General features: G+C 36.6%; 1 protein-coding gene across 1 annotated transcript; it reads left to right on the forward strand.

Moving 5' to 3' along the window:
• Positions 1-16,372: 16,372 nt before the first annotated feature.
• On the forward strand, positions 16,373-17,290 carry LOC111389527. Its single transcript, XM_023014460.1, has 2 exons — positions 16,373-16,508; positions 16,614-17,290. Exons 1-2 carry the CDS (start codon positions 16,373-16,375, stop codon positions 17,288-17,290), a joined length of 813 nt encoding a protein of 270 aa, XP_022870228.1.
• The last annotated feature ends 54,799 nt before the right edge of the window (positions 17,291-72,089 follow it).

A 72,089-nucleotide genomic window follows, 5' to 3' on the forward strand; every position in this document is an offset into this window, starting at 1 on the left:
ATGCCACGTGACATTTTCCTATTGGACAGTTTAAACTTTAAATATTTTTCCCATCCATTTGACATATGACAATAATGCAAGTGTCAAACAACATGTCAAAAATCATTGTACAAATAGCAAAGTTCAATTGGTAAGAACCTTGCTACATGTATACTATGGTGTACACTTTAGTTTACACTAGGCCACATGACATTACCCTATTGGACAGTTTAAATTTCAAACAATTTTTCAATCCAATTCACACTTGACAACAATGAAAGTGCCAAACAATGTGTCAAAATCAATGTACAAATAGCAAAGTTCAATCGGTAAGAACCAATGTGACATAAATTTGTGTACAAATAGCAAAGTTCAGTCGGTAAGGACCTTGCTACATGTACACTTTAGTTTACACTTTACCACGTGATATTACCCTGTTAGACAATTTAATTTTCAAGCAATTTTGACATCCAATTGACACTCGACAACAATGCAAGTACTAAACAACTTGTCAAAAATCAGTGTACAAATAGCAAAGTTCAATCGGTAAGAACCTTACTACATGTACACTATAGTGTACACTTTAGTTTACACTTTGCCATATGACATTCCCTTGTCGGACAATTTGTATTTTAAACAGTTTTATCATCCAATTGACACGTGACAACAATGTAAGTGTCTAACAACGTGTTAAAAATCTGTGTACAAATAACAAAGTTCAATCGGTAAGAATATCGCTAGATGTACAATATGGTGTACACTTTAGATTACACTTTGGCATGTGACATTATCCTATTGGACAGTTTAAATTTAAAAAAGTTTTCCCATCGAATTGACACTTGACAACAATGCATGTGTCAAACGTGTAGAAAATCAGTGTACAAATAGCAAAGTTCAATCGGTAAGGTCCTTGCTACATGTAGACTATGGTATACACTTTAGTTTACACTTTACTACGTGACATTACCCTATTGGATAGTTCAAATTTCAAACACTTTTTCCATCCAATTAACGCTTGACAACAATGCAAGTGTCAAACAGAGTGTTAAAAATTGGTGTACAAATTGCAAAGTTCAATCGGTAAGAACCTTGCTACAAGTACACTGTGGTGTACACATTAGTTTACACTATGCCATGTGACATTATCCTATTGGACTGTTTAAATTTCAAATAGTTTACCCATCCATTTGAAATATGACAATAATGCAAGTGTCAAACAACGTGTCAAAAATCATTGTACAAATAGCAAAGTTCAATTGGTAAGAACCTTGCTACATGTATACTATGATGAACACCTTAGTTTACACTATGCCTCGTGACATTATCCTATTGGACAGTTTAAATTTCAAACAGTTTTCCCATCCAATAGGCACTTGACAACAATGTAAGTGTCAAACAATGTGTCAAAAATCAATGTTCAAATAGAAGTTTTTCCATCCCATTGACACTTGACAACAATGTGTCAAAAATCAGTGTAGAAATAGCAAATTTCAATCGGTATGAACCATGCTACATGTACTGTAATATTCCAAATTTTGTGCTCATTTAATTTTTAGAATAGCAATTTAACTTTCCAAAATTTAGCATGACCAAAAAATTATTTATGGTTGCCAAATTTTGCATTGGTTGATTTATTAAAAGTTTTTCCAAATAATTTGTTAATTAGGGGTTTGGGATAAATGTCCATTTTACACCTAATTACTAAAGTTAAACATTGTTTCTCCAACTTGGCCGAAAATTGATGAAACAATTTAAGCATGAGGTGTTTTAACTTAAGCATGTGGTGGCTAAGGCATGCATGAGATGTTTTAACTTAAGCATGTGGTGGCTAAGGCATGCATGAGGTGTTTTAACTTAAGCATGTGGTGGCTAAATGCATGCATAGGTGTTTAATTGAAGTTAAGGTTTTCTTGCATGCTGCCCACGTGTAGAATTGGTTGAAGAGTCACCCAAAATTTATCATTTTTCTCACCTATAAATAGATGTGTTGCTGCCCTTTATTTCCCTTGCATGAAAAACAACTTAACACTTGTTTATAAGAGGGCAGACGTGAGGGAAGAAGAGGACCAGCCTAGCATTTCTCAATTCATTTTCAACCAGGATTTCTTCAAGTTTTATAGTAAGATACTTTCTATGCTTAAGTGGTATGATTTCATGGTAATATTTATGCTTAAGCTATGCATGAAAAACCATAATATGAATGTGTTGGACAAGTCCACAAAGTTAGATATCTATTTATGCCTTAGGACAAGTTCGAAGGGCACCGGCAAGCCGGAATGTGCAAGTATGTATTTGATTGCATTCTTTTGTGTAGTATTAACATGTTAAAATCCAAGCATGGTATCTTACTGAGTATTCTTTATACTCATAGTGTTCTATACTAAATTCTCAGATTCATAATTGCGGAGTTGGTGGAAGTCAGTCGGCATAATCGATGATGGGTTAAGGACAAGGTTGTTTTGCATCGAAGTTTTGTTTTTGCATGTTTTGTCCATCTGGTTTCCATATGTTTTCGTATGGTATTGTATAAAAACATGTATGAGACATGATGTAATATGGTACCGGAAGTAAATTAAGCAATTATATCTTCTATGTTGTGTTAATAGACTTTTTTTAAAAAAACTTCTCCTTGCAAGTGACAAAAGGTAGAAACGGGACAGTTTTTGGGTCAACTTCAACACGTTATTTTTTACTCATAAACGTCCATTTCAGACTCTGAAAATATTACTGCATTCCTCATTGAGTTGTCTTAATATGAGCACAAGAATCACTCAATTTGGATGTCTTTAGCCTGAGATATGAATTTTTAAACGTTGAAGGGTTAAATCTGAAATTTCTGTGCAATACCTCACTATTTTCAGTAAAACGCCCATATTATATGATCTTGGAAACTTTTATATTTTAACCTAGAAAACTACTTGAAAATATCTTTCTAATGTCGTAAATTTCATAGAAAATGGAGTTGGGGTGAAGTTTATAAAAATAGTCGAACTTGCTGCCCCAACTAACCGTGGCAATGCAGAGTCCGTATATGTAAAGTATAATTTCTTGTCGACATGCGCTTCTGCGGGCCATTAAAAAGTTATGAGAGACATTTTACCAAGTTGAAAACAAGTTTCTAACATGTAATACTTCTATCTAAGAGTATTTACATGTACCAAAGGCAGAAGCTATTATGTTTAGTATGTGACACTCGAAACTTAAGTTCGGGGCATCACATGTACACTATGGTATACACTTTGGTTTACAATTTGCCCTGTTGGATAGTATTAATTTCAAATAGTTTTCCCATCCAATTGACACTTGACAACAATGCTAGTGTCAAACGACTTATCAAAAATCAGTGTACAAATAGCAAAGTTCAATCAATATGAACCATTCCACATGTAGACTATGGTATATACTTTAGTTTACACTTTGCCACGTGACATTACCCTGTTTGACAGTTTAAATTTAAAACAATTTTCCCATCCAATTGACACTTGACATAAACTTGACAGTAGTGCAAGTGTCAAACAAAGTGTCAAAAATCAGTGTAGAAATAGCAAAGTTCAATAGATAAGAACCTTGTACATGTACACTATGGTGCACACTTTGGTTTAAACTTTGCCACCTGACGTTACTCTATTGGACAGTTTAAATTTCAAACAGTTTTACCATCTAATTCACACTTGACAACAATACAAGTGTCAAACAACGTGTCGAAAATCAATATACAAATAGCAAAGTTCAATCCGTAAGAACGTTGCTACATGTGCACTATGTTGTAAACTTTAGTTTACACTTTGCCACGTGACGTTACACTGTTGTACTGTTTAAATTTTTGACAGTTGTCCCATCCAATTGACACTTGACAGCTACGCAAGTGTCAAACAATGTGTCAAAAATTAATGTACAAAAAGCAGTTTTTCCATCCAATTGACACTTGACAACAATGTAAGTGTCAAACAACGTGTCAAAAATCAGTGTACAAATAGTAAAGTTCAATCCGTAAGAACCTTGCTACATGTACACTATGGTGTACACTTTGCCACGTAACATTATCCTGTTTAATAGTTTAAATTTCAAACAATTTTCCCATCTAATTGACACTTGAAAATAATGCAAGAGTTAAACAATGTGTCCGAAATTAGCGAACAAATAGCAAAGTTCAATTGGTAATAACCTTGTTGCATGTACACTATGCTGTACCCAGTTTAGTTGACACTTTGCCACGTGACATTACACTATTGGAGAATTTAAATTTCAAATAGATCTTCCATCAAATTGATGATTGACAACAATGCAAGGGCCAAACAACCTATCGAAAATCAGTGTACAAATAGAAAGGTTCAATCGGTAAGAACCTTGCTACACGTACACTATGGTGTACCCACTCTAGTTTACACTTTGCAGCGTGACATTACCCTATTGAACAGTTTAAATTTCAACCAGTTTTTTCATCCAATTGACAATTGACAACAATGTAAGTGTCAAACAACCTGTCAAGAATCAGTGTACAAATAGCAAAGTTCAATCGGTAAGCACCTTGCTACATGTACACTATGGTGCAAACTTTAGTTTACCCTTTTCCACGTGACACTACCCTGTTGGACTGTTTAAATTTCAAACAATTTTCTCATCCAATTGATACTTGACAAAATGCAAGTGTCAAACAACCTGTCAAAAATTTGTGTACAAATAGCAAAGTTCAATCGGTAAGGACCTTGCTACATTACACTATGGTGTACACTTTTGTTTACACTTTGCCACGTAACGTTACCATGTTGGACAGTTTAAATTTCAAATAATTTTCCCATCCAATTGACACTTGACATCAATGTAAGTGTCAAACAACTTATCAAAAATCAGTGTACAAATAGCAAAGTTCAATCGGTATGAACCATTCCACATGTACACTATGGTATACACTTTAGTTTACACATTACCACATGGCAATACTTATTGGATAGTTTAAATTTTAAACAGTTTTCTCATCCAATTGAGACTTTCCATAAACTTGGCAACAGTGCAAGTGTCAAACAACGTGTCAAAAATCAGTGTACAAATAGGAAAGTTCAATCGGTAAGAACCTTGCTACATGTACACTATGAGGTAAATTTCAGTTTACACTTTACTACGTGACATTAACCTGTTGGACTGTTTAAATTTCAAACAGTGTTCCCATCCAATTGACACTTGACAACAATACAAGTGTCAAACAACGTGTCAAAAATCAGTTTACAAAGAGCAAAGTTCAAATGGTAAGGACCTTGCTACATACACTATGGTGCACACTTTTGTTTACACTTTGCCACGTGACGTTATCCTGTTGGACAGTTTAAATTTCAAACATTTTTCCCATCCAATTAACACTCGACAACAATGTAATCGTCAAACAACATGTCAAAAATTAGTGTACAAATAGCAAAGTTTAATCGGTAAGAACCTTGCTAGATGTACAATATGGTGGACACTTTAGGTTGCACTTTGGCATGTGACATTACCTTGTTAGACAGTTTAAATTTCAAACAGTTTTTTCGTCCAATTGATGCTTGACAACAATGCAAGTGTTAAACAACTTATCAAAAATCAGTGTACAAATAGCAAAGTTCAATCAGTATGAACCATTCCACATGTACACTATGGTATACACTTTAGTTTACACATTACCACATGACAATACCTTTTGGACAGTTTAAATTTTAAACAGTTTTCTCATCCACTTGACACTCACCATAAACTTGGCAACAGTGTAAGTGTCAAACAACATGTTAAAAATAATTGTGCAAATACCAAAGTTCAATCGGTAAGAACCTTGCTACATGTACACTATGGTGTAAATTTTAGTTTACACTTTACCACGTGACATTAACCTGTTCGACTATTTAAATTTCAAACAGTGTTCCCATCCAATTGACACTTGACAACAATACAAGTGTCAAACAACGTGTCAAAAATCAGTTTACAAAGAGCAAAGTTCAAATGGTAAGGACTTTGCTACATACACTATGGTGTACACTTTTGTTTACACTTTGCCACGTGACGTTATCCTGTTGGACAGTTTAAATTTCAAACATTTTTCCCATCCAATTAACACTCGACAACAATGTAATCGTCAAACAACATGTCAAAAATTAGTGTACAAATAGCAAAGTTCAATCGGTAAGAACCTTGCTAGATGTACAATATGGTGGACACTTTAGATTGCACTTTGGCATGTGACATTACCCTGTTGGACAATTTAAATTTCAAACAGTTGTCCCATCCAATTGAAAACAATGCAAGTATCAAACAACCTGTCCAAAATCAGTGTGCAAATAGCAAAGGTCAATCAGTAAGAACCTTGCTACATGTACACTATGGTATACCCACTTTAGTTTACATTTTGTCACATGACATTACCCTGTTGGACAGCTTAAATTTCAAACAATTTTTCCATCCAATTGAAAATTGACAATAATCAAGTGTCAAATAACATGTCAAAAATCAGTGTACAAATAGCAAAATTCAATCGGTAGGCACCTTGCTACATGTACAGTATGGTTTACACTTTAGTTTACCCTTTGCCACATGACACTACCCAGTTGGAAAGTTTAAATTTCGAACATTTTTCCCATCCAATTGACACTTGACAACAATGCAAGTGTCAAACAACGTGCCAAAAATTTGGGTACAAATAGCAAAGTTCAATCGGTAAGGACCTTGCTACATTACACTAGGGTGTACGCTTTTGTTTACACTTTGCCACGTGACGTTACACTACTAGACAGTTTAAATTTCAATTGTTTTCCCATCCAATTAACACTTGACAACAATGTAATCGTCAAACAACGTGTCAAAAATCACTGTACAAGTAGCAAAGTTCAATCGGTAAGAACCTTGCGACATGTACACTCTGGTGTGCATTTTAGTTTACACTTTACCACTTGTCATTACCCTGTTGGACAATTTATATTTCAAACAGTTTTCTCATTGAATTGACACTTGCCAAACACTTGACAACAATCCTAGTGTCAAACAACATATCAAAAATCACTGTACAAATAGCAAAGTTCAATCAGTAAGAACCTTACTACATGTACACTATGTTGTACACTTTGCCACGTGATGTAACCCCATTGGTCAATTTAAATTTCAAATAGTTTTACCATCCAATTGACACTTGACAATAATCCAAGTATCAAACAACGTGTCAAAATTCAGTGTACAAATAGCAAATAGCAAAGTTCAATCGGTAAGCACCTTACTACATGTATACTATGGTGTATACTTTAGTTCACACTTTGCCAAGTGACGTTGCCCTGTTGGATAGATTAAATTACAAACAGTTTTTCCCATTCCATTGACACTTGACTACAATAAAGGTGTCAATCAATGGGTCCAAAATCAGTGTACAAATAGCAAAGTTCAATCGACAAGAACCTTGCTACATGTACACTACAGTGTACACTATCGTTTACACTTTGCCACGTTACATTAACCTATTGTACAGTTTGAATTTAAAATAGTTTTCCCATCTAATTGACACTTGACAACAATGCAAGTGTCAAACACGTGTCAAAAATCAGTGTACAAATGGTAAAGTTCAATCGGTAAGGACCTCGCTACATATACACTATGGTGTACGCTTTAGTGTACACTTTTCCACGTGACATTACCATGTTGGACAATTTAAATTTCAAACAATTTTTCCCATCCAATTGACACTTGACTACAGTGCTAGTGTCAAACAACATTTCCAAAATTAGTGTACAAATAGCAAAGTTCAATCGGTAAGAACCTTGCTACATGTACACTATGGTGTACACTTTAGTTTACACTAAGCCACATGACATTACCTTGTTGTACAGTTTGAATTTCAAATAGTTTTCCCATCCAATTGACACTTGACATAATGCAAGTGTCAAACAACGTGTTAAAAATCAGTGTACAAATGACAATGTTCAATCGATAAGAACCATGCTACGTGTACACTATGGTGCACAGTTTTGTTTATACTTTGCCATGTGACATTACCTTGTTGGACAATTTAAATGTCAAACAATTTTATCATCCAATTGACACTGGACAAAAATGCAAGTGTCAAACTTGTCAAAAATTAGTGTACAAATAGTAAAGTTCAATCTGTAAGAACCTTACCACATGTATACGATGGTGTACACTTTAGTTCACACTTTGCCACATGACATTATCCTATTGGACAGTTTAATTTTCAAATAGTTTTTACATCCAATTGACATTTCACAACAATGCATGTGTCAAACAACGTATCAAAAATCAATGTACAAATAGCAAAGTTCAGTCGATAAGAACCTTGCTACGTGTACACTATGGTGTACACTTTAGTTTTCACTTTGCCACGTGACATTACCATGTTGTGGATAGTTTAATTATCAAATAGTTTTCCCATCCAATTGACACTTAAAAACAATGAAATTGTTAAACAACGTGTCAAAAATCATTGTACAAATAGCAAAGTTCTATCGGTAAGAACCTTGCTACATGTACACTATGGTGTACACTGTACTTTACATTTCGCCACGTGACATTACCCTGTTTGACTGTTTATATTTCAAATAGTTTTCCCATCCAATTGACACTTGATAATAATGCAAGTGTCAAACAACGTATCAAAAATTAGTGTATAAATAGCAAAGTTCAATCGATAAGAACCTTGTTACATGTACACTATGGTGTACACTTTAGTTTACACTTTGCCATGTGACATTACCCTATTGTGGACAGCCTAAATTCCAAACAGCTTTCCCATCCAATTGACACTTAACAATGCAAGTGTCAAACAACCTGTTAAAAATCGATGTACAAATAGCAAAGTTTAATCGATAAGAACCTTGCCACATGTACACCATTGTGTACACTTTAATTTGCACTTTGCCACGTGACATTACCACGTTAGACAGTATAAATTTCAAACAGTTTTCCCCTCCAATTAACACTTGAAAACAATGCAAGTGTTAAACAACGTGCCAAAAATCAGTGTACAAATAGCGAAGTTCAATCAGTAAGAACCTTGCTACAAGTACACTATAGTGTACACTTTAGTTTACCCTTTGCCACGTGACACTACCCTATTGGACAGTTTAAATTTGAAATAATTTTCCCATCCGGTTGACACTTGACAACAATGCAAGAGTTAAACAACGTGTCAAAAATCAGTGTACGAATAGCAAAGTTCAATCGGTAAGAACCTTGCTACATGTACACTATGGTGTACACTTTAGTTTACACTTTGTCACATGACATTGCCCGGTTGAATAGTATTAATTTCAAAGAGTCTTCCAATTGAATTGACACTTGACAACAATATAAGTGTCAGACAACATGTCGAAAATCAGTGTACAAAGAACAATGTTCAATCGGTAAGGATCTAGCTACATGTACACTATGGTATACACTTTAGTTTACATATTGCCGCATGACATTACCCTATCAGACAATATAAATTTCAAATAATTTTCCGATCCAATTGATGCACGACGACAATGCAAGTGTCAAACAACATGTCAAAAATTGGTGTACAAATAGCAAAGTTCAATTGGTAAGAACCTCGCTACATGTACACTATGGTGTACACTTTAGTTTACACTTTGCCACGTGACATTAACCTATTCGACAGTTTAAATTTCAAACAATTTTTCCATCCCATTGACTCTTGACAACAATGCAAGTGTCAACCAACGTGTCAAAAATTAGTGTACAAATAGCAATGTTCAACCGGAAAGGACCTAGTTACATGTACAATATGGTGTCCACTTTAGTTTACACTTTGCCACGTGACATTACCCTACTATACTAAATAAATTTCGAATAGTTTTTCGATCCAACTGACACTTAACGACAATGCAAGTGTCAAACAACATGTCAAAAATCAGTGTACAAATAGCAAAGTTAAATTGGTAAGAACCTTGCTACATATACATATGTTGTACGCTTTAGTTTACACTTTGCTACTTGACATTACCCTATTGGACAATTTAAATGTCAACAAGTTTTCCCATCCAATTGACACTAGGCAACAATGCAAGTGTCAAACAATGTGTCCAAAATCTGTGTACAAATAGCAAAGTTCAATCGGTAAGGACCTTGCTATATTACACTATGGAGTATACTTTAGTTTACACTTTGTCACATGACATTACTCTATTGGATAGTTTAAATTTCAAACAGTTTTCCCATCCAATTGACACTTGACAACAATACAAGTGTAAAATGTGTCAAAAATCAGTGTACAAATAGCAATGTTCAATCGCTAAGGGCCTAGCTACATATACACTATGGTCTACACTTTCTATTACACTTTGCCATGTGTCATTACCTTGTTAGACCATATAAATTTCGAACTGTTTTCCCATCCAATTGACACTTGACAACAATGCAACTATCAAACAACGTGTCAAAAATCGGTGTACAAATAGCGAAGTTCAATCAGTAAGTACCTTGCTACATGTACACTATGGTGTACACTTTAGCTGACGCTTTGCTGCGTGACATTACCTTGTTGGACAGTTATAATTTCAAACCGTCTTCAAATTCAATTGACACTAGACAACAATGCAAGGGTCAAACAACATGTCCAAAATTTGTGTACAAATAGGAAAGTTCGATCGACAAGGACCTTGCTACATTACACCATGGTATGGGAGGCAGTTTTCAATATTGATACTGACAGTGTCGCTGGCCCGGATGGTTTCTCATCCCAATTTTTCCAGCATTGTTGGGATATCATTCAGGAGGATATTTACAGGGTGGTATTGGACTTCTTTGATGGTGGTCATCTTCCACGGGGTTTTGCTGCTACTTCTATTATCTTGCTACCTAAGAAGGACGGTGCTTGCCAATGGACTAAATTCAGACCAATCAGTTTATGCACAGTGTTCAATAAGATTATTACTAAGCTTTTGAACACTCGGTTGAGTACACTGCTACCGCGCATTATTTCGCCTCCACAGAGTGGTTTCATCCCTGGCCGTCTGATTGGAGATAATGTTTTATTGGCTCATGAGCTTCTCTACAATTTGGATGATAGAGTGCGAAGGGGAAACACTATGCTAAAGTTAGACATGGCTAAAGCATATGATCGCATAGACTGGGGCTTCATTTATTCTGTATTGGAGGCATTTGGATTTGATTAGATCTGGATTGATAGAATCAGGCGGAGCATTTTGGAGTGTCGTTTCTCCGTACTCCTAAATGGCCGCCCATGTGGTTTCTTTCCCTCCTCACGAGGACTCAAACAGGGTGATCTTATCTTCCCATCCTTGTTCATCATTGCAACAAACTACTTCTCAAGCTTGCTCACTGAAAGGTTTCAGGAGTATCCCAGTATGTGTTATCGACATGGAGGTAGTGCTCTTGTCTCACATCTCTCATTTGCTGACGATATGATAATCTTTGCCAATGGTCAGAAACAGTCTATCAGGAGGGTCTTAGACTGCTTGAAGCACTATGAAGGAGTTTCTGGCCAATTGGTGAATAGAGACAAGAGCGGTATTATACTATCCAGACAGGCATCTACTAGTCAGATCAGACAACTAGAGATTTTGACTAGCTTCAGACATTAGCAGCAGCCTTTCACTTATTTGGGTGTCCCCTTATTCAAGGGGACTAAGAGGAGCTTCCTTTATGATGACCTTATCCAGAAGATAAGGGATAGGATATCAGGTTGGGCCTCACGATTACTATCGCCTAGGGGTCATATTACATTACTGAAGTCAGTACTTTCTTCCATACCTTTACATCTTCTTCAGATTATGCAGCCACCCAAGGCAGTGCTGAAGAAACTTGAGAGCATCTTTGCTCGATTCCTATGGGATTCTAAGGATCAAGCACGACATCTACATTGGAGGAGTTGGAAGGAGATTTGCCTTCCTACTGATGAGGGAGGCCTCGACTTTAGGAGATTACAGGATGTGGTGGACACCTTCTCCATGAAGCTGTGGTCGTTGTTCCGATCTCAGAGGTCACTTTGGGCTCAGTTTTTACTAGGCAAGTATTGTATGGGGACACATCCTTCACTTGCAGCAGTTCCCAGTTCAGCTTCCCCTACCTGGAAGAGGCTGAAATCAGTTGGGCCACAAATTGATCCACTCATTGCTTGGCACCTTGGAGCCGGTCAGATTTTCTTCTAGCATGATTGTTGGATGGGCGAGTCCACATTAGCATCCCTATTCCTCCACAGACAACACACATCTACGAGGGTACAGGATTTTTTTGATGACATTGGGTGGGATTTTGGACGATTATTACAGGCCCTTCCTTCTCACATGGCGGAACAGATAGGGGTGATACCTTTATGTGCAGATGCCCCAGACCAAATTGTTTGGAAAATTACTTCGGATGGTGACTTTACCACCAAATCAGCATGGCAACTATTCCATTCGGTTCGCTAGCCTCAAGACTCATATCGACTGCTATGGAGCTCTATTTTGCCGGCCACTATTTCATTCTTCTGCTGGAGACTATGGCAGGATCTCATTCCAGTAGATGTTATATAGAGGAGAATTGGATGTCAGTTGGCTTCTCGTTGTCAGTGTTGTTCCGAGATTGAGACCATCAATCATATTTTCAGGAGCAGCAGCATCTTCGACTAGGTATGGCAGCACTTTAGAGACATCTTTCAGATACCTATGACTTCAGGAGAGGGGGTCAGACAGAGGTTCCAGAGATGGCGGTATTCTGGACAGTACGTTTGCCGTGGACACATTCGTATTATCATTCCTCTACCGATATTTTGGTTTCTATGGACTGAGAGGAATGATGCGAAGCATAAAGGTATTCGTATGATGGCTAGACGTATTATTTAGAGGGTCTACTGCATGATCTCCTTTCTTCATATGGGAGGACTATTCTGAGTTGAGCATTGGCAAGGAGATGTGACACTTGCACCCTTTTTTGGCATTTCTTTGACCCGTCCTCTCCCACCACCACCTATTATGGTTGTTTAGTGCACTCCACCAATTGGATCCTACAAGATCAACACTGATGGATGCGTCAAAGATGGATTTGTAAGTGGTGGAGGCATCATTAGGGACCACGCAGGATACTGTATCAGGGCATTCTCAGCATCGTATGGCCCATGTTTCATTTTGGAGGCTGAGCTCAGAGCCATACTAGATGGGCTTCTATTGGCCAGAGGACTTGGGATTTCAGCTATCTGGCTTGAGGCAGATTCAACATTGGCTATTCACTACATCACCAAAGGTGGAGGACCATGGTCAATTCAGGGTATTCTTAGACAGATCAGAGACCTCATCTACTTCGATAGAGACACAGTTTCACATATCTACAGAGAAGGCAACCAGGTTACTGATTCTCTTGCTATAGAAGGCTGGGATCATCGGCACTATCTAGAGTATGGACCACTAGAACTGCCTCGACATATTAGGGCACTAGTGCAGATCGACAGACATGGATTGCCTAGTTTCAGAGGTTCATAATTTAAGCTTTGTTTATTAAACTATTTTTATTGTATAGGGAACTAGTACTTCGTCATTTATTAATTTCATTTTATTATATTCAGTTGTTGCATCGATGCTTTTTGGAGGTTAGGTTCATGCCCCCTCCTTCCGTGTAGTCTTGATTTTTATGAAATAAATATGGTTGGGGAACCCTTAACCCCCATTGACCTTCCTTGGTGGACCCTAAAAAGTCACTAAGGATGTGTGGATGTCTTTACCCAAAAAGAAAAAAAAAAACCCTAAACCCCAAACCCTCAACCATTCTCTCCTTTCCACTTTCTCTCTCTAGCCCAAAACGCTCTCCCTTCTCTCTAGAATGGGAGACAAAGCACAAACCTTCAAAAATCTCGACCTACCACCCGATATACCACCTTTACCAGATGGATTTCAACCCCAAACAACACCAGAGCATCAACAAAATCAAAATATTACTTTTTTGGAAGCGATTGGATTGAATTCTAATAAGAACAATGATGGCACGTTTGCCAATGTCACTAAAACTTCATCTTCTACCATGATTCAGGGTCTGGGACCCTCACCAATGGTTCTAAAAGGGCTGAAAACCCTAGGGGTGGTGGAGATTGCGTCTAAATCGCCCGAAATTGACAGATCGAATCCCGAGGGGCCGATTTCTGATTTTTCAATTAAACCCTCTACGGAGCTCTGACACATACACATGCTATATCATCTGATTACCAATGAGAAGGAGAACCTTTTTCTGAAAAATGGTCCAATTTCAACGTCGGACGTGCTGTCACCGGTGATCGTAATTTACGGCCAGTCGCTCAAAAAATCACAGATTTTGGCCAATCCTGAACTCATTTCGGATAACGTAACATACCATGATGATCAGCATGAAATTCCACAACTGCCTATGAAAAATCATAATTTTTTGACACCGTTGGAAAATAGCTGCCGAAATTCGATCGGTCAACGGTCGGTGCGTGGTGGTCACGCGCTGGTGATACTTCAGTAGAATGTGGGGAATTTTGTTATGGACCCAGTTCCATCATCGGATTTGGAATGGGAGGTCCCTACAGTAATTAATCAAGCTAGGAAGTCATATGTGGCTGCACTTTCCGGTAAATCTGTAGTCTCTCATGCTGAGCGCAGCCAACGGAAGTTTTTTGCACAGGTTTTGCAAGCCCCACTAGATCCAATGACCAGAGGTTCACCTCTAACGAACCTTTCACGCATATGGGAGAGCCGGTAGTTGTCTTTACCGAGGAAGAAGAGGACCTTCTTTCTGAACCTTATAAATTTACTCTTGTTGGCAAATTCTCACGTCGCAAGCCCTCCATGATTAAGGTACGTGACAGCTTCCAAAAATTTGGTTTTTGAGGTGATTATATGATTGGACTTATTGATGCGACTCATATTCTAATACACTTGGCACGTGAGGATGATTACTCACGCCTATTTCTTAAGCCCTCTTGGTACATCGATGGTTGTCTCATGCGCATTTTTAAGTGGACGTCCAGCTTTAATCCTAGGCATGAGACTCCTATTGTCCCTAATTAGGTTTCATTCCCATTATTGCCCATTCACTTTCGGGCAAAGAGTAGTTTGTTTGCCCTAGCTAAGGCCATTGGAATCCCACTATGTATTGATGAGGCCACTTCAGATTTACGACGACCCAGTGAGGCACGGGTATGTATTGAGGTTAATTTGGAGTATAAGCTTCCAGATAGGATTTGGATTCAGCGTGAAAAGTGTGGAGGATATTGGCAAATAGTTGTGTATGAGAAGAAGCCAAATTACTGTTTTAGGTGTAGACATTTTGGTCATACTGAGGAGCATTGCCCTGCACCACCACCTGCTCTAGTTGTTGACCCTAAGCCTACTATAGAAATGGCCAAGGATAAGGGTAAAGGAAAGGAGGTCGTTATCGAGCCTCCTAAGAGATGGATTCCAGTTCAGAGTTCAGAAGAGACAACACGATGCTAGCACATCTGGAGTTCAGATTCTGCTTTCTATGTCCACTGTCATCACATAAGTCCCATTACATACTGGCACTAGCTCACATACTCAGACCCAGCCATCTGTTCCTCCAGTTGCTCCTCTCGCTGCTACAGCCTTACCAGTTATCAGTGTTGTAGATCCAGTTACATCTACCACTCCTTCAGCTCTTGCTCAAGCTATCAGTCCACCTATCACTTCGTTTTATGATCCTATGTTTGATGAGATCTTGAAGAGACCACAAACAAAGAATTCTATAGTAGACACAGTTAGCAGAGCTTCTTACATTCTAGGCCCGACACCAGGTTGGGCTCAGGTACTTATTCACACTTCTCCTCCTCCCATTTGTCATCAGAATGTGGAGGCATCTATTCCATCTTTGCCATCAGCTCATTCAGATACAGAGGGCCCATCTCAGATTGAGGTTCACCAGCAGGGACCCTTTCGAAGATCTTCTTTTGATAACTTGGTGGGTTTATGTGAGAGGACAGAGGATGATGGATTTATCCCAATTGTTCGGAAGAGACATCCACGGGCTACTGATACTCCACATCCGAGCAGAAGGATCACTCAGAGTCAGTCACATGATACCTCTTCACATTCCCCTTCTCTATGAGTGCCATCATTTGGAACGTGAGAGGTGTAGCTACTCATCGGCGCCTGAAGAAACCTATACAGCTTCATTAGGTTTATCTTCTAGTTATACTGGAGCCTTTTGTTCTGAAGTAGAATTTTCCATATATACGACGATATCTGTTTTTCGACATGGGAGCTCAGAATGAATCGAATAAGATCTATTTTTTTTGGAATTCGGGGACTAATGTTACTGTTATTGTTGATCATCCCTAGTTTCTTCACGTTAGAGTTGAGGATCCCAGACTAGCGTGTCCTACTATTTGACTCCAGTCTATGCATCATGCGATGCTACTATCAGGAGGGATTTGTGGGCGAGTCTTCACCACATCTCCCTCGATATGGACGATCCTTGGCTAGTTAGGGAAGACTTTAATGTTATTACACATGATGGAGAGCGCACTGGTCATAATACTCGTGATCGTGGCACTACTGCTTTCTCTAATATGATGTTAGACTATGGTTTAGAGGATGCGGGTTTCATTGGAAATTGATATACTTGGACCAATGGTCGGGTCAGAAAGAGATTGGATAGGGTACTTATTAATTCTACAGCTACAGCTTTTTGTTGACAGCTTACAGTGAGACACTTGAATCGGACTTTATCTGATCACTCTCCTTTACTGCTTCAGTGGGTTTCTGATGATGATTTGGGGCCTAGACCGTTCAGATTCCTCAATGTTTGGACCAAGCATCATGATTTTTTAGCCTTTGTCTCCCAGAAGTGGTCGCTCCCTACTCATCTTACAAGGATGATCGCTCTTTGGGAGAAGTTCTTCAAGCTAAAACAGGGTTTACGCTGGTGGAACCGACATGTATTTGGAGATATTTTTCAGGGGGTGTGTGATGCTGAGGTTGGGATTGATGAGGCTAAGATAAAATATGATAGAGTTCCCACACTGGAGCACCGCAACTTACTACATCATGCCCAGGCAGTTTTAAATCAGACCTTATCTATTGAGGAGGGCTTTTGGAAGCAAAAGGCCAGTTCACATTGGGTATGTGAGGGTGATCACAATACTCGATATTTTCAAGCGATGGTTCAGGGGCGCAGGATCAAATCGCATATTAGGTCTATCAGGACACAGGCGGGGAGAGTTTTATCTACTCCAACTGATATTCAGACTTCGGCTATTGCATTCTACCAGGATCTCTTATCTGCTCCTCCACAGCCCTTGGATCACATCCGTTCTGATGTAATTCCCAGGCTCTTGATGGTGGAAGATAATTTGGCACTAAACCGTCCCCTTGATGCATGAGGTATGGGAGGCGGTTTTCAATATTGATGCTGACAGTGTCGCTGGCCCAGATGGCCTCTCATCTCTATTTTTCCAGCATTGTAGGGATATTATTCAAGAGGATGTTTACAGGACAGTATTGGATTTCTTTGATGGAGGTCATTTTCCATGGGGTTTTGCTGCTACTTCTATTGTCTTGCTCCCTAAAAAGGATGGTGCTTGCAGATGGACTGACTTCAGGCCTATCAGCTTATGCACGATGTTCAATAAGATTATTACAAAGCTTTTGAACACTCGGTTAAGTACTCTGCTACCCCGCATTATCTCCCCTCCACAGAGTGGTTTCATACCAACTCGTCTAATTGGAGACAATGTCTTACTGGCTCAGGAGCTTCTTTACACTTTGGATGATAGAGTGCGAGGGGGTAACACTATGCTAAAGTTAGACATGGCTAAAGCATATGATCGCATGGATTGGGGTTTCATTTATTCTATATTGGAGGCTTTTGGATTTGATCAGATCTGGATTGACAGGATTAGACGATGCATTTCGGAGTGCCGTTTCTCTATACTTCTAAATGGTCGTCCATATGGTTTCTTTACTTCCTCACGAGGACTCAGACAGGGTGATCCTATCTCTCCATCCTTATTCATTGTAGCGGCAGACTACTTCTCATGCCTTCCCACTCAAAGGTTTCAGGAGTATCCCAGTATGTGCTATCGACACGGAGGTAGTACTCTTGTTTCCCATCTCTCATTTGCTGATGCTATGATCATTTTTGCCAATGGTCAAAAATAGTCTATCAGGAGGGTCCTAGACTACTTGGAGCACTACGAAGGGGTTTCTGGCTAGTTGGTCAATAGAGATAAGAGTGGTCTAATACTATCCAGAAGGGCATCCACTAGTCAGATCAGACGATTAGAGAATTTGACTGGGTTTGGACAATAGCAACAACTTTTTACTTACTTGGGAATCCCACTATTCAAGGGGACTAAGAGAAGCTTTCTTTATGACGACCTTATCCAGAAGGTCAAGGATAAGATCTCAGGTTGGGCTTCACGATTATTGTCACCTGGGGGTCGTATTACCTTACTGAGGTCAGTACTCTCCTCCATACCATTGCATCTTCTTCAGATTATGCAACCGCCCAAGGTAGTACTGAAGAAGCTTGAGAGCATCTTTGCCCAATTTCTATGGGATTCTAAGGATCAAGTTCGACGCCTACATTGGAGGAGTTGGAAGGAGATTTGCCTTCCAACAGATGAGGGAGGCCTCGGCTTCAGGAGATTACAAGATGTGGTGGACACCTTCTTCATGAAGCTCTGGTGGTTGTTTTGATCTTAGAGGTCACTTTGGGCTCAGTTTTTACTGGGCAAGTATTGTATGGGAACACATCCTTCACTTGCAGCAGTTCCCAGTTTAGCTTCCCCTACCTGGAAGAGGTTGAAATTAGTTGGACCACAGACAGATCCACACATTGCCTGGCATCTTGGAGCTAGCCAGATTTTCTTCTGGCATGATTGTTGGATGGGCGAGACCACGTTGGCATCCCGATTCTCACACAGACAGCACACATCTATGAGGGTGCAGGATTTCTTTGATGACACTAGGTGGGATTTTGGACGGTTATTACAAACTCTTCCTCCTCAAATGGCAGAACAAATAGGAGCCATATCTCTATGTGCAGAAGCCCCGGACCGAATTGTTCAGAGGATTACATCGGATGGTAACTTTACCACCAAATCAGCATGGCAGCTTATCCGTTCGGTTCGCCAGCCTCAAGATTCGTATCGATTACTGTGGAGCCCTATTTTGCCTACCACTATTTCATTATTCTATTGGAGATTGTGGTAAGATCTCATTCCTATCGATGTGATTATTCAGAGGAGGATTGGATGTCAATTGGCTTCTCGTTGTCAGTGTTGTTCTGAGATTGAGACCATCAATCATATTTTCACGAGTAGTAGAATCTCCGACCAAGGATGACAGCACTTTGGAGACATCTTTCTAATACCTATGACTTCAGGGGAGGGGGTCTGATAGAGGTTCCAGAGATGGTGGTATTCTGGGAACATGTTAGTCATGGGCACATTCGTACTATCATTTCCCTACTGATATTTTGGTTTCTATGGCCTAAGAGGAGTGACGCCAAACATAGGGGTGTTTGTATGGTTGCCAGCCGTATTGTTTGGAGGGTCTACCACATGATATCTTTTCTTCATATGGGAGGATTGTTCCCAATTGTGCATTGGCGAGGGGATGTGACACTTGTACCCATTTTTGGGATTTCTATGACCCGTGCTATCCCACCACCACCAATTATGGTTGTTTGGCACACTCCACCAATAGGATCCTATAAGATTGACACTGACGGATGCGTCAAGAACAGAATTGCGAGTGGTGGAGGCATCGTTAGGGACCACACAGGATACTGCATCAAGTTTTTTTCAGCATCGTATGGCACATGTTTGATTTTGGAATCTGAGCTTAGAGCCATACTAGATGGGATTTCATTGGCCAGAGGACTTAGGATATCAGCTATTTGGATTGAGGTAGATTCAACACTGGCCATTCACTGCATCACCAAAGGTGTAGGACCATGGACAATTCAGGGTATTCTAAGGCAGATCAGAAACGTCATTTTCTTTGACAGAGACACAGTTTCTCACATCTATAGAGAAGGTAACCAAGTTGCAAATTCTCTTGCTTCAGAGGGTTGGGATCACCAACATTACCAAGAATATGGACCACTCAACCTGCCTCAACAAATTAGGGTATTGGTGCAGATTGATAGACATGGATTGCCCAGCTTTAGAGGTTTGTAGTCTAGGCTATCATTATTGCATTTTTCTTGTACAAGGAAGTAGTACTTCCTCATTTACTTTGTTTATTTTTAATTTTCCAGTTGTTGCACTGCTGCTTTTTGGAGGTCAGGTTTATGCCCCTCTCTTTCCTAGTACTCTTCATTTTTATGAAATAAATATGGTTAGGGAACCCTTAACCCCCATCGACCATCCTTGGTGGACCCTAAAAAGTCATTAAGGATGTGTGAATGTCTTTACTAAAAAAAAAAACCCTAAACGCTAAACCCTAAAACCCTAAACCCTAACCCCAATACCCTAAACAGTTTTCCCATCCAATTGACACTTCACAACAATGCAAATTTCAAACAACGTGTCAAAAATCAGTGTACAAATAGAGAAGTTCAATCGGTAAGAACCTTGCAACATGTACACTATGCAGTACACTTTAGTTTACACTTTGCCACGTGACACAACCTTGCTGGACATTTTAAATTTCAAACTGTTTTCCCATCCCATTGACACTTGACAACAATGCAAGTGTTAAACGACGTGTAAAAAATCAATGTACAAATAGCAATGTTCAATCGGTAAGGACCTTGCTACATATACACTATGGTGTACACATTAGTTTACACTTTGCCACGTGACATTACCCTATTAGACAGTATAAATATCAAATAGTTTTCCCATCATATTGACGCTTGACAACAATGCAAGTGTCAACCAACGTGTCAAAAATCAGTGTATAAATAGCAAAGTTCAATCGAACCTTACTACATATACACTATGGTGTACACTTTAGTTTACACTTTACCACATGACATTACCCTATTGGGCAGTTTAAATTTCAAATAGTTTTCCCATCCAATTGATGCTTAGCAACAATGTAAGCATCAAACAACGTGTCAAAAATCAGTGTAGAAATAGAAAAGTTCAATCGGTAAGGACCTTGCTACATGTACACTATGGTGCACACTTTAGTTTACACTTTGCCATGTAACATTACCCAACTGGATAGTTTAAATTTCAAATAATTTTCTGATCCAATTGACACTTGACAACAATGCAAGTGTCAAACAACATGTCAAAAATTAGTGTACAAATAGCAAAGTTCAATCGGTAAGGTCCTTGTTACATGTACAATATCATGTACACTTTAGTTCACACTTTGTCACATGGCATTACCCTACTGGACAGTTTAAATTTCTAACAGTTTTCCCATCCAATTAACACTTGACAACAATGCAAGTGTCAAACAACGTGTAAAAAATCAGCGTACAAATAGCAAAGTTCAATCGGTAAGGACCTTAATACATGTACACTATGGTGTATACTTTAGTTTACACATTGCCATCTGACATTACCGTGTTGGACAATTTAAATTTTAAACAGTTTTCCAATCCAATTGACACTTGACAACAATGAAAGTTTCAAACAATGTGTCAAAAATCAGTGTACAAATAGCAAAGTTCAATCGGTAAGAACCTTGCTACATGTACACTATAGTGTACACATTGCAGTTTACACTTTTTTACGTGATATTACCCTGCTGGACAGTTTAAATTACAAACAATTTTTTCAACCATAAGACACTTGACAACAATGTAAGTGTAAATCAATATGTCAAAAATCAGTGTACAAATAGCAAAGTTCAAAAGGTAAGAACTTTGCTACATGTACACTATGGTGTACACTGTAGTTTACACTTTACCACGTGACACTACCCTGCTGGAAAGTTTAAATTTCAAACAGTTTTTCCATCCAATTGACATTTGACAACAATGCAAGTGTCAAACGTGTCAAAAATCAGTGTACATTAAGAAAAGTTCAATCAGTAAGAACCTTGCTACATGTACACTATAATGTACACTTTAGTTTACACTTTGCCACGTGGCACTACCTTGCTGGACAGCTTAAATTTCGAATAGTTTTCCCTCCAATTGACACTTGACAACAATACAAGTGTCAAACAACGTGTCAAAATCCGTGTACAAATAGTAAAGTTCAATCGGTAAGAGCCTTGCTACATGTACACTATGGTGTACACTTTAGTTTATAATTTGCCACGTGACATTACCCTGTCAGACAGTTTAAATTTGAAATAGTCTACCCATCCAATTGACACTTGACAACAATGCAAGTGTCAAACAACGTGTCAAAAATCAGTGTACAAATAGCAAAGTTCAATCGATAAGAACGTTGCGACATGTACACTATGGAGTACACTTTTGTTTAAAATTTTCCACATGATACTTCCCTGCTTGGCAGTTTAAATTTCAAACAGTTTCCCATCCAATTAACACTTGACAACAATGCAAGTTTCAAATAACGATGTCAAAAATTAGTGTACAAATAGCAAAGTTAAATCGTTAAGAACCTTGTGACATGTACACTATGCAGCACACTTTAGTTTACACTTTGCCACGTGACACGACCTTGCTGGACAGTTTAAATTTCAAATTATTTTCTCATCCCATTGACACTTGACAATAATGCAAGTGTCAAACAACGTGTCAAAACCCCGTGACATTTAAACTATTTGAAATTTATACTATCTAACAGGGTAATGTCAAGTGACAAAGTGTAAACTAAAGAGCACACCATAGTGTACATGTAGCAAGGTCCTTACCGATTGAACTTTGCTATTTGTACACTGATTTTTGCCACATTTTTTGACTCTTGCAATGTTGTCAAGTGCCAATTGGACGGCAAAACTTTTGAAATTTAAACTGTCCAACAGGATAATATCACGTGGCAAAGTGTAAAATAAAGTGGACACCATAGTGTACATGTAGCAGGGTTCTTACCGATTGAACATTGCTATTTGTACACTGATTTTTGACACGTTGTTTAACCATTGCATTGTTGTCAAGTGTCAATTGAATGAGAAAATTGTTTGAAATTTAAACTGTCCAACAGGGTAATATCACGTGGCAAAGTGTAAACTAAAGTGTACACCATAGTGTACATGTAGCAGGGTTCTTACCGATTGAACATTGCTATTTGTACACTGATTTTTGACACGTTGTTTAACCATTGCATTGTTGTCAAGTGTCAATTGAATGAGAAAATTGTTTGAAATTTAAACTGTCCAACTAAGTAATGTCACGCATAAAAGTGTAAACTAAAGTGTATACCATAGTGTACATGTAACAAGATCTTTACTGATTGAATTTTGCTATTTGTACACTGATTTTTGACACGTTGTTTGACACTTGCAATATTGTCAAGTGTTATTTGGATGGGAAATATGTTTAAAATTTATACTTCCTAATAGGGTAATGTAACGTGGCAAAGTGTAAACTAAAGTGTACACCATAGTGTACAAGTAGTAAGGTCTTTACCGATTGAACATTGCTATTTGTACACTGATTTTTGACACGTTGTTTTGACCCTTGCATTGTTGTCAAGTGTCAATTGGATGGAAAAAATGTTTGTAATTTAAGCTGTCCACCATGGTAATGTCACATGGCAAAGTGTACACCATAGTGTACATGCAGCAAGGTTCTTACCGATTGAACTTTGCTATTTTTACACTGATTTTTGACACGTTGTTTGACACTTACATTGTTGCCTTGGATGGGAAAAATATTTGAAATTAATACTATCTAATAGGGTAGTGTCAAGTGAGAAAGTGTAAACTAAAGTGCACACCATAGTTTACATGTAGCAAGGTCCTTACCGATTGAACTTTGCTATTTGTATACTGATTTTTGCCACGTTGTTTTACTCTTGCATTGTTGTCAAGTGCCAATTGAACAGGGAAATTGTTTGAAATTTAAACTGTCTAACAGGGTAATGTCACGTGGAAAAGTGTAAACTAAAGTGTACACCATAGTGTACATGTAGCAAGATCTTTACTAATTGAATTTTGCTATTTGTACATTGATATTTGACACGTTGTTTGACACTTACAATGTTGTCAAGTGTCAATTGGATGGGAAATCTGTTTAAAATTTATACTATCTAACAGGGTGATGTAACGTGGTAAAGTGTAAACTGAAGTGTACACCATAGTGTACAAGTAGCAAGGCCCTTATCGATTGAACTTTTCTATTTGTACACTGATTTTTTCCACGTTGTTTGGCACTTGCATTGTTGTCAAGTGCCAATTGGATGGGAAAACTGTTTGAAATTTAAACTGTCCAACATGGTAATGTCACGTGGCAAAGTGTGAACTAAAGTGTACCCCGTTGTATACATGTAGCAAGGTTCTTACTGATTGATCTTTGCTATTTGTACACTGATTTTTGACACCTCCATTGTTGTCAAGTGTCAATTGGATGGGAAAACTGTTAGAAATTTAAACATTCCAGTAGGGTATCGTCACGTGGCAATGTGTAAATTGAAGAGTACAACATAGTGTACAAGTAGCATGGTTCATACAGATTGAACTTCGCTTTTTGTGCACCAATTTTTGACACGTTGTTTAACACTTGCATTGTTGTCAAGTGTCAATTAGATGAGAAAACTATTTCAAATTTATACTGTTTAATGGGGTAATGTTATGTGACGAAGTGTAAACTAAATTATACGTCATAGTGTACATGTAGCAAGGTTCTTACCGATTGAACTTTACTATTTGTACATCGATATTTGACGCGTTATTTGACACTTGCATTGTTTTCAAGTGTCAATTTCATGGAAAAACTGTTTGAGATTTAAACTGTCCAATTTGGTAATGTCATGTGGCAAAGTGTAAATTAAACTGTACACCATAGTGTAAATGTAGCATGGTTCGTACTAATTGAACTTTCCTATTGTATCCTAATTTTTGACACATTGTTTGACACTTGCATGGTTGTCAAGTGTCAGTTGGATGATAAAACTATTTGAAATTTAAACTGTCTAACAGGTTAATGCCATGTGGTAAAGTTTAAACTAAATCGTACACCTTAGTGTACACGTAGCAAGGTTTTTACCAATTGAACTTTGCTATTTGTACACTGATTTTGGACACGTTGTTTGACACTTGCATTGTTGTCAAGTGTCCATTGGATGGGAAAGCTTGTTGAAAATTAAACTGTTGAACAAGGTAATGTCATGTGGCAAAGTGTGAACTAAAGTGTATACCATAGTGTACATGTAGCATGATTCATACCGATCGAACCTTGCTATTTCTACACTAATTTTCAATACACCGTTTTTACTCTTGCATTGTAGTCAAGTGTCAATGGGATGGAAAATTTGTTTGAAATTTAAACTATCCAACAGGGTAATGTCCTGTGGTAGAGTGCAAACTAAAGTGTACATCGAATGTACATGTAGCAAGCTCCTTACCGATTGAACTTTGCTGTTTGTACACTGATTTTTGACACGTTGTTTGACACTTACATTGTTGTCAAGCATCAATTAGATGGAAAAACTATTTGAAATTTAAACTGTCCAACATGGTAATGTCACGTGGCAAAGTGTAAACTAAAGTGCACACCATAGTGTACATACAGCAAGATCCTTACCGATTGAACATTGCTATTTGTAAACTAATTTTTGACACATCGTTTGACACTTGCATTGTTTTCAAGCATCAATTGGATGAGAAAGTTGTTTAAAATTTGAACTGTCCAACAAGGTAATGTCACGTGAAAAAATGTAAACTAAAGTGTACACCATAGTGTACGTGTAGTAAGGTTCTTATCGATTGAACTTTGTTATTTGTACACTTATTTTTGACACGTTGTTTGACACTTGCATTGTTGCCAAGTGTCAATTGGATGGGAAAACTATTTGAAATTTAAATTGTCCAACTGGGTAATGTCACATGGCAAAGTGAAAACCAAAGTGTACCCATAGTGTACATTAGCATGGTTCTTACTGATTGAACTTTGCTATTTATACACTGATTTTTGGCACGTTGTATGACATTTGAATTATTTATCAAGTGTCATTGCAAGGGAAAACTATTTGAAATTTAAACTGTCCAGTGGGGTAGACTAAAGTGTACACCATAGTGTACATGTACAAAGGTTCTTACTGATTGAACTTTGCAATTTGCACCCCAATTTTTGACTCGTTGTATGACACTTACATTGTTGTTAAGTGTCAATTGGATGGGAAGACTGTTTCTACTTTTGAATGTCCAACAGGATAATGTCACATGGCAAAATGTAAATTAAAATGTACACCATAGTGTACAAGTAGCATGGGTCATACCGATTGAAATTTTGCTATTGTACACTGATTTTTGACACATTGTTTGACACTTGTATTGTTGTCAAGTGTCAATTGGATGGAAAAACTACATGAAATTTAAACAGTCTAACAATGTAATGTCACGTGGCAAAGTGCAAACTAAAGTGTACGCCATAGTGTACATGTAGCAAGGTTCTTATTGATTGCACTTTGTAAATTGTATATCGATTTTTAACAGGTTGTTTGACACTTGTATTGTTTTCAAGTTTCAATTGGATGGGAAAATTGTTTGAAATTTAAATTGCCCAACAGGGTAATGTCACGTGGCAAAGTGTAAACTAAAGTGTACACATAGTGTACATGTAGCAAAGTTCTTACCAATTGAACTTTGCAATTTTACACCGATTTTTGATACGTTGTTTGACACTTGCATTGTTGTTAAGTGTCAAATAGATGTGAAAACTGTTTGAGATATATACTATCTAACAGGGTAATGTCACGTGGCAAAGTGTAAACTAAAGTGCACACCATAGTTTACATGCAGCAAGATCCTTACTAATTGAACATTGCTATTTGTACACTAATTTTTGACACGTTGTTTGACACTTGCATTGTTTTCAAGCGTTAATTGGATGCGAAAAATTTTTAAAATTTGAATTGTCCAACAGGGTAATGTCACGTGGCAAAGTGTAAACTAAAGTGTACACCATAGTGTACATGTAGCAAGGTTCTTATCGATTGAACTTTACTATTTGTACACTTATTTTTAACACGTTGTTTGGCACTTGCATTGTTGTCAAATGTCGATTGGATTGGAAAATTATTTGAAATTTAAACTATCCAACAGGGTAATGTCACGTGGCAAAGTGAAAACCAAAGTGTACATGAAGCAAGGTTCTTACTGATTGAACTTTGCTATTTGTGCATTGATTTTGACACATTGTATGACACTTGCATTGTTGTCAAGTGTCATTGGATGGGAAAACTATTTGAAATTTGAACTGTCCAGTGGGATAGTGTCACGTGGCAAAGTGTAAACTGAAGTGTACACCATAGTGTACATGTCGCAAGGTTCTTACCGATTGAACTTTGCTATTTATACACAAATTTTTGACATGTTGTTTGACACTTGCATTGTTGTCCAGTGTCAATTGATTGGGAAAATTGTTTCAAATTCATACTGTCTAACAAGGTAATGTCACATGGTAAAGTGTAAACTAAAGTGCACACTATAGTGTACATGTATCATGGTTCTTACCGATTGAACTTTGCTAATCGTACGCTGGTTTTTGACACGTTGTTTGACACTTGCATGGTTGTCAAGTGTCAATTGGATGGGAAAACCTGTTTAAATTTGAACTATCGAACGGGTTAACGTCATGTGGCAAAGTGTGAACTAAAGTTTATACCATGGTGTACATGTAGCATGGTTCATACCGATTGAACTTTGCTATTTCTACATTGATTTTTGACACACTGTTTTACACTTACATTGTTGTCAAGTGTTAATGGGATGGGAAAACTGTTTGATATTTAAACTGTCCAACAGCGTAATGTCCCGTAGCATAGTGTAAACTAAATTGTACACCATACTGTACATGTAGCAAGGTCCTTACCGATTGAACATTCCTATTTGTACACTGATTTTTGACACGTTGTTTAACACTTGTATTATTGTCAAGTGTCAATTGGATGGAAAAATTGTTTGAAATTTACACTGTCCAACAGGATACTATCACGTGGCAAAGTCTAAACTAAAGTGTACACCATAGTGTACATGTAACAAGGTTCTTACCAATTGAACATTGATATATGTACACTGATTTTCGACACGTTGTTTTACACTTACATTGTTGTCTAGTGTCAATTGGATGGGAAAATTGTTTGATATTTAAACTGTCCAATAGGGCAAGTGGCAAAGTGTAAACTAAAGTTTCCACCATAGTGTACATATAGCAAGGTCTTTACCGATTGAACATTGCTATTTGTACACTGATTTTAAACACGTTTTTTGACACTTGCTTTGTGATCTAGTGTCAATTGGATGGGAAAACTGTTTGAAATTTAAATTGTCCAACTGGGTAATGTCACGTAGCGAAGTGTAAACTAAAGTGTACATGTAGCAAGGTTCTTACCGATTGAACTTTGCTATTTGTACATTAATTTTTGACACTTGTTTTTAACCCGTTGTTTGACACTTGCATTGTTTTCAAGTGTTAATTGGATGGAAAAACTATTTGAAATTTAAATAGTCCAACAGGGTAATGTCATGTGGCAAAGTGTAAACTAAAGTGTATACCGTAGTGTACATGTAGCAAAGTTCTTACCGATTGAACTTTACTATTTGTACACTGATTTTTGACATGTTGTTTGACACTTGCATTGTTTTTAAGTGTCAATTGGATGGGAAAACAGTTTGAAATTTAAACTATCCAGCAGGGTAATGTCACGTAGCAAAGTCTAAACTAAAGTGTACACCATAGTGTACATGTAGCAAGGTTCTTATTGATTGAACTTTGCTATTTGTACATTAATTTTTGACACGTTTGACACTTGCATTATTGTCAAGTGTCAATTGGATGATAAAACTGTTTGAAATTTAAATTGTCTAACAGTGATGCGGACCCCGTAGTAACATTGACTACAAAACCCACAACGAGATTGACGAACCCAAGAAAGTCAAATTAATCCAAGAGTTTAGGATTAACCCAAAAGAAAGTCTAACCAAAAATCCAACAAGAACGACGCTTGAAATACCCCTTGATCACGCAATCTAAGAATTAAATCCGGTTGTTTGAACGCCACAAGTTAACACTTGATAAGTTCGAAGTTGTTCAATGAAGAACGATGAAGAGAAGACAATACGCCTCACTTTTAATTCAATATCAATAATGTCAAAAAAGGTTTTTAACAATTGAATAGAAACTCCTATTTATACTAAACCTACAAACTAGGTAAAAATCGTGCAAAAGTCGAGCATAGTCCCCAAAATATGGAAAATAATCAAAAACTAACAAAATATGGAAAATGGCCAAAATTAGAAAATTCACCAAATTTTTGGTCTATGCGACCGCATAGTGTATTTCCATGCAGTCGTAGGGTTCAACCAAAAATCACATCTTGAGTTTCGGTATGCCTCCATGCGGTCGCATAGGCTTAGTTTCCTCCGTTTTCGACCTTCGATATTAAATTGATCCAAGTTGATTTGGCCTTCGACCCGAACATGAAAGTTGCTCCATTTTGAGTCTCGAACATGTTTCCATCAATGGTTTCTTGAACGATCAATCCCATCACTTGTTTCACTTGCTTTGCCCTTGATCACGTCATTGGTCCACCATCGACTATCAACGGTCTCATCTTATACTCGCCTTCGTCGGGCTCAACTCCTAGATCACATCATCCCCTCCCTCTTCAAAGGATTCATCCTCGAATCTGAACCTGCATCAAACAGAAAGAGATCAGATACATTAAAATTAGTCAAAACATTGTACTCACCTGGAAGGTCCAACTTGTAAGCATTGTCGTTTATCTTTTCAATCACTTGAAATGGACCATCGCCTCTCGGTTGTAACTTGGACTTCCTTTGCTCCGAAAACCGCTCCTTCCTAAGGTATACCGAAACCCAATCTCCTGGCTCAAATGTCACGTACTTCCTACCTTTGTTCGCCTACGATGCAACCAACTTACTTTTATTTTCAATTTGCGCTTTTACCTTTTCATAGAGTGACTTAACCAATTCCGCCTTCTTTTTGCCATCTAAACTACCACGTTCATTCACAGGTAAAGGAATTAAATCCAAAGGAGTTAGTGGATTAAAACCATATACAATTTCAAATGGAGAATATGACGTAGTAGAGTGAACAGGTCGATTGTATGCAAATTCAACAAATGGTAGACACTCCTCCCAACTCTTCAAATTTTTATTAATTACTGTGCGTAACAATTGTGTCATAGTCCTATTCACTACCTTGATTTGCCCATCCGTTTGTGGGTGACAAGTTGTGGAAAATAGTAACTTAGTGCCTAACTTACCCTACAAAACTCTCCAAAAGTGATTCAAAATTTTGACATCCCGATCCGACACTATCCTTCTAGGAACCCCATGTAAACGCACAATCTCTTTAAAGAATAAGTCAGCAATGTTCGTGGCATCGTCAGTTTTGTGACATGGTATCAAAATGTGGCATTTTGCTGAACCAATCTACAACCACAAAAATAAAATCCTGACCTCTCTTAGTCCTAGGTAAACCCAAAACAAAGTCCATCGAGATATCAACCCAAGGCTCACTAGGTGTAGGTAAAAGTGTGTACAAACCTTGTGGTAAAACCTTGGATAGCCTTTTTACAACCTATGCATCGACTACAAATTCGCTCAACATCACTTTTCATCTTAGGCCAATAAAAATGCGCCTTCAATACATCTAAAGTCTTTTGAACCCCAAAGTGTCCCATCAATCCACCACTATGTACCTCCCTTACTAACAACTCCCGAATAGAACAATTAGGAAGACATAACCTATTTTCCCTAAATAAATAACCCTCACGCCTAAAGAACCTATCAACTGCCTCTTTTATGCATGATAAATAAATATCCAAAAATTCAACATCTTTTTCGTACAATTCCTTAATATGTTCAAACCCAAGTAACTTAGAGTCAAGAGTAGTTAGCAATATATACCTTCGTGATAACGCATCCGCCACCACATTTTCCTTACCTTGTTTATACCGAATGACGTATGGAAAGGTCTCAATGAATTCCATCCACCATGCATGCCTCTTGTTCAATTTACCTTGTCCTCGCAAGTGATTTAGTGACTCATGAAAACTAGCCAAACCATGAAAACTCCTAACTTCTGTTATGCTTTTAGGTGTTGGCCAATCTCTAATAGCTTTTATCTTTTCATCGTCTACTTCTACCCTATTAGCACTAACCACAAATCCAAGAAATATAACTCTATCCATACAAAATATGCATCTCTTAAGATTAGCACATAGTTGTTCTTTCCTTAGAACAATTAGCACATATTTTAAATGTTCCAAATGCTCCCCTAGGTTTTTGCTATAGATTAAGATGTCATCAAAATATACTACAAAAAATTTTCCTATAAAACACGTAAAACATGATTCATTAAATGCATAAAAGTGCTAGGTGTATTTGTGAGTCCAAACATATAAATCATATTTAGTTTTAAAAGCCGTTTTCCATTCATCACCCTCCCACATACGAATTTAATGATACCCGCTTTTTAAATCAATTTTAGAAAATATGCAAGAACCATGTAATTCATCAACCATGTCATCTAACTTAGGTATAGGGTGACGATACTTTATCGTTATGTTGTTGATAGCCTTACAATCCACACACATTCACCATGTTCCATCCTTTTTTGGTACAAGAAAAATCGGTACCGCACAAGGACTCATGCTTTTCCTCACGTATCCTTTTCTCATCAACTCCTCCTCTTGCCTTTGAAGCTCCTTAGTCTCCTCGAGATTACTTCAATAAGCCGATCGATTTGGAATGACAGCTCCAAGTATGAAGTCAATTTGATGTTCACGAATAGGCAACAATCCACTTGTTGCATCCTTCGAAAATACATCGTCGAATTCTTGCAACAAAGACTTAGCCAAACTAGGGAGGGGTGGGTTAGTTTCCTCAAAATTGAGGAGTGATTCCTTATAAACGAACAAGATCATCTCTTTTCTCTCAACTATTGCCCTCCTCAAATCACTCTCTTTTGTAAAGAAATTCGCTCGTGTTTTCTCTCTTCTCTTAGGTCATTCTCTTTCTTTTCTCTCTTGTGATCGCTCTCTCTTTTTCTCCCTAATGGCTATCTCAACATTTTCTCTCTTTTTCTCCAGCTCACTATTTGCTCTCATTTTTTCTAGCTCTTTTGCTCTCCTCTATTGCTCACTTCTCAACTTTAGTTGGTCCTCATAGACTTGCGTCAGTGTTAATGGCACAAGAGTAATGGTTCTTCCATCCTTAATGAAACTATATCGATTTTTGTACCCATCATGCATAGCCTTCCTATTGTATTGCCATGGTCGCCCCAATAAAATATGTCTTGCTTGGATTGGCACCACATCACACACTAACTCGTCCTTATAACTCCCAATTGACAAATTAAGTAACACCCTTTGATTCACCCTCACCTCACCACTCTTATTCAACCACTGCAATTTATAAGGTCTCGGGTGTCTCAACAATGTTAAACACAATTTTTCTGCAAGAGATACGCTAGCTACATTAGTGCAACTAACACCATCAATTATAATACTACATACCATATTGTTGACGTGGCATCAAGTGTGGAAAATGTTCTCCCGTTGCAACTCCAAGTCATCCGCTTTGACGTGAGTAGTGAGAACTCTCCTTGTGACTAGTAGATCCCCAATCGGCCCTTCAACTTTTTCTTCTTCACTAACACCCTCCAACGCCGGCATGTCATCAAACTCATCATCACTATCGCTCACAATCTCTCCATTATCCCACAATACCATTGCCCGTTTGTTTGGACATTGAGAAACAATATGCCCCGTTCCCAAACACCTAAAACATTTGTTGTCCGGATTGCGTGACGGTTGGGCCTCTAGTTTTGACATTGGTTTGCTAGCGTTTTCATCCTTAACCCTTTGCCAATCATTTTTACCTCTAGGTGCAACCCCATTTTTGTTGTTGTCATCCCACTTCGATTTCCATGTTGGATTAGGAGTCGAAGTACCTAACGGTTGCCTAGACGTCCCCTTCCTCTTCAATTACCTCTCGACCTTCATTGCCACATGTAACATGTCCTCAATTTCCACATAGTGTTACAACTCTACAATGTTTACAATATCCCGATTTAACCCATTCAAGAACCGTGCCATGGTAGCTTCCCCATCTTCCTCCACATTAGCCCGAATCATAAGAATTTCTATCTCCTTGTGATAATCATCTACGCTTTTCGATCCTTGGTACAAACCTTACAATTTTTGATGGATTTCCCTATAATAGTGACTCGGAACAAACCTCATCCTCATCAACACCTTCAATTCATCCCAAGTGCTAATTGGTCTTTCCCGACCCCTACGCCGTGATGTAAATACTTGATCCCACCAAGATATTGAGTAATCCACAAATTCAAGCACCTCCAATTTTACCTTTTTCTCCTCCGAATAATTATAGCACTCAAAAATCATCTCAACCTTCCTTTCCCACTCTAAATATGCTTCCGGATCGCTTCTCCCCTTAAATTGCGGAATAGTCATTTTAATACTCCCCAAATTTCAATCTACTTCATCTCCCAAGTTATTTCTACCCCGTCTTTCCATCCTATCGCCCCTATGCCTCGCTCAACCCATATCAATGTCATTTTCATCAAAATCATCCTCATCACTACAATACTCATCCCGCCTTCCTCTCCTAGATTCACGCCTACCCGGCCCCCTAGCATTAGACATCTCCACTTGTCCCTGGCAAAGATTAGCAATTGTAGTACCTATTTGTGCCATCCATTCCCCTTGCCTATCCATTTTCTCCCTAACATCACCAAGTACTCTTTCAAACCTCCTTATCATGTCCTCTGATGCATTGTCGTCATTACAGTTTTAGCTTGAATTAGAACCTTCTCTTTCCCACATCATATCACACAATTTTTTTATGCCTCACAAAGATTTTACTCAAAAAACACTCAATATGGCTTTTTCCCTCTATTAAACTCACCACTCGGCCTTTTACCACTCAAAGTCTCCCTCCAAGCACTTCAAAGCACCAAGTGAACTAAATCAATTGTTTTATCGAGAATTCAAACAAACCGAATATTAATTGAAGACTACGAGACTTAAAGGACTTGAATAAGTGGAATAGATGAATGTTTTGACAAGAATATGTGAATAGACTCAATAGAAGATTGAAAGAATCGAGCCCAATTGAATATCTCAAAATCAAATACAATGTAGGAATTGTTGTTGGTAGAAAAACAAAATCAAACAACAATAATATCAATTTTTTTTCTCTTTTTTTTTTTTTACTCCTTGATGAAAGAAGACGATTAAACTACCAACAACTCAATGAAATGACGAAAAGAAAAACAAGAATGAAGAAGAACTAAGAAAGTAAAAATTAACGAGTCAAACAAATAAAGAAAATATATAACTTTCAATTAATTTGGAGCCAAAGCTCTAATACCAACCCCGTAGCAACGTTGACTACGAAACCCACAATGAGATTGACGAACCCAAGAAAGCCAAATTAAACCAAGAGTTTAGGATTAACCCAAAAGAAATTTGAACCAAAAAAAAAAAAGAACGACGCTTGAAAGACCCCTTGATCACGCAATCCAAGAATTAAATCCATTTGTTTGAATGCCACAAGTTAACACTTGATAAGTTCGAAGTTATTCAATGAAGAATGATGAAGAGAAGACAATACGCCTCACTTTTAATTCAATATCAATAATGTAAAAAAAGGTTTTTAACAATTGAATGGAAACTCCTATTTATACTAAACCTAAAAACTAGGTAAAAATCGTGCGAAAGTCGATCATAATCCCCAAAATATGGAAAATAATCAAAAACTAACAAAATATAGAAAATTTGCCAAATTTTTGATCTATGCGACCGCATAGTGTATTTCCATGCGGTCGCATGGCTCAACCAAAAATCACATCTTGAGTTTCGGTATGCCTCCATGCGGTCGCAAGCCTGATAAGCCTATGCAGTCACATAGGCTTAGTTTCCTTCATCTTCGACCTTCGATATTAAATTGATCTAAAAATCACATCTTAAGTTTCGGTATGACTCCATGCAGTCGCAAGCCTGATAAGCCTATGCGGTCGCATAGGCTTAGTTTCCTCCGTCTTTGGCCTTCGATATTAAATTGATCCAAGTTGATTCGGCCTTCGACCTAAACATGAAAGTTGCTCCATTTTGAGTCCCGAACATGTTTCCATCAATGGTTTCTTGAACGAGCAATCCCATTGCTTGTTTCACTTGCTTTGCCCTTGATCACGTCATTGGTCCGCCATCGACTATTAATGGGTCTTGTCTCGCACTTGCCTTTATCGGGCTCGACTTCTAGATCATATCAAATAGGGTAATGTCATGTAGCAAAGTACAAACTAAACTGTACACCATAATGTACATGTAGCATGGTTCTTACCGATTGAACTTTGCAATTTGTACACTGATTTTTAACACTTTGTTTGGCACTTGCATTGTGTCAAGTGTCAATTGGATGGAAAACTGTTTGAAATTCAAACTGTATAACAGGGTAATATCACATGGCCAAGTGTAAACTAAAGTGTACACTATATTGTACATGTAGCAAGGTTTATACCGATTGACCTTTGCTATTTGTACACTGAGTTTGGAAATATTGTTTGACATCAGCATTGTAGTCAAGTGTCAATTGGATGGGAAATTTGTTTGAAATTTAAACTGTCCAACAGGGTAATGTCACGTGGCAAAGTGTAAACAAAATTGTACACCATAGTGTACGTGTAGCAACGTCCTTATCGATTGAACTTTGCTATTTGTACATTGATTTTTGACACGTTGTTTGACCCTTGCATTGTTGTCAAGTGTCAATTGGATGGGAAAATTGTTTGAAATTTAAACTGTCCAACAGGGTAATGTCACGTGACAAAGTGTGAATAAAAGTGTATACAATAGTGTACATGTAGCAAGTTCCTTACTGATTGAACTTTGCTATTTGTAGACTGATTTTTGACATATTGTTTAACACTTGCATTGTTGTCAAGGGTCAATTGGGTGGGAAAACTATTCGAAATTTAAGCTGTCCTACAAGGTAATGTCAAGTAGTGTCCACATAGTGTACACGTAGCGAGGTTCTTACTGATTGAACATTGCTATTTGTACACTAATTTTTGACATATTGTTTGACACTTGCATTGTCGTCAAGTGCGAATAGGATGGGAAAACTATTTGAAATTTAAACTATCCAACAGGGAATGTCACGTGGTAAAGTGTAAACTAATTTGTACACCATAGTGTACATGTAGCAAGGTCCTTACCGATTGAACTTTGCTCTTTGTGCACTGATTTTTAATACGTTGTTTGAGAATTGTATTGTTGTTAAGTGCCAATTGGATGGGAAAATTGTTTGAAATTTAAACGTCCAACAGGGTAATGTCACGTGGAAAAGCGTACACCATATTGTACATGTGGCAAGGTCCTTACCGATTTAATTTTGCTATTTCTACACTGATTTTTGACACGTTGTGTGACACTTGCATTCTGTCAAGTGTCAATTGCATGGGAAAATTGCCTGAAATTTAAATTGTCCAACAGTGTAATGTCACGTGGAATAGTGTAAACTAAAGTGTACGCCATACTATACATGTAACAAGGTCCTTACCGTTTGAACTTTGCTCTTTGTACAATAATTTTTGACACGTTGTTCGACACTTGTATTGCTGTTAAGTGTCAATTGGATGGAAAAATTGTTTGGTATTTAAACTGTCAAAAAAGGTAATGTCATGTGGTAACGTGTAAACAAAAGTGTACACCATAGCGTACATATAGCAAGGTCCTTATCGATTGAACTTTGATATTTGTACACTGATTTTTGACACATTATTTGACACTTGCGTTGTTATCAAGCTTCAATTGGATGGGAAAACTGTTTGAAATTGAAACTGTCCAACAGGGTAATGTCACGTGGCAAAGTGTGAATAAAAGTGTATACTATTCACGAAATAATTCTTTCAATTTAAAACTACTGCAAGTGTACTGATCGTGACAAGTAATAAAGTGGATTTTTAAAAGTCCGAATATCGTCCCACAGAGATTAAGTAGTTCAATTCTATATAATCTAGCCTTAACCGAGTCTAATTGAGTGAAAATATGGTCCAAATGCAAAAAGCCCTCATTTCAATTAAAAACCCTAATTTCTCAATTAGGAGCCCTAATCTCAAAATTTCTCAAATTAAACGACTCAAACACTCAAGTAAATGAAATTATGCAAATTCAAAAGCTAATTTATGGAAATGAGTCAAAATAAAGTCACTAGGATCAGGAATCCCCAATTGAAGCTATAAAAACCCTAATTTCATAAAATCAATGACCTGATGGAAATTTGCCAATTGAATGTTCCTAAATCTATCCAACATATTCTCTCGATATATATTAGACCTATTCTTGCACACCACCAGCCTATATCTCTATGGATGATGTAAATATACAAGAATGCATGTGGTATTGTGAACAATTAGAGAATTGCATAAAGCATAGGGGTATATCTCTATCCCCTATTGGACCCTATGTTGATTTACACCTTATCGAACCTATTCCACTTCTCTCGAATGTAAGAAATAAGTCATCAACACTCACACAATCGTTGGCCACTAATTGCGGAAGAAAATCAATGCATATAAACCAATCAAATTGTCCAAATGAGTCTTTATATTAAAATCATGAAATATGGAATTAAAATAACAAACAATGGTTCATCGATCACCTAGTGAATTGAAAACCTAGCCTAGAATATTCATAATTACAAAATAAAAAATGAAATTAATAAATTGAAAGAATAGCACCCGTATGAAAATTTCTTGAAATCTTGAATAAAGCCTTGAAAACCCGCTTGAATTCTTATGGAATCGGCTTCAAGATTGTGTTTCTTGCCTCCAAAAGTTGTAATTTTCTTCTCCTTGGACGTTCTCTCCTATTTCTAATGAATTTTGGCTTTTATATTATGTCCTCATGGAGCCCCGAAAGAGTTTCAATCAAAAACACAAGTTCAAATTTTTTTTTTTACTTTTTATAGCTATGCGACCACATGGTTCAAGTGAAATGGCCCATGGAATCCTTGCAACCTTCTGTGCGGCCGCATGGCACAGTTCTATGCGGCCGCAAGGTTGTAATTTTCAACTTTGCTGTTTTGGTCCCTGAACTTTATTTTCTCTTTTCTTGATCTCTTTTCTTTCTTTCCTTTGTTCCATCATCAAATATTAACTCCTAATTGACGTCTGGGTCAATCAATTCCTTGATCACTTGCTCGGCTCATCTTTTGATTAATTGTAATTTAGTCCTTCATCTTTCACTTTTCTTCAATTCAGTCCAATATTACTTCTTTCTTCCTCCGATCGTCTTGTACCATCCTCAAGCTCATACTTGGCATATTTTCATTCTCGTTTTGCATTTTACCTCAACTTTCCAATATTTGCACCTTTGGTTCTCGAACTATCGCTTTGTTTCTTTTTGGTCCCTTTTCGACTCTTTTCTTCTGAATTCCATCTTTTCCATAGAAACATCTACATTGTATGAATTTAATGAGATTAAGTCACAATTCAATTACTTTGTCCATGTTTAAGTCATGTTTGTGAGCTAAATAAGTGTGTAAAAACACACTTATCATACACCATAGTGTACATGTAGCAAGGTCCTTACCGATTGAACTTTGCTATTTGTACACCGATTTTCGACATGTTGTTTAACACATGCACTATTGTCAAGCGTCAATTGGGTGAGAAAACTGTTTGAAATTTAAACTATCCTTGTAGGTAATGTCAAGTAGCAAAGTGTAAACTAGAGTGTCCACCATAGTGTACATGTAGCGAGGTTCTTACCGATTGAACATTGCTATTTGTACACTGATTTTTGACACATTGTGTGACACTTGCATTGTCGTCAATTATCAATTGAATGGAAAAACTGTTTGAAATTTAAACTGTCCAACAAGGTAGTGTCACGTGGCAAAGTGTAAACTAAAGTGTACGTCATACTGTACATGTAGCAAGGTCCTTACTGATTGAACTTTGCTATTTGTGCACTGATTTTTGACACGCTGTTTGACACTTCCATTGTTGTCAAGTGTCAATTGGATGGGAAAACTATTTGAAATTTAAACTGTCCAATAGGGTAATGTCACGTGGCAAAGTGTAAACTAATGTGTACATCATAGTGTACATGTAGCAAGGTCCTTACCGATTGAGCTTTGCTCTTTGTACAATAATTTTTAATATGTTGTCTAACACTTGTATTGTTGTTAAGTGTCAATTGGACGGGAAAACTATTTGAAATTTAAACTGCCCAACAGGGTAATGTCACGTGGCAATGTGTAAACTAAAGTTTACACCATAGTGTACACATAGCAAGGTCCATACCAATTGAACTTTGCTTATTGTACACTAATTTTTGACACGTTGTTCAGCACTCGTATTGCTGTTAAGTGTCAATTGGATGGGAAAACTGTTTGAAATTTAAACTGTACAATAGGTTAATGTCACGTGGCAAACTGTAAACAAAAGTGTACACCATAGTGTACATGTAGCCAGGTCCTTATCGATTGAACTTTCCTATTTGTACACTGATTTTTGACACGTTGTTTGGCACTTGCATTATTGTCAAGTGTCAATTGGATGGAAAAACTGTTTGAAATTGAAACTGTCCAACAGGGTAATGTCACGTGGCAAAGTGTGAATAAAAGTGTACACCATAGTGTACGTGTAGCAAGGTCCTTACCGATTAAACTTTGCTATTTGTACACTGATTTTTGACACATTGTTTAACGCTTGCATTGTTGTCAAGTGTCAATTGGGTGGGAAAACTGTTTGAATTTTAAATTGTCCAACAAGGTAATGTCAAGTGGCAAAGTATAAACTAGAGTGTCCATCATAGTGTACATATAGCGAGGTTCTTACCGATTGAACATTGCTATCTGTACACTAATTTTTGACACGTTGTTTGACACTTGCATTGTTGTCAAGTGTGAATAGGATGGGAAAAATATTTGAAATTTAAAATGACCAACAGGGTATTGTCATGTGGCATTGTGTAAACTGTAGTGTACACCATAGTGTACATGTACCAAGGTTCTTACTGATTGAACATTGCTATTTATACACTGATTTTTGACATGTTGCTTGCCACTTGCATTGTTGTCAAGTGTGAATAGGATGGGAAAACTATTTGAAATTTAAACTGTCCAACATTGTAATGTCACATGCCAGAGTGTAAACTAAAGTGTACACCTTAGTGCACATGTAGCAAGGTCCTCACCGATTGAACTTTGCTATTTGTACACTGACACATTGTTTGACACTCACATTGTTGTCAAATGTCAATTGGATGGGAAAACTGCTGTCTGTACATTAATTTTTGACATATTGTTTGACACTTGCATTGTTATCAAGTGTCAATTGGGTGGGAAAACTGTGTTGAATTTACACTGTCCAACTGGGTAATATCACATGGCATATTGTAAACTGAAGTATACACCATAGTGTACATGAAGCGAGGTTCTTACCGATGATTGACACATTGATTGATACTCGCAGCGTTGTCAAGTGTTAATTGGATGAGAAAGCTGTTTAAAATTTAAAATATCCAACTGGGAAATGTCACGTGGCAAAGTGTAAACTAAAGTGTACGTATAGCAAGGTTCTTATCGATTGAATTGTACACTGAATTTTGAAACGTTGATTGACACTTACATTGTTGTCAAGTGTCAATTGGATAGGAAAGCAGTTTGAAATTTAAACTGTCCAACAAAGTAATGTCACGTGGCAAAGTATAAACAAAAGTCTACACCATAGTGTACATGTAGCAAGGTTCTAACCGATTGAACTTCACTATTTGTACACTGATTTTTGACACGTTATTTGACACTTGCATCATTTTCAAGTGTCTATTGGATGAGAAAATTGTTAGAAATTTAAACTGTCCAGCAAGGTGATGTCACCTGGCAAAGTGTAAACTAATGTGTGTACACCATAGTGCACATGTAGCAAGGTTCTTACCGATTGAACTTTGTCATTTGTACACTGATTTTTGACACGTGGTTTGACACTTACATTGTTGTCAAGTGTCAATTGGATGGTGAAATTGTTAGAAATTTAAACTGTCCAGCAAGGTAATGTCACGTGGCAAAGTGTAAACTAATGTGTGTACACCATAGTGTACATGTTGCAAGGTTCATATCGATTGAACTTTGCTATTTGTACACTGATTTTTGACATGTTGTTTGACACTTGCACCATTGTCAAGTGTCAATTGGATGGGAAAACTGTTTCAAATTTAAACTGTCCAACAGGGTAATGTCACTTGGCAAAGTGAAAATAAAAGTGTACACCATAGTGTACGTGTAGCAACATCCTTATCGATTGAACTTTGCTATTTGTACACTGATTTTTGATACGTTGTTTGACACTTGCATTGTTGTCAAGTGTCAACTGGATGGGGAAAATTGTTTGAAATTGAAATTGTCCAACAGGGTAATGTCACGTGGTACATGTACACTATGGTGTACACTTTTGTTTACACTTTGCCACGTGACATTACCCTGTTGGATAGTTTAAATTTCAAACAGTTTTCCCATCCGATTAACACTTGACAACAATGCAAGTGTTAAACAACGTGTCAAAAATCAGTGTACAAATAGCAAAGTTTAATCGGTAAGGACCTCGCTACATGTACACTATGGTGTACAATTTTATTCACACTTTGCCACGTGACATTACCCTATTGGACAGTTTAAATTTCAAACAGTTTTCCCAACCAATTAACACTTAACAACAATACGAGTGTCGAACAACGTGTCAAAAATTAGTGTACAAAGAGCAAAGTTCAATTGGTATGGACCTTGCTACATGTACAATATGGTGTGCACTTTAGTTTACACTTTGCCACGTGACATTACCATGTTGGACAGTTTAAATTTCAAACAAATTTTCCATCCAATTGACACTTGACAACAACGAAAATGGCAAACAACGTGTCAAAAATCAGTGTACAAATAGCGAAGTTCAATCAATAAGGATGTTGCTACATGCACACTATGGTGTACACTTTTGTTTAAACTTTGCCACGTGACATTACCCTGTTGGACAGTTTCAATTTCAAACAGTTTTCCCATCCAATTGACACTTGACAACAATGCAAGTATCAAACAACATGTCAAAAATCAGTGTACAAATAGCAAAGTTCAGTCGATAAGGATGCTGCTACATGTACACTATGGTGTACACTTTTGTTTACACTTTGCCAAGTGACATTACCCTGTTGGACAGTTTAAATTTCAAACAGTTTTCTCATCCAATTGACACTTGACAACAATGGAAGTGGCAAACAATGTGCCAAAAATTAATGTACAAATAGCAAAGTTCAATCAATAAGGATGTTGCTACATGTACACTATGGTGTACACTTTTGTTTAAACTTTGACACGTGACATTACCCTATTGGACAGTTTCAATTTCAAACAGTTTTCCCATCCAATTGACACTTGACAACAATGCAAGTATCAAACAACATGTCAAAAATCAGTGTACAAATAGCAAAGTTCAGTCGATAAGGATGCTGCTACATGTACACTATGGTGTACACTTTTGTTTACACTTTGCCAAGTGACATTACCCTGTTGGACAGTTTAAATTTCAAACAGTTTTCTCATCCAATTGACACTTGACAACAATGGAAGTGGCAAACAACGTGCCAAAAATTAATGTACAAATAGCAAAGTTCAATCAATAAGGATGTTGCTACATGTACACTATGGTGTACACTTTTGTTTAAACTTTGACACGTGACATTACCCTATTGGACAGTTTCATTTTCAAACAGTTTTCCCATCCAATTGACACTTGAAAACAATGCAAGTATCAGACAACGTGTCAAAAATCAGTGTACAAATAGCAAAGTTCAGTCGATAAGGATGCTGCTACATGTACACTATGGTGTACACTTTTGTTTACACTTCGCCAAGTGACATTACCCTGTTGGACAGTTTAAATTTCAAACAATTTTCCCATCCAATTTACACTTGACAAAAATGCAAGTGTTAAACAACGTGTCAAAAATCAATGTACAAATAGCAAAGTTCAATCGGTAAGGACCTCGCTATATGTACACTATGGTGTACACTTTTATTCACACTTTGCCACGTGTCATTACCCTATTGGACAGTTTAAATTTCAAATAGTTTTCCCAACCAATTGATACTTAACAACAATACGAGTGTCGAACAACGTGTCAAAAATTAGTGTACAAAGAGCAAAGTTCAATCGGTATGGACCTTGCTACATGTACAATATAGTGTACACTTTAGTTTACACTTTGCTATGTGACATTACCATGTTGGACAATTTAAATTTCAAACAATTTTTTCATCCAATTGACACTTGACAACAATGAAAATGGCAAACAACGTGTCAAAAATCAGTGTATAAATAGCGAAGTTCAGTCGGTAAAGACTTCGCTACAGATACACTATGGTGTACACTTTTATTCCCACTTTGCCACATGACATTACCCTGTTGGACAGTTTAAATTTAAAACTATTTTCTCATCCCATTGACACTTGACAATAATGCAAGTGTCAAACAACGTGTCAAAAATTAGTGTACAAATAGCAAAGTTCAATCGATAAGGACGTTGCTACACATACACTATGGTGTACACTTTTGTTTTCACTTTGCCACATGACATTACCCTATTGGACTGTTTAAATTTCAAACAGTTTTCCCATCCAATTGACACTTGACAACAATGGAAGTGACAAACAACGTGTCAAAAATTAGTGTACAAATAGCAAAGTTCAATCGATAAGGATGCTGCCACATGTACACTATGGTGTACACTTTTGTTTACACTTTACCACGTGACATTATCCTATTGGACAGTTTAAATTTCAAACAGTTTTCCCAACCAATTGACACTTGACAACAATGCAAGTGTTAATAACGTGTCAAAAATCAGTGTACAAATAGTAAAGTTTAATCGGTAAGGACCTCGCTATATGTACACTATGGTGTACACTTTTATTCACACATTGCCACGTGACATTACCCTGCTGGACAGTTTAAATTTCAAACAGTTTTCCCAACCAATTGACACTTAACAACAATACGAGTGTCGAACAACGTGTCAAAAATTAGTGTACAAAGAGCAAAGTTCAATCGGTATTGTAATACTCCGAAATTTTATGCTCGTTTAAATTTCTTTAGGATAGCGGTTTAACTTTCAATATTATTTTGGCCATAAGAAAAGGGGCACCACCTTTGTAGTTGTTAATGCTAGAGGTAGTTAATGAATGTAGGCATGAAGTGTTAAATGTTGTGTATGCATGAAGTGATTATTAGTTAGTCGAAACTTAAGTGAAGTTTGAATTTGAATGAAGTGGATTATTTTGTTAGGACTTCAATTGACCAAACAATTAAATTATTTTATAATCTACAATTTTTGAATATGTAAGTTGGATACAAGTTTAAATTTGGGATATACGTTGCTAATAATGAAAGTTAGAGGGGTTAGATTACATTAGTTGAAAAGATGAGAGACTTCCTTTGTAAATCTAGGTTTTGTGGCCACTTATTACCCTATAATCAACCCACTTGTCATTTATCATCACCATACACTTAGACAATAGACTAAACATGTGTAGAAGTAAGAAAAAAAAAGAAAAATGGGAGAAAAAGGAGGTGAGGCGGTGGAGTAGAGAAAAAAGAAAAAAATATCAAGCCTTTTATCCTTATCTTATATATATATATACATCCATATCCATTGCCAGAGAGAAAATTTCTTAACTTTGCAAAACATTTTTACACACAAATAGAGAGGAAAAACCGAAAATAAGAAAGGAAAGGAGAAGGAAGTAAGCCTAGCACTTCCAATTTATATCTCAATCGAAGATCTTCAAGTTTTACGGTAAGATACTTTCTATGCTTAAGGGGTATGATTTTCATGGTAATATTTATGCTTAAGTTATGCATGAAAAGCCATAATATGCATATGGTGGACAAGTTTACAAAGTTAGATATCTATTTATGCCTTAGGACAAGTCTGAAGGGCACCGGCAAGCCGGAATGAGCAAGTATGTGTTTGATTGCATTCTTTTGTGTAGTATTATCATGATAAAAATCCAAGCATGGTATCTTACTGAGTATTTCTTATACTCATAGTATGTTATGCTAAATTTCCAGATCCATGATCTTTGGATTGATGGAAGTTAGTTGGCAAAATCGATGATGGATTAAGGACAAAGATGTTTTGTACCGAAAGTTTCCTCTTGTATGTTTTGTTCGATGACTGTTTTTCCATCTGTTTTTCTTAAGGTATTATGTAAAAATATGTACATGACATGATGTAATATGGTATTAATAGTAAATTTTGTAATTATATCTTTCATATTATGTTAAGAGACATTTTTGTAGTTTATTTTCCTTGCAAGAGACAAAAGGTATAAACAGGACAGTTTCTAGAGTCAATTTCAAAATGATGTTTCTAACTCTATAAACGTCCATTTGAGACTCTAAAAATATTTCTGTGTTCCTCTTTGAGTTTTCTAAATATGGCCGAAGGAATCACTCAATTTGGATATCTATGGCCTGAGTTATCAAGGTTTAAAGATCGAGGGGTCAATCTGGATTTTCTGTGCAACATTTCACTGTTTTCAGTAAAACGTCCATATCATATGATCTTGGAAAATTTTCATATTTTAACCTAGAAAACTACTTGAAATTATCTTTTTAATTCTACAAATGTCATAGAAAATGGAGTTGGGATGAATTTTATAAAAATTGTCGAACTTACTGCCCAACTAATCTTAATAGTGTCGAGGCCGTATATGTAAAGTATAATTTCTTGTCGACATGCACTTTTATCGGCGATCAAATTTTTTTTTAAGAATTATTTTACCAAGTTGAAATTAAGTTCTTAACATGTAATACTTCTATTTAAGAGTATTTACATGTACCAAAGGCAGAAGCTATTATATTTAGTACGTGACCCTCGAAGCTTAAGTTCGGGGTGTCACAGCGTGGTATCAAAGCAGTTATACTTTTTTGTAGACTTTTTAAAAGAAAGTTACTGTCCTTAATCTTCGAGCAATCTAACAACTTACTTTCAACCAATGATCAAGGTAAAATTTATTTTTAAATTCATGAGTTTTCTTATGTAACGAACTGTTATATCTATGGCTGGATATGGGAATATTTTTAATCAAGTCATGATTGAGATTATGAAGTCATAAACACTTATATCTAGATATTTATGAGAACCTTGTAGAGTAACATAATCAATGTTTGTCCTAGTTATGGCACGAACGGTAAGAACCCCCACAAGGACAGAAGCTTGTGGTTTTACGAAGAAGCGGGACATATTATTGGCATTTTACTATAATTATCATATGCATCTGCTCCATAGTCTCGAACAACATTTGGATCTACTAGACTGTATTATTGAGATGTTATGGGAGATACACCATAGCTTAAGGGATAAGGTGAAGATACAGAGGTTATATGAAACTGTTTTAGAACCTTGGGCCTCTGTAATAAATGAGATTGTGCTATGGTTTGATGATGACCCTTCGTATGAGGACCTTACATATTTGCTTCGAGAAAGTTATGGAATTAGCCGTGATTTACAGCGAAACTTTAAGAAGACTACAACCTTATCCATGAATACGAGTTTACGAGCTACAAATTCAAGGCTAGATAAGGGACCGTTGGCTAAGTGCTTTTCGAGAGTTCTAGATGAAAGTTTTCCCGTACCATTACCAGATAGATCGGAGCAAAGCATGTTAAAGGAAGACCAAGAGGAAGACCTAGAGGAAGACCCCGATGAGGATCCAGAAGAAACAAAAGACTAGACACTATCTTACCTAGCTGTCTTTGTTTTTGGAATAGGATAGGATGTAATGTGTACCTCTGCTTTTGAATGTATGTACCATACCTCAACATGGTTTTTGTTGTGAAAAATAATAATGTATATATATGAAGGAAAGTTGCCTTGGCCTTTGAAATTTTTTTCTAAAGTTAGTATTACGTTCTGAAGTAATTTTAAGTGGATGAATATTTTTTTTTCAAAGGAAATGCCTCCAAAGCACAACCACGGCAATGCTAATGCTAGTTCTAGTGGTGGCAAAGTTAATGTTGCAAACTTTGCACGAGAACTGCTTGTTGTAATGCGGGAGTTGGGACAGCAACAATAGGCACCACCTTTGACTAGGCAACGAACCCTAAATCAACAAATACTAGTTGATCATCAGGAACCTAACCAACCAATTATTCAACCTCAAATAGTACCTAACTCGAGGGATCGAACTGCAATGATAGAGCAATTTCAAATGAACCCTCCATCGTTTGAGGGGAGTACGGATCCCTTAGCAGTTGAGGATCGGTTACGAGAATTAGAACGTATCTTTAAATTTATAAGATGTGACGATGCTGAAAGGGTAACATTTTCAGTGTTTATGTTAAAGAAGGGGACTAGCCATTGGTGGGACATGACTACTAGGTCATTAACATCTGCTGAAGAACAGGCTATAACTTGGGAGAGATTTAAGGAACTCGTAGAAGAAAAATTCTTCCCGGCAGCGGTGAAAGATCAAAAGGAGATAGAGTTCCTCAGACTCCAGCAGGGAACCATGACCCTCATGGAATATGAACGCAAATTTGAGCAATTATCAAGGTTTACCCCACATCTAGTGGATACCGAGGAAAAATGGGCTAGAAGATTTGAGCGTGGACTTCAACCTTATATTCATGACATAGTGTCAGTTCTCGAGCTAAGTACTTATCGAGAAGCCCTGAAGTGAGCCCAGACTATTTCTTATCAAAGAACTCAAAACGTTGGAAATTCTTACCAAGTTCAAAATTTCTCAGGTAAGAGGAAGTAGAACTTTGATAGACAGAATACTGGTCAAGGAAAAGGAAATAATGCACCAAAGAAAGGAAGAACGGATATAGCAGGAGTTAATGGTGAAAAGCGTTGTCCTAAGTGTGATAGACCTCACAAAGAAGAATGTCTATTGGGTAAAAATGTTTGTTTCAAGCGTGGGAAATCAGGACATTTCGTTAAAGAATGTCCCCAGAATCAAACACAGAAGGCTGGAGTGGAATGTGAATTCCTTCCGTATACTTAGAAATATCTCTTCCATCTGGAAAGATACTTGTCGCTAACCAAATAGCTAGAGATCTTAGGATGGAAATTGATGGTAGAGGTATAGTGGTAGATCTAATTCCATTAACGATAAAAGACTTTGATGTTATCCTTGGTATGGACTGGTTGTCTAAAAACTATGCAACTATTTATTGTACTGAGAGAATGGTGGTTTTTCGAAGATCGAGCAAAGAAGAGTTCCGTTTTGTGGGAACTGAGGTAAATACCTCGTCTGGTGTAGTGTCAACAATCCAGGTTGAAAGGATGCCGAGAAAGGAATTAGATCAAAGATTTCTAGTGTCGATGACCGATATTAAACAAGATAAGTTGTCAGTTGAGGATGTTCCAATAAATCGACACTATAAAGACGTTTTTTCCAGAAGACCTTCTAGGTGTACCACCAGACAGACAAGTAAAGTTTACTATTGATTTGGTACCAGGAGCAACACCCATTTCAAAGGCTCCATATCGTATGGCACCGTTGGAACTACAAGAGCTGAAGGTACAGTTGAAGGAGCTTCTTGATAAGGGTTTCATTAGACCAAGTGTATCACCTTGGGGCGCCCCTGTGTTATTGTGAAAAAGAAGGATGGAACAATGAGGCTGTGCATTGACTATCGAGAATTGAATCGCCTCACTATCAAAAACAAATACCCACTTCCAAGAATAGAAGATTTATTTGACCAGCTTAAGGGGGCTACAGTATTTTCAAAGATCGATCTAAGATCAGGATATCACCAATTGAAAATTAAGTCAGATGATATCCCTAAGACGGCTTTTAGGACACATTATGGTCACTATGAATTTCTGGTGATGCCTTTTGGGTTAACTAATGCCCCGGCAGTATTTATGGATCTAATGAACAGTGTATTCCATGAATACTTAGACCAATTTTTTATAGTTTTCATTGATGACATCTTAATCTATTCGAAGAATAAGGAGGAACATGAGAAACATCTCATGGTTGTCTTAGAAACTCTAAGAAAAGAGAAGCTTTATGCCAAATTCAAGAAATGTGAATTTTGGTTGGATAAAATAGTTTTTCTAGGGCACGTAATCACAGCACAAGGAATCGAAGTAGACCTAACTAAAGTGGAGGCAGTAAATAATTGGGTAAGACCAACCAATGTTAGAGAAATACGTAGTTTCTTGGGATTGGTTGGTTACTATAGAAGATTTATCGAGGGATTTTCTAAAATAGCAGGACCATTGACCCAATTGATTCGAAAAGGGATAAAATTTCAATGGACAGAGCAATGTGAACAAAGCTTCCAAGAGCTGAAATGAAAATTAGTCACAGCTCCAGTGTTAACAATACCTGACGGACCAGAAGGATTCGTTATATATAGTGATGCTTCGAAACAGGGTATAGGATGTGTTCTGATGCAAAAAGGAAAGGTGATAGCCTGCGCTTCTAGACAATTGAAACAATATGAATAAAACTACCCAACCCATGATCTAGAATTGGCTGCGGTAGTTCATGCCCTCAAGATATGGCATCATTACTTATATGGAAATAAGTGTGACATTTATACTGATCATAAGAGTTTGACCCAAAAGGAATTAAATATGAGGCAGAGGAGATAGTTAGAGCTAGTAAAGGATTATGACTGCACTATCCATTACCATCCTGGTAAAGCTAATGTAGTAGTTGATGCTCTTAGCAGAAAGGTAGTTGGACAATTAGCGGTACAAATCACTATGCAGGATCAGTTGTTAAAGGATTTCGACAACTTACATCTAGAAGTAATTGTTCCTCCAACCCAAACTAGTACCAGGATAGCGGCTCTAACGATTTGACCAACACTTAGAGATCGAATAAGAGCAGCACAGGATGGTGACTCTTTTCTACAAAAGATCAAATCCGAAGTTGGTACTAGCAAGCGAAAGGATTTTGAATTAGGTAGTGATAAAGCCTTACTCTTTAAGGGGAGGTTGTGTGTGCCAAAAGAAGAGGGATTGAGGAAAGAAATTCTTGAAGAAGCACACTTAACCCCATATACTGCCCATCCAGGAGGTACAAAAATGTATCGTGATCTAAGGAGCATGTTTTGGTGGAGAAATATGAAACGATGCATAGGTCCTTTTTGTCAGGAGATGCATGACTTGTCAGCAAGTGAAAGCTAAACATCAAAGGCCATCTGGATTGTTGGAACCATTAACAATTACACAATGGAAATGGGAGCATATAACTATGGATTTTGTCATGGGTTTTCCAAAATCAGCTAAGGGAAATGATGCTATGTGGGTTATAGTGGATCGGTTAACAAAGTCAGCTCATTTTCTACCTGTAAGAATGAATTTTAGTATGGATCAATACGCGCGATTATACATCAAAGAGGTCATCCATTTGCATGGTATCCCAGCCTCAATTGTATCGGATAGAGATCCAAGATTTACCGCAAAATTTTGGAAAAGTTTGCAAGAGGCTATGGGAACCAAGTTAAACTTCAGCACAGCTTTTCATCCACAAACTAATGGACAATCGGAGAGGACTATACAGACTTTTGAGGATATGCTGTGTGCATGCGTCCTTGATTTAGGGGGCAGTTGGGAAAATTATGTGCCACTGGTAGAGTTTGCCTATAATAATAGCTACCAAGCTACGATAAAGATGGCACCTTACGAAGCCCTTTATGGCAGAAGATGTAGAGCTCCCTTTATTAGGATGAAGTAGGTGAACGAAGAGTTCTAGGACCCGAAATAATTGAAGAAACTAGTCGAGCAGTTGATAAAATAAGAGCTAGAATTAAAGCAGCCCAGGACCGACAGAAGAGTTATGCCGATAAAAGGAGAAAAGATTTGGCATTTAATGTTGGTGATAAAGTTTTCTTAAAAGTGGCACCGATGAAGGGAGTTCTTCGTTTTGGGAAGAAAGGAAAACTTCGACCAAGATTCATAGGTCCTTTTGAAATTTTACAGATAGCTGGAAATGCAGCTTATCGAATTGCTCTACCACCAGATTTGTCAGCGATTCATGATGTGTTCCACGTATCAATGCTTCGGCAATATGTGTCAGATTCAAGTCATGTGGTTAGTTATCAACCATTGGATATCAAACAAAACATAACATATGAGGAAAAACCAGAAGCAATATTGGATCGAAGAATCCAACAATTAAGGACAAATGAAATTCTGTTAGTAAGAGTTCAATGGAGGAACCATAATGTCGAAGAATCAACATGGGAAAGAGAAGAGGAAATCAAGACCAAGTATCCAGATCTTTTCAACTAAGTTCAAGGTAATTTCGAGGACGAAATTTTTTTTAAGGGAGGAGGGATGTAATACTCCGAAATTTTATGCTCGTTTAAATTTCTTTAGGATAGCGGTTTAACTTTCAATATTATTTTGGCCATAAGAAAAGGGGGCACCACCTTTGTAGTTGTTAATGCTAGAGGTAGTTAATGAATGTAGGCATGAAGTGTTAAATGTTGTGTATGCATGAAGTGATTATTAGTTAGTCGAAACTTAAGTCAAGTTTGAATTTGAATGAAGTGGATTATTTTGTTAGGACTTCAATTGACCAAATGATTAAATTATTTTATAATCTACAATTTTTGAATATGTAAGTTGGATGCAAGTTTAAATTTGGGATTTGCATTGCTAATAATGAAAGTTAGAGGGGTTAGATTATATTAGTTGAAAAGATGAGAGACTTCCTTTGTAAATCTAGGTTTTGTGGCCACTTATTACCCTATAATCAACCCACTTGTCATTTATCATCACCATACACTTAGACAATAGACTAAACAAGTGTAGAAATAAGAAAAAAAAGAAAAATGGGAGAAAAAGGAGGTGAGGCGGTGGAGTAGAGAAAAAAGAAAAAAATATCAAGCCTTTTATCCTTATCCTTATATATATATATATACATCCATATCCATTGCCATAGAGAAAATTTCTTCACTTTGCAAAACATTTATACACACAAATAGAGAGGAAAAACCGAAAATAAGAAAGGAAAGGAGAAGGAAGTAAGCCTAGCACTTCCAGTTTATATCTCAATCGAAGATCTTCAAGTTTTACGGTAAGATAATTTCTATGCTTAAGGGGTATGATTTTCATGGTAATATTTATGCTTAAGTTATGCATGAAAAGCCATAATATGCATATGGTGGACAAGTCCACAAAGTTAGATGTCTATTTATGCCTTAGGACAGGTCCGAAGGGCACCGGCAAGTCGGAATGAGCAAGTATGTGTTTGATTGCATTCTTTTGTGTAGTATTATCATGATAAAAATCCAAGCATGGTATCTTACTGAGTATTCCTTATACTCATAGTATGTTATGCTAAATTTTCAGATCCATGATCGTTGGATTGATGGAAGTTAGTTGGCAAAATCGATGATGGATTAAGGACAAAGATTTTTTGTACCGAAAGTTTTCTTTTGTATGTTTTGATCAATGACTGTTTTTCCATCTGTTTTTCTTAAGGTATTATGTAAAAATATGTACATGACATGACGTAATATGGTATTAATAGTAAATGTTGTAATTATATCTTTCATGTTATGTTAAGAGACATTTTTGTAGTTTATTTTCTTTGCAAGAGGCAAAAGGCAGAAACGGGACAGTTTCTGGAGTCAATTTCAAAATGATGGTTCTAACTCTATAAACGTCCATTTGAGACTCTAAAAATATTTCTGTGTTCCTCTTTGAGTTTTCTAAATATGCCCGAAGGAATCACTCAATTTGGATATCTATGGCCTGAGTTATCAAGGTTTAAACATCGAGGGGTCAATCTGGATTTTCTGTGCAACATTTCACTGTTTTCAGTAAAACGTCCATATCATATGATCTTGGAAAATTTTCATATTTTAACCTAGAAAACTACTTGAAATTATCTTTTTAATTCCACAAATTTCATATAAAACGGAGTTGAGATGAATTTTATAAAAATTGTCGAACTTACTGCCCAACTAATCTTAATAGTGTCGAGGCCATATATGTAAAGTATAATTTCTTGTCGACATGCACTTTTATCGGCGATCAAATTTTTTTTTAAGAATTATTTTACCAAGTTGAAATTAAGTTCTTAACATGTAATACTTCTATTTAAGAGTATTTACATGTACCAAAGGCAGAAGCTATTATGTTTAGTACGTGACCCTCGAAGCTTAAGTTCGGGGTGTCACAGGTATGGACCTTGCTACATGTACAATATGGTGTACACTTTAGTTTACACTTTGCCACGTGACATTACCATGTTGGACAATTTAAATTTCAAACAATTTTTCCATCCAATTGACACTTGACAACAATGAAAATGGCAAACAACGTGTCAAAAATCAGTTTACAAATAGCGAAGTTCAATCGGTAAGGACTTTGCTACCGATTCACTTTGCCACGTGACATTACCCTGTTGGACACTTACCATAGTGTATCAGTAGCAAAGTCCTTATCGATTGAATTTTACTATTTGTACACTGATTTTTGACACGTTGTGTGACACTTGCATTGTTGTCAAGTGTCAATTGCATGGGAAAACTGCTTAAAATTTAAACATTCCAACAGGGTAGTGTCACGTGGCATAGTGTAAACTAAGGTTTATGCCATACTGTACATGTAGCAAGTACCTTATCAATTGAACTTTGCTATTTATACACTGATTTTTGACACGTTGTTTGACACTTACATTGTCGTCAAGTACCAATTGTATGGCATAACTGTTTGAAATATAAACTGTCCAACAGGGTAATATCACGTGGCAAAGTGTATACTAAAGTGTACAGCATAATGTACAAGTAGCAAGTTTCTTACCGATTGAACTTTGCTATTTGTACAGTGATTTTTGATCTAAAGTGTACACCATAGTGTACATGTCGCAAGTTTCTTACCGATTGAACTTTACTATTTGTACATTGGATTTTAACACGTTATTTGACACTTGAATTGTCGTCAAGTGACGGTTGGATGGAAAACTGTGTGAAATTTAAACTGTCCAACTAGGTAATGTCACGTTGTAAAATGTAAACGAAAGTGTACTTGTAGCGAGGTTCCTACCGATCGAACTTTGCTATTTGCACATTGATTTTTGACACGTTGTTTGACACTTGTATTGTTGTCAAGTGCCAATTGGATGGAAAAATAATTTGAAATTTACACTGTCCAATAGTGTAATGTCACATGGCAAAGAGTAAACTAAAGTGCACGCCATAGCGTACGTATAGCAAGGTTCTTACAGATTGAACTTTGCTATTTGTATACTGATTTTTGACACTTGCATTGTTGTCAAGTGTCAATTGGGTGGGAAAATAATTTGAAATTTAAACTATCCAATAGGCTAATGTCACATGGCAAAGTGTAAACTAAAGTGTACACCATAGAGTACAAGTAGCAAGGTTTTTACCGATTGAACTTTGCTATTTGTACACTGAATTTTTACACGTTGATTGATACTTGCGTTATTGTCAAGTGTCAACTGGAAGGGAGAGCTGTTTAAAATTTAAAATGTCCAACAGGGTAATGTCACGTGGTAAAGTGAAAATGAAAGTGTATACCATAGCGTACATGTAGCAAGGTCCTTACCGATTGAACTTTGCTATTTGTACACCATTTTTTGACACTTTGTTTGACACTTGTTGTTGCTAAGCATCAAATGGATGGGAAAAATGCTTGAAATTTAAATTGTACAACAGGTTAATGTCACGTGGCAATGTGTAAATAAAAGTGTACACCATAGTGTACATTTAGCAAGTCCTTACCGATTGAACTTCGCTATTTGTACACTAATTTTTGACACGTTGTTTGACACTAGTGTTGGTTTTAAGTGTTAATTGGATGGGAAAATTGTTTGAAATTTAAACTGTCCAACAAGGTAATGTCTCGTGGCAAAGTGTAAACTAAAGTGCACACCATATTGTACATGTAGCAAGGTCCTTACCGATTGAACTTTGCTATTTGTACACTGATTTTTGGCATGTTGTGTGACACTTGCATTGTTGTCAAGTGTCAATTGCATGAGAAAACTATTTGAAATTTAAACTATCACGTGGCATAGTGTAAACTATAGTGTAGGCCATACTGTACATGTAGCAAGATCCTTACCGATTGAACTTTGCTATTTGTACACTAATTTTTGACATGTTGTTTGACACTTACATTGCCGTCAAGTACCAATTGCATGGGAAAACCATTTGAACTATAAACTGTCCAACAGGGTAATGTCACGTGGCAAAGTGTAAACTAAAGTATACACCATAATGTACATGTAGCGAGGCTCTTACCGATTGAGCTTTGCTATTTGTACATTGATTTTTGGCACGTTGTTTGACACTTACATTGTTTTCAAGTGACACTTGGATGGAAAAACTGTTTGAAATTTAAATTGTCCAACGGGGTAATGTCACGTTGTAAAGTGTAAACTAATGTGTACTTGTAGCGAGGTTCATACCGATCGAACTTTGCTATTTGCACATTAATATTTGACATTGTGTTTGACACTGGCATTGCTTTCAAGTGGCAATTGGATGAAAATATAATTTGAAATTTATACTGTCCAACAGTGTAATGTCACGTGGCAAAGAGTAAATTAAAGTGTACACCATAGCGTACATGTAGCCAAGTTCTTACTGATTGAACTTCGTTATTTGTACACTGATTTTTAACACGTTGTTTGACACTTGCATTGTTGTCAAGTGTCAGTTGGATGGGAAAACAATTTGAAATTTAAACTGTCCAACGGGGTAATGTCACGTGGCAAAGTGTAAACTGAGGTGTACACCGTAGTTTACATGTAGTAAGGTTCTTACCGATTGAATTTTGCTATTTGTACACTGAATTTTGAAACGTTGATTGATACTTGCATTGTTGTCAAGTGTTTATTGGATGGGAAAGCAGTTTGAAATTTTAACTATCAACCAAGTTAATGTCACGTGGCAAAGTGAAAATTAAAGTGTATACCATAGCATGCATGTAGCAAGGTTCTTACTGATTGAACTTTGCAATTTGTACGTCGATTTTTGACACGTTATTTGACACTTACATTGCTGTGAAGTGTCAATTGGATAGGAAAATTATTTGAAATTTAAACTGTCAACCAAGGTAATGTCATGTGGTAAAGTGAAAATTAAAGTGTACACCATAGTGTACATGTAGCAAGGTCCTTACCGATTGAACTTTGCTATTTGTATACTGATTTTTGATGGGTTGTTTGACACCTATATTGTTGTTAAGCATCAATTGGATGGGAAAAATATTTGAAATTTAAATTGTCCAACACGGTAATGTCACGTGGCAAAGTGTAAACTAAAGTGTACACCATAGTGTACATGTAGCAAGGTCCTTACCGATTGAATTTCGCTATTTGTACACTGATTTTTGACATGTTGTTCGAAACTTGCAATGTTGTCAAGTCTCAATTGGATGGGAAAACTATTTGAAATTTAATCTGTCCAACAGGGTAATGATATGTGATAAAGTGTAAACTAAAGTGTACACCATAGTGTACATGTAGCGAGGTTCTTACCGTCTGAACTTTGCAATTTGTACATAGATTTTTGACACGTTGTTTGGCACTTGCGTTGTTGTCAATTGTCAATTGGATGAGAAAACTATTTGAAATTTAAACTGTTAACCAAGGTAATGTTACATGGTAAAGTGAAAATTAAGGTGTATACCATAGTGTACATGTAGAACGAACCTTACTGATTGAACTTTGCTATATGTACACTGAATTTGACATGTTGTTTGACACTTGTATTGTTGTTAAGCATCAATTGAATGGGAAAAATGTTTGAAATTTAAACTGCCTAATAGGGTAATGTCACGTGGCAATGTCTAAACTAAAGTGTACACCACAGTGTACATGTACCAAGGCTCTTACCGATTGAACATTGTTATTTGTACACTGATTTTTGACACGTTGTTTGACACTTGCATTGTTGTCAAGTGTCAATTGCATGGGAAAATTGTTTGAAATTTAAACTGTCCAACAGGGTAATGTCACGTGGCAAAGTGTAAACTAAATTGTACTCCATTGTGTACATGTAGCAAGGTCCTTACCAATTGAACTTTGCTATTTGTACACTGATTTTTAACACATTGTTTGACACTTGTATTGTTGTTAAGTGTCAATTGGACGGGAAAATTGTTCAAAATTTAAACTGTCCAACAGGATAATGTCAAGTGGCAAAGTGTAAATTAAAGTGTACACCATATTGTATATGTAGCAAGGTCCTTACCGATTGAAGTTTACTATTTGTACCCTGATTTTTGACACATTATGTGACACTTGCATTGTGGTCAAGTGTCAATTGCATGGGAAAACTGTTTGAAATTTAAACTGTTAAATAGGGTAGTGTCATGTTGCATAGTGTAAACCAAAGTGTATGTCACACTGTACATATAGCAAGGTCCTTACCGATTGAACTTTGCTACGTGTACACTCATTTTCGACACGTTGTTTGATACTTACATTGTCCTCAAGTGTCAATTGCATGGGAAAATTGTTTGAAATATAAACTTTCCAATAGGGTAATGTCGAGTGGCAAGGTGTAAACTAAAGTGTACACCATAGAGTACATGTAACAAGGTTCTTATCGATTTACCTTTGCTGTTTGTACACTTATTTTTGACACGTTGTTTGACACTTGCATTGTTGTCAAGTGTTAATTAGATTGAAAAACTACTTTAAATTTAAACTGTCCAACTGGGTAATGTCATGTGGCATAGTGTAAACAAAATTTTACACCGTAATGTACATGTAGCAAGGTTCTTACCAATTGAACATTGCTATTTGTACACTGAATTTTGACACATTGACTGATACTTGTATTGTTGTCAAGTTCAATTGGATCGAAAAGTTGTTTGAAATTTAAAATGTCCAACAGGGTAATGTCACGTGGCAAAGTGTAAACTAAAGTGTACACCATGTAGTATGGTTCCTACTGATTGAACTTTGCTATTTGTACACTAAATTTTGACACGTTGATTGATTCTTGCATAGTTGTCAAGTGTCAATTGGATAGGAAAGCTATTTGAAATTTAAACTGTCCAACAGGGTAATATCACGTGGCAAAGTGTAAACTAACATGTACACCATAGTGTACATGTAGCAAGGTTCTTACCGATAGAACTTTGATATTTGTACCCTGATTTTTGACACGTTGTTTGACATTTCCATTGTTGTCAAGTGTCAATTGGATGGGAAAACTGGTTGAAATTTAAACTGTCCTACAGGTTAATGTCACGTGGTAAAGTGTAGACTAAAGTGTACACCAAAGTGTACATATAGCAAGGTCCACACCGATTGAACTTTGCTATTTGTACACTAATTTTTGACACGTTGTTTGACACTTATGTTGGTTTTAAGTGTCAATTGGATGGAAAAACTATTTGAAATTTAAACTGTCCAACAGGGTAATGTGACGTGGCAAAGTGTAAATTGAAGTGTACACCATAGTGTACAAGTAGCAAAGTCCTTACCGATTAAACTTTGCTATTTGTACACTAATTTTTGACAAGTTTTTGACACCTGCATTGTTGTCAAGTGTCAATTGGATGGGAAACTTGCTTGAAATTTAAACTGTCCAATAGGAAAATGTCACGTGGCAAAGTGTAAACTAAAGTTTCCACCATAGTGTACATGTAGCAAGGTTGTTACCGATTGAAATTTGCTATTTGTACGCTAATTTTTGACACGTTGTTTGAAACTTACATTGTTGTCAAGTGTCAATTGGATGGGAAAATTGTATTAAATTTAAACTGTCCAATAGGGTAATGTCACGTGGTAAAGTGGTGTACACCATAGTATACATGTAGCAAGGTTCTTACCGATTGAACTTTGCTATTTGTATACTAATTTTTGACATGTTGCTTGAGACTTGCATTGTTGTCAAGTATCAATTGGATAGGAAAACTGCTATTTATGCACAGATTTTTGACATGTTGTTTGACAATTGCATTGTTGCCAAGTGTCAATTGGATGGGAAAACTGTTTGAAATTTAAACTGCCCAAGAAGATAATGTCACATGGCAAAGTGTAAACAAAAGTGTTCACCAAAGTGTACATGTTATAAGGTCCTAACCAATTGAACATTGCTATTTGTAAACTTATTTTTGACACGTTGTTTGACACTTGCAATATTGTCAAGTATCAATTGGATGGGAAAACTATTTGAGATTTAAACTGTCCAGCAGGGCAATGTCACGTGATAAAGTGTAAACTAAAGTGTACACCATATGTACATGTAGCAAGGTTCTTACCGATTGAACATTGCAATTTGTTCACTGATTTTTGTCACGTTGTTTAACACATGCATTGCTGTCAAGTTTCAATTGGATGAGAAAACAATTTGAAATTTAAACTGTCAACTAAGGTAATGTCACGTGGGAAAGTGAAAATTGAAGTGTACACCATAGTGCACATGTAGCAAGGTCCTTACCGATTGGACTTTACTATTTGTACACTGATTTTTAACACGTATTTTGACACTTGCATTGTTGTTAAGTGTTAACTGGATGGGAAAACTATTTGAAATTTAAACTGTCCAACAGTTAATGTCACGTGGCAATGTGTAAACTAACGTGTACACCATAGTGTAAATGTAGCAAGGTCCTTACCGATTAAACTTTTCTATTTGTACACTGATTTTTAACACGTTGTTTGACACTTCCACTATTGTCTAGTGTCAACTGGATGGGAAAACTGTTTGAAATTTAAACTGTCCAGCAAGGTAATGTCATATGACAAAGTGTAAATTAAAGTGTACACCATAGTGTACATGTAGCTTGGTCCTTACCAATTGAACTTATCTATTTGTACACTGATTTTTGACACGTTGTTTGACACTTGCATTGTTGTCAAATGTGAATTGGATAGGAAAACTATTTGAAATTTAAATTGTCCAACAGGGTAATATCACGTGGCAAAGTGGAAACTAAAGTGTACACCATAGTGTACTTGTTGTAAGGTCCTTACCTATTGAACTTTGCTATTTGTACACCAATATTTGACACGTTGTTTGAGACTTACATTGTTGTTGACTATCAATTGGATGGGAAAACTGTTAGAAATTTAAACTGTCCAGGAAGGTAATGTCACTTGGCAAAGTGAAAACTAAAGTGTGTATACCATAGTGTACATGTAGTAAGGTTCTTACCGATTGAACTTTGCTATTTGTACACTGATTTTTGACCCATCGTTTGACACTTGTGTTGTTGTCAAGTGTCAATTGGATGGGAAAGCTATTTGAAATTTAAGCTGTCTGATAGCGTAATGTCACGTGGCAAAGTGTAAATTAAAGTGTGTACACCATAGTGTACATGTGGCAAGGTTCTTACCTATTGAACTTTACTATTTATACTCTGATTTTTGACATGTTGTTTTACACTTGCATTATTTTCAAACGTAAATTCGATGGGAAAACTATTTTAAATTTAAACTTCCAACATGGTCATGTCATGTGGCAAAGTGTAAACTAAAGTGTACGCTATAGTTTACATGTAGTAAGGTTCTTATCGATTGAACTTTGCTATTTGTACACTGATTTTTGACACGTTGTTTGAGACTTGCATTGCTGTCAAGTGTCAATTGGATGGGAAAATTGCAATTTGTACACTGATTTTTGACACATTTTTTGACACTTGCATTGTTGTCAAGTGTCAATTGGATGGGAAAACTATTTGACATTTAAACTATCCAACAGAGTAATGTCAAGTGGCAAAGTGTAAACTTGTCTACCATAGTGTACATGTAGCAAGGTCCTTATCGATTGAACTTTCCTATTTGTACACTAATTTTTGACCCATTGTTTGACACTTGTGTTGTTGTGAAGTGTCAATTGGATGGGAAAGCTGTTTGAAATTTAAACTGTCTGATAGCGTAATGTCACGTGGCAAAGTGTAAATTAAAGTGTGTACACCATAGTGTACATGTGGCAAGGTTCTTACCTATTGAACTTTACTATTTGTACTCTGATTTTTGACATGTTGTTTTACACTTGCATTATTTTCAAACGTCAATTCGGTGGGAAAACTATTTTAAATTTAAACTTCCAACATGGTCATGTCATGTGGCAAAGTGTAAACTAAAGTGTACGCAGTAGTGTACATGTAGCAAGGTTTTTACCGATTGAACATTGTTGTTCGTACCCTGATTTTTGATAGGTTGTTTGACACTTGCATTGTTGTCAAGTATCAATTGGATGAAAAACTGTATGAAATTTAAACTATCCAACAAGGTAATGTCACATGGTAAAGTGTAAAATAAATTGTACACCATAGTGTACAAGTAGCAAGGTTCTTACTGATTGAACTTTGCTATTTGTACACTAATTTTAGCACGTTGTTTGACACTTGCATTGTTGTCAAGTGTCAACTGGATGGGAATACTCTTTGAAATTTAAACTGTCCGACAGCGTGATGTCACGTGGCAAAATACAAACTGTAGTGTACACCATCGTGTACATGTAGCGAGGTTCTTACCGATTGAACTTTGCTATTTGTACACAGATTTTTGACATGTTACTTGACACTTGGATTGTTGTCAAGTATCAATTGGATGGGAAAACTGTTTGAAATTTAAACAGTCCAGTAGGGTAATGTGACGTGGCAAAGTGTAAACTAAAGTATACACCATAGTGTACATGTAGCATGGTTCATACAGAGTGAACTTTGCTATTTGTACATTGATTTTTGACATGTTATTTGACACTTGCATTGTTGTCAAGTGTCAATTGGATGGGAAAACTGTAAGAAATTTCAATAGACTAACAGGGTAATGTCATGTGGTAAAGTGCAAATTAAAGTGTACACCATAGAGTAATGTCGCAAGGTCCTTACCGATTGAACTTTGCTATTTGTATGCAGATTTTGGACACGTTGTTTGACACTTGCACTGTTGTCTAGTGTCAGTTAGATGGGAAAACTATTTGAAATTTAAACTGTCCAACGGGGTAATGTCACGTGGCAAAGTGTAAACTAAAGTGTACACCATAGTGTACATGTAGAAAGGTTTTTATCGATTGAACTTCGCTATTTGTACAACAATTTTTGAGAAGTTGTTTGACATGTGCATTGTTGTCAAGTGTCAATTGGATGGGGAAACTGTTTCAAATTTGAACTGTGTAGTGGAGTAGTGTCATGTGGCAAAGTATAAACTGAAGTGTACATCATAGTGTACATGTCGCAAGGTTCTTACCGATTGAACTTTGCTATTTTTACACAAATTTTTAACACATTGTTTGGCACTTGCATTGTTGTCAAGTGTCAATTGTTTGGGAAAACTGTATGAAATTTAAACTGTCCTCCAGGGCAATGTCTTGTGGCAAAGTGTAAACTAAAGTGTATACCATAGTGTACATGTAGCAAGGTTCTAACCAATTGAACTTTGCTGTTGTAAGTCAATTTTGACACGTTGTTTGACACTTGCATTTTTATCAAGTGTCAATTGGATGAGAAAACTATTTGAAATTTAAATAGTCCAGCAGGGTAATGTCATATGACAAAGTATAAACTAAAGTGTATACCATAGTGTACATGTAGCAAGATTCTAACCGATTAAACTTTGCTATTTGTACATAGATTTTTGACATGTTGCTTGACACTTAGATTGTTGTCAAGTGTCAATTGGATGGGAAAACTGTTTGAAATTTAAACAGTCCAGTAGGGCAATGTGACATGGCAAAGTGTAAAGTAAAGTGTACACCATAATGCACATGTAGCATGGTTCATACAGAGCGAACCTTGCTATTTGTACACTAATTTTTGACATGTTGTTTGACACTTGTATTGCTGTCAAGTTTCAATTGGATGGGAAAATTGTTGAAAATTTAAACTGACCTGCAGGGTAATGTCTTATGGCAAAGTGTAAATTAAAGTGTACACCATAGTGTAATGTCGCAAGCTCCTTGCCGATTGAACTTTGCTATTTGTACAAAGATTTTGGACATCTTGTTTGACACCTGGATTGTTGTCAAGTGTCAATTGGATGGGAAAACTGTTTGAAATTTAAACTGTCCAACGGGGTAATGTCACGTGGTGAAGTGTAAACTAAAGTGTACACCATAGTGTACATGTAGCAAGGTTCTTATCGATTGAACTTTGCTATTTGTACAATGATTTTTAAGACATTGTTTGACACCTGCATTGTTGTCAAGTGTCAATTGGATTGGAAAACTCTTTCAAATTTGAACTGTCTTGTGGAGCAGTGTCACGTGGCAAAATATAAAGTGAAGTGTATATCATAGTGTACATGTCGCAAGGTTCTAACCGATTGAACTTTGCTATTTGTACAATGATTTTTAAGACATTGTTTGGGAAAACTGTATGAAATTTAAACTGTCCTCCAGGGTAATGTCATGTGGTAAAGTGTAGACTAAACTGTATACCATAGTGTACATGTAGCAAGGTTCTAACCAATTGAACTTTGCTGTTGTAAGTCGATTTTTGATAGGTTCTTTGACACTTGAATTTTTGGCAGGTGTCAATTGGATGAGAAAACTATTTGAAATTTAAATAGTCCAGCAGGGTAATGTCTTGTGACAAAGTATAAACTGAAGTGTACACCATAATGTACATGTAGCAAGGTTCTTACCGATTAAACTTTGCTATTTGTACACAAATTTTTTACATGTTGCTTGACACTTAGATTGTTATCAAGTGTCAATTGGATGGGAAAACTATTTGAAATTTAAACAGTCCAGTAGGGCAATGTGACGTGGCAAAGTGTAAAGTAAAGTGTACACCATAATACACATGTAGCATTGTTCATACAGAGTGAACTTTGCTATTTGTATACTGATTTTTGACATTTTGTTTGACATTTGCATTGTTGTCAAGTGTTAATTAGATGGAAAAACAGTTGAGAATTTAAACTGACCAGCAGGGTAATGTCACATGGCAAAGTGTAAACTAAAGTGTACACCATAGTGTAATGTCGCATGCTCCTTGCCGATTGAACTTTGCTATTTGTATGCAGATTTTGGACACGTTGTTTGACACTAGCTTTGTTGTCTAGTGTCCGTCAAATGGGAAAACTGTTTGAAATTTAAACTGTCCAACAGGGTAATGTCACGTGGCAAAGTGTAAACTAAAGTGTACACCATAGTGTACATGTCACAAGGTTCTTAACGATTGAACTTTGCTATTTGTATGCAGATTTTGGACACGTTGTTTGACACTAGCTTTGTTGTCTAGTGTCCGTCAAATGGGAAAACTGTTTGAAATTTAAACTGTCCAACAGGGTAATGTCACGTGGCAAAGTGTAAACTAAAGTGTACACCATAGTGTACATATAGCAATGTTCTTATTGATTTAACTTTGCCATTTGTACAATGATTTTTGACACGTTGTTTGACGCATGCATTGTTGTTAAGTGTCAATTGGATGGGAAAATTATTTGAAATTTGAACTGTCCAGTGGGGTAGTGTCATGTGGCAAAGTATAAACTGAAGTGTACACCATAGCGTACATGTAGAAATGTTCTTACTGATTGAACTTTACTATTTGTACACCGATTTTTGACTTGTTGTTTGACACTTACATTGTTGTCAATTGTCAATTGGATCGTAAAATTGTTTGGAATTTAAACTATCCAGCAGGGTAATGTCACGTGGTAAAGTATAAACAAAAGTGTACACCATAGTGTATATGTGGCATGGTTCATACAGAATGAACTTTCCTATTTGTACACTGATTTTTGACATGTTATTTGAAATTTAAACTGTCCAACAGGGTATTGTCACGTGGAAAAGTGTAAACTAGAGTGTACACCATAGTGTACTGTAGCAAGGTCCTTGCCAATTGAACTTTCCTATTTGTACACAAATTTTGGACACGTTGTTTGACCCTTGCATTGTTGTCTAGTGTCAATTGGATTTAAAAACTGTTTGAAATTTAAACTGTCCAACAGGGTAATGTCATGTGGCAAAGTGTAAACTAAAGTGTACACCATAGTGTCCATGTAGCAAGGTTCATACCGATTGAACTTTGCTATTTGTACATCGATTTTTGACACGTTGTTTGACACTTGCATTATCGACAAGTCTCAATTGGATGGGAAAACTGCTCAAAATTTATACTGTCTAACAGGGTAATGACATATGACAAAGTGTAAACGAAAGTGTAGGCCATACTGTACATGTAGCTAGGTCCTAACCGATTGAACATTGCTATTTGTACACAGATTTTTGACACGTTGTTTGACACTTGCATTGTAGTCATGTGTCAATTGGATGGGAAAACTGTTTGAAATTTAAATTGTCCAACAGGGTAATGTCACGTGGCAAAGGGGAAACAAAAGTATACACCATAGTGTACATGTAGCAAGGCTCTTACTGATTCAACTTTGCTATTTGTACACTGATTTTTGACACGTTATTTAACACTTGCATTGTTGTCAAGTATCAAATGGATGAGAAAATTGTTTGAAATTTAATCTGACAATAGGATAATGTCATGTGGCAAAGTGTAAACTAAAGTGTGTACACTATATTATACATGTAGCAGAGTTTTTACCGACTGAATTTTGTTATTTGTACACCAATTTTTGACACGATGTTTGACACTTGCATTGTTGTTAAGTGTCAATTGGATGGGAAAACTATTTGAAATTTAAACTGTCCAATAGGATAATGTCACGTCGTAAAGTATAATCTAAAGTGCACACCATAGTGTATACGTAGAAAGATTCTTACCGATCGAATTTTGCTATTTGTACACCGATTTTTGGCACGTTGTTTGACACTTGGATTGTTGTTTAAATGTCAACTGGATGGGAAAATTGTTCGAAATTTGTACTGTCTAATAGGGTAATGTTACGTGGTAAAGTGTAAACTAAAGTGTACACCATGGTGTACATGTAGTAAGGTCCTTACCGATTGAACATTACTCTTTGCACACTAATTTTTGACACGTGCATAGTTGTCAAGTGTCAATTGGATTGGAAAACTGTTTGAAATTTAAACTGTCCAAAAGGGTAATGTCATGTGACAAAGTGTAAACTAAAGTGTACACCATAGTGTAATGTAGCAAGGTCCTTGCCGATTGAACTTTACTATTTGTACACAGATTTTGGATACATTGTTTGACAGTTGTATTGTTATCTAGTGTCAATTGGATGGGAACGTTGTTTGACATTTAAACTGTCCAATAGGTTAATGTCACGTGAGAAAGTGTAAACTAAAGTGTATACCATATGTACATACAACAAGGTTTTTGCCGATTGAACTTTGCTATTTCTACAACGATTTTTGACACGTTGTTTGACACTTGGATTGTTGTCAAGTGTCAATTGGATCGAAAAACTGTTCAAAATTTATACTGTCTAACAGGGTAATGTCACGTGGTAAAGTCTAAACTAAAGTGGACACCATAGTGTACATATAGCTAGGTCCTTCCAGGTTGAACATTGCTATTTACACTGATTTTTGACACGTTGGTAGACACGTGCATTTTTGTCAAGAGTCAATTGGATGGAAAACTGTTTGAAATTTAAACTGTCCAACAGGGTAATGTCATGTGGCAAAGTGTAATCTAAAGTGTACACCATAGTGTACATGTTGCTAGATCTTTACCGATTGAACATTGTTATTTGTATACAGATTTTTGCCATGTTGTTTGATACTTGCATTGTTGTCAAGTGTCAATTTGATGGGAAAAATCTTTGAAATTAATACTATCCAACGTGGCAAAGTGTAAACTAAAGTGTACACCATAGTGTACATGTAGCAAGATTCTTACTGATTGAACTTTGCTATTTGTACACCGATTTTTGACACGTTGTTTGACACTTGGATTATTGTCAAGTGTCAATTGAATGGGAAAACTATTCAAAATTTTTACTTTCGAACAGGCTAATGTCATGTGGCAAAGTGTAAACTAAAGTTTACACCACAGTGTACATGTAGCAAGGTCCTTGCCGATTGAACATTGCTCTTTGTACACTAATTTTTGACACGTTTGGCACTTACATTGTTGTCAATGTCAATTGGATGGGAAAACTATTTGAAATTTAAACTGTCCAACAGCGTAATGTCACGTGGCAAAGTATAAACTAAAGTGTACACTATAGTGTACATGTTGCTAGATCCTTATCGATTGAACATTGTTATTTATTTGTACACTAATTTTTGACACATTGTTTGACACTTGCATTGTTTTCAAGTGTCAATTCGATAGGAAAACTCTTTGAAATTAATACTATCTAACGGGGCAAAGTCCCGTGGCAAAGTGTAAACAAAAGTGTACGCCATAGTGTACATGTAGCAAGGTTCTTAACGATTGAACTTTGCTATTTGTTCATTGATTTTTGACACGTTGCTTGACACTTGCATTGTTGTGAAATGTTAATTGGATGGGAAAACTATTTGAAATTTAAATTGACCAACAGGGTAAGGTCACGTGGCAAAGTGTAAACTAAAGTGTACGCAGTAGTGTACATATAGCAAGGTTTTTACCGATTGAACTTTGCTGTTCGTACACTGATTTTTGACACGTTGTTTGACACTTGCAATGTTGTCAAGTATCAATTGGATGGAAAACTATTTGAAATTTAAACTATCCAACAAGGTAATGTCACGTGATAAACTGTAAACTAAATTGTACACCATTGTGTACATGCAGCAAGGTTCTTATCGATTGAACATTGCTATTTGTACAAAGATTTTGGAGACGTTGTTTGACACCTGTATTGTTGTCAACTGTCAATTTGATGGGAAAACTGTTTCAAATTTGAACTGTCTAATGGAGTAGTGTCACGTGGCAAAGTATAAACTGAAGTGTACATCATAGTGTATATGTCGCATGGTTCTTACCGATTGAACTTTGCTATTACACAGATTTTTGACACATTGTTTAACACTTGCATTGCTGTCAAGAGTCAATTGGATGGGAAAACTGTTTGAAATTTAAACAGTCCAACAGGGTAATGACACGTGGCAAAGTGTACACGTGGATAGGTTCTTACCGATTGAACTTTGCTAGTGTACACTGATTTATGACACGGTTTTTGATGCTTACAATGTTGTCGAGTGTCAATTGGATGGGAAAACTATTTGAAATTTAAACTGTCCAGCAGGGCACTGTCACGTGGGAAAGTGTAAATTAAAGTGTACACCATAGTGTACATACCACAACGTTCTTTTCGATTGAACTTTGCTATTTGTAAACTAATTTTTTATACATTGTTTGACGCTTGCATTGTTTTTAATTGTCAATTGGATGGGAAAACTGTTTGAAATTCAAACTGTCCGGTAGGGTAGTGTCATGTGGCAAAGTTTAAACTAAAGTGTACACCATAGTGTACATGCCGCAAGGTTCTTATCGATTGAACATTGCTATTTGTACATTGATTTTTGACACGTTGTTTGGCACTTGCATTGTTGTCAAATGTCAATTGGATGGGAAAAAAGTTTGAAATTTAAACTGTCCAGCAGGGCAATGTCACGTGGCAAAGTGTAAACTAAAGTGCACACCAAAGTGTACATGTAACAAGGTTCTGATTGATTGATCTTTGCTATTTGTACACTAATTTTTGACACGTTGTTTAACACTTGCATTGTTGTCCAGTGTCAATTGGATTGAAAAATTGTTTGAGATTTAAACTTTCCAAGAGGGTAATGTCACATGGCAAAGTGTAAACTAAGATGTACACTATAGTGTACATGTAACATGGTTCTTACCTATTGAACTTTGTTATTTGTACACTGATTTTTGATAGATTATTTGACACTTACATTGTTGTGAAGTGTCAATTGGATGGAAAAACCATTTGAAATTTAAACTGTCCAACAGGATAATATCATGTGGCAAAGTGTAAACTAAAGTGAACACCGTCGTGTACTCGTAGCAAGGTTCTTAGCAATTGAACTTTACTACTTGTACACTAATTTTTGACACGTTGTTTGACACTTGCATTGTTGTCAAGTGTCAATTGGACGAAAAAACTATTTGAAATTTATGCTGCCTAATGGGGTAATGTCAAGTGGCAAAGTGTAAATTAAAGTGTACATCGTAGTGTATATGTTACAAGATCCTTACTGATTGAATTTTGCTATTTGTACATTGATTTTTGACACGTTGTTTGACACTTGCGTTCTTCTCAAGTGTCAATTGGATGGGAAAATTGTAAGAAATTTATACTGTCCAACAGCGTAATGTCACGTGGCGAAGTGTAAACTAAAATATGTACACCATAGTGTACATGTAGCAAGGTTTTTATCAATTGAACTTTTCTATTTGTACACTATTTTTGACACATTGATTGACACTTATATTATTGTCAAGTGTCAATTCGATGGGAAAACCGTTTGAAATTTATGCTATGCAACAGGGTAATGTCATGTGGCAAAGTGTACATGTAACAAGGTTCTTACCGATTGAACTTTGCTATTTGTACACCGATATTTGACACGTTGTTTGACACTTGCTTTGTTGCCAAGTGTCAATTCGATGGGAAATCTATTTGAAATTTAAACCATCCAACAGGGTAATGTCACGTGACAAAGTGTAAACTAAACTGTACACCATAGTGTACACGTGGATAGGTTCTTACCGATTGAACTTAGCTAGTGTACACTGATTTATGACACGGTTTTTGATGCTTACATTGTTTTCGAGGGTCAATTGGATGGGAAAACTATTTGAAATTTAAACTGTCCAGCAGGGCAGTGTCACGTGGAAAAGTGTAAATTAAAGTGTACACCATAGTGTACATGCCGCAACGTTCTTTTCGATTGAACTTTGCTATTTGTAAACTAATTTTTGATACATTGATTGACACTTGCATTGTTTTTAATTGTCAATTGGATGGGAAAACTGTTTGAAATTAAACTGTCCAGTAGGGTAGTGTCATGTGGCAAAGTGTAAACTAAAGTGTACACCATGGTGTACATGCCGCAAGGTTCTTATCGATTGAACATTGCTATTTGTACATTGATTTTTGACACGTTGTTTGGCACTTTCATTGTTGTCAAATGTCAATTGGATGGGAAAAAAGTTTAAAATTTAAACTGTCCAGCAGGGCAATGTCACGTGGCAAAGTGTAAACTAAAGTGCACACCAAAGTGTACATGTAACAAGGTTCTGATTGATTGATCTTTGCTATTTGTACACTGATTTTTGACACGTTGTTTGACACTTGCATTGTTGTCCAGTGTCAATTGGATTGAAAAATTGTTTGAGATTTAAACTTTCCAAGAGGGTAATGTCACATGGCAAAGTGTAAACTAAGATGTATACCATAGTGTACATGTAACATGGTTCTTACCTATTGAACTGAACTTTGTTATTTGTACACTGATTTTTGATAGATTATTTGACACTTGCATTGTTGTCAAGTGTCAATTGGATGGGAAAACCGTTTGAAATTTAAACTGTCCAATAGGATAATATCATGTGGCAAAGTGTAAACTAAAGTGAACATCGTTGTGTACTTGTAGCAACATTCTTAGCAATTGAACTTTACTACTTGTACACTAATTTTTGACACGTTGTTTGACACTTGCATTGTTGTCAAGTGTCAATTGGATGGAAAAACTATTTGAAATTTATGCTGCCTAATGGGGTAATGTCAAATGGCAAAGTGTAAATTAAAGTGTACATTATAGTGTACATGTTACAAGGTCCTTACTGATTGAACTTTGCTATTTGTACATTGATTTTTGACACGTTGTTTGACACTTACGTTCTTGTCAAGCATCAATTGGATGGGAAAATTGTAAGAAATTTATATACTGTCCAACAAGGTAATGTCACGTGGCAAAGTGTAAACTAAAATGTGTACACCATAGTGTACATGTAGCAAGGTTCTTATCAATTGAACTTTGCTATTTGTACACTGATTTTTGACACATTGTTTGACACTTGTATTATTGTCAAGTGTCAATTCGATGGGAAAACTGTTTGAAATTTATGCTATGGAACAGGGTAACGTCATGTGGCAAAGTGTACACCATAGTGTACATGTAGCAAGGTTCTTACCGATTGAACTTTGCTATTTGTACACCGATATTTGGCATGTTGTTTGACACTTGCTTTGTTTCCAAGTGTCAATTCGATGGGAAATCTATTTGAAATTTAAACCATCCAACAGGGTTATGTCACGTGGCAAAGTGTAAACTAAAATGTACACCATAGTGTTCATGTGGATAGGTTCTTACCGATTGAACTTTGTTGGTGTACACTGATTTTTGACACGTTTTTTGATGCTTACATTGTTGTCGAGTGTCAATTGGATGGGAGAACTATTTGAAATTTAAACTATCCAGCAGGGCAGTGTCACGTGGGAAGTGTAAATTAAAGTGTACACCATAGTGTACAGGCCGCAACGTTCTTATCGATTGAACTTTGCTTTTTGTAAACTGATTTTTGACACAATGTTTGATGTTTGCATTATTGTCAAGTGTCAATTGGATGGGAAAACTGTTTAAAATTCAAACTGTTTAGTAGGGTAGTGTCACGTGGCAAAGTGTAAACTAAAATGTACACCATAGTGTACATGCCGCAAGGTTCTTATCGATTGAACATTGCTATTTGTACATTGATTTTTGACACGTTGTCTGACACTTGCATTGTTGTCAAGTGTCAATTGGATGGGAAAAAAGTTTGAAATTTAAACTGTCCAGTAGGGCAATGTCACGTGGCAAAGTGTAAACTAAAGTTTACACCGAAGTGTACATATAGCGAGGTTTTGATCGATTGAGCTTTGCTATTTGTACACCGATTTTCGACACGTTGTTTGACACTTGCATTATTATCAAGTGTTAGTTGGATGAGAAAATAGTTTGAAATTTAAACTGTCCAATAGGGTATTATCACGAGGCAAAGTGTAAACTAAAGTGTACACCATTGTGTACACGTAGCAAGGTTCTTGCCGACTGAACTTTGATATTTGTATACTGATTTTTGGCACTTTTTTTTACGCTTGCATTGTTCTATAGTGTAAATTGGATGGAAAAATTGTGTGAAATTTAAGTTGTCTTGCAGGGTAGTGTCACGTAGCTATGTGTAAACTAAAGTTTACACCATAGTGTACGTGACGCAAGGTTCTGACCGATTGAACTTT

The sequence above is a fragment of the Olea europaea genome, unplaced genomic scaffold (assembly GCF_002742605.1).
Source record: "Olea europaea var. sylvestris unplaced genomic scaffold, O_europaea_v1 scaffold6, whole genome shotgun sequence".
In the NCBI taxonomy this organism is placed as follows: Eukaryota; Viridiplantae; Streptophyta; class Magnoliopsida; order Lamiales; family Oleaceae; genus Olea; species Olea europaea.

Bases quoted from the DNA above. Each gene is read 5' to 3' on its own strand.
- LOC111389527 (XM_023014460.1), top strand. From the start codon at position 16,373: ATGGACGATCCTTGGCTAGTTAGGGAAGACTTTAATGTTATTACACAT. The intron at 16,509-16,613 runs GTTTCATTGGAA...GACAGCTTACAG, and splicing joins CTATGGTTTAGAGGATGCGG to TGAGACACTTGAATCGGACT.